The sequence below is a fragment of the Peromyscus maniculatus genome, chromosome 17 (genome assembly GCF_049852395.1).
Source record: "Peromyscus maniculatus bairdii isolate BWxNUB_F1_BW_parent chromosome 17, HU_Pman_BW_mat_3.1, whole genome shotgun sequence".
NCBI lineage: Eukaryota > Metazoa > Chordata > Mammalia > Rodentia > Cricetidae > Peromyscus > Peromyscus maniculatus.
Genome location: NC_134868.1, coordinates 27705054 through 27773975, shown reverse-complemented (window position 1 = coordinate 27773975; position 68922 = coordinate 27705054). Strand labels below are relative to the sequence as shown.

At 41.9% G+C, this 68922-nt stretch overlaps 1 protein-coding gene and 1 non-coding gene across 4 annotated transcripts; one reads left to right on the top strand and one right to left on the bottom strand.

The window, feature by feature from the left end:
• Nucleotides 1-18710: 18710 nt before the first annotated feature.
• Nucleotides 18711-18836, bottom strand: LOC121823627 (U6atac minor spliceosomal RNA). Its single transcript, XR_006065138.1, has one exon. It is a non-coding gene; the product is annotated as a U6atac minor spliceosomal RNA (small nuclear RNA).
• A 17195-nt stretch (nucleotides 18837-36031) lies between these two features.
• Nucleotides 36032-68593, top strand: Pdlim3 (PDZ and LIM domain 3). Of its 3 annotated transcripts, XM_006970877.4 has the most exons (8): nucleotides 36032-36229; nucleotides 48049-48200; nucleotides 49386-49470; nucleotides 58070-58137; nucleotides 62828-63091; nucleotides 64456-64586; nucleotides 66617-66728; nucleotides 67844-68593. In XM_006970877.4, exons 1-8 carry the CDS (start codon nucleotides 36137-36139, stop codon nucleotides 68031-68033), a joined length of 1095 nt encoding a protein of 364 aa, XP_006970939.1. In that variant the 5' UTR covers nucleotides 36032-36136; the 3' UTR covers nucleotides 68034-68593. The 3 variants fall into 3 exon arrangements, with proteins under 3 accessions (XP_006970939.1, XP_076409498.1, XP_006970940.1); XM_076553383.1 differs by lacking the exon at nucleotides 62828-63091; XM_006970878.4 differs by lacking the exons at nucleotides 58070-58137; nucleotides 62828-63091 and adding an exon at nucleotides 57501-57688.
• Nucleotides 68594-68922: the final 329 nt, after the last annotated feature.

The window sequence follows — 68922 nt, the reverse complement described above, 5'->3', positions numbered from 1 at the left end:
TTTAATTAAGAATATTTTTCATGTTCTTTTCCATCACAGTTCCATGTGCCTCCTTCCAAGTTATTCAAGGGTTCTACACACAAAACATTTATTAAGGTTTGTAGGAAGAGAGATGATCAAAGCAGTCTCTTCTACTGAGTCCATGAAAATGTCTTTACAGGGCAGGGAGTCTCTCTGGAGATGGAAGTCCCGCTGCTAAAAGTGAAGAACAAGGGGCCAGGTGTGGTGGTGCGTGTCTGTATCCCCAGGACTCAGAAGACACAGGCGTGTGAGGCAAAGACAGGAGATCCCAAGAGCTAAGGGACAAGTTTCCTGTTCAACGAGTGAGTCTGTCTCAAGGCAAGGAGGCAGATAGCAATAAAGACACAAAACACCCTGCTCTGATCTCCATGTACACATGAGCATGCACCACAGATAACACACACACACACACACACACACACACACACACACACACACACGACAGCAGATGCAAAAAGATTTTGACTTTGGGGCCATCCTGGACTACACAGCAAGAGCCTGCCTCACAACCAAACAACAAAACAGCAGAGAAATTGTCTGGTTTTAGGTACTGGTTGTATACTCATAGAAGCAACTGAGAGCACCACTTATGAGCAATGGTTCTGAATCAAAATGTCTGGATCTATAACACTGTTTACCCTGTTGGCCTTTATTTTGTTGGAATTCAAGATCCTAACAGGACCTCCATGTTTGGACTACATAAGTACTGAATGAGTTGACATTCGTCTGAACAGAATGTCTGGTATCCAGCTGTTAGCCCCTGTTCCTCACCCACCTCAGCCATCCCCAGGCTACTCTAAGTTTGTACTGCTCTCCCCAACTGAAGACTCGACACTCATCCCATTCCCATTGGACCTCATTCTCAATAAGCACCATGACAGGGCCCTTGCCCCTCTCTCAGACAATCATTTACACAGTGATTATGAAATGAAAAGCCCGAATGCTCACTGTCCCAGTCCATTTTGTGACGCTATAACAGAATACTAAAGGTAAGAGTGGATTTGTAAAGAACAGAGGTTTATTGTCTATGGTTCTAGAGACTGGGAAGCCAAGATCAAGGACTATATCTGGTGAGGTCATTCACTCTGCATCATTTCTTGGTGGAAGGTGAGAGAGGAAGAAAGAGAAAGGGAGTCAGAAGGAGGGAGAGAGGAAGGACATGGGATGTAAAATTGTCCTTTTATTGGAGCCTGTTCCTGGGATAACTTACATACTCCCATGGTAATGGCATTAAGGTGACTGCATTAATCCATTCACCAGGGCAAATCCCCCATGACCTAATCACTTCTTTGAAGTCCCACTCCAACGCTTGCAACACTTTAGTAGGGACTGAGGTCAAATGTGCAGTCTTGGAAACACAGTCAATCCGCACCATCCACTCATACAGTGGCCCTCAACAGAAAGGCACCATCCTTCTCTTTGCAATACCACCACAACCACCTGTTATCGGGCAAACAACGAAGTAGAATAACCCCAGCATGGTAGCACCAGCCTTTAATCCCAGCACTTCAGAGGCTGAGGCAGACCTTGATGAGTTCAAGGCCAGCCTGGTCGGCATAGTGAGTTCTAGGGCAGCCAAGGTTACATAAGTGAGACCCTGTCTCAAAAAGGAAAAAACGGAGTAAGCCCCCTAAACAAAAAGACAAGAATGGTGAACAGACTATACCTACCCTTGGGTTGCCTACACCGGACTGTGACATTCCAACCTCTGCCCCAAAGATCAAGAGACCCTTGTTTTGAAACTGGATACAAATCAACATTGAGTTTTGGCTCCTGTGCAGCCTAAGTTTCCTTGAGATGAAAAAAATAAAAAACCCCACTGTGCTCCTTTATAGTCCGGTCAAGTTTTGCAAGCATGGGTGATTTGTGGAAATAAATTTGTCACTGAGGGCATGAGGCAAGCACCTTTTTGAATTCTCTCAATCTCTGGATCCACGATGCCAGCCAACACTCTCAAAGGCCTCATTGTGAGCCTTTGTGCTCGGGGCTGCTAATTGTTGGCTCCCTTCCACCCCTCCCTGCCAGCACAGGACCATATTTGTCAGTCAGCTGCCAGGCTCTGTTAGGAGCCGATAAACAGAGAAGAGCCTTTCTTAGCAACCACTTTTGAAAGAGTACAGCTTCCCTTCCCCCCAAGAGAAAAGCCTAAGATGGGGAGGGAAATGAAAGAGGAGAAAAAAGCAGCCGGACGTTACTTGGGAAAATCAAAATGACGATCCAATGTGCAAGCTGTTGGCTGCCTTTGTCTTAAGGAGTTAAAAAAAAAAAAAAAAGTAACTAAGACCCTCTTGAAATGTTTTCAGAGGCCATGTGCGAACAGATTAAGAGGAGGCTAGAAGTGACCTCACCACCATTTGCAGACGTCTGGTCACGCGGGTATCTGCAAGATAACCAAGAATAATCCAGTTATGTTGTTCGACTTTATCTCCTTGGACGCCAGGCTTCGTCTTGCTATTTTTAGTCTTGAGCGTCAAACACCATGGGAGGCATCATCCTCAAGAGAGCTCGAAGCTCCTCTGTTCACAGTAGCAGGTAAAGCTCTGAGGAGCGGAAATCGCACTCACCCAAAGAGCAGCTGGAGCCCCGAGCACATGCATACGGGTGGACAGAAGGGAGACGCGCAGCTACAGGCGAGGTTTGGTGGAGGTGGAGAACTGTCGGAAAATCATCGCATTTATAAAGAGCGCACGGACCTGACCTTAACAGAGAGCACTGCAGAGGATCCGTGGGAATGCTCACGGCCAGTTAATCTTTTTGGAAGTGGAAATGTTTCTGCACTTAAGTCAGCTCCCTCTTGCCAGCCTGGGAATGAGCTAGTTGGGAAAACAGGACGGGTAGGCATGGAAACCCCGAGGATCTTGGTAACAAAACTTCTTACAGGGTTTGCTGGAGACCAACGTGGGGAATCTTCCAGAAGGAATGTTTGGTGTGATTCTGGGAGACCAGATCGGATGGAAGCTAACACGGAGAGCTATGATACGCTAAACCTTCATGACTGGGTGGAAATAATTAACCTTTTATGGGTCATCCTTTTTTCTCCTTCAAGTTGCCTGTCTGCAAGCAGAGGCTGCCAAAAATCAGAGAGTGAGGAGATCAGGAAGGATTTTTCATCCTGTTTCCCAACTTTTATCATGTCCTTGAAGGCATGATAAAAAAAAAAAAAAAAAAAATGTTCAGTTCCGAACTCTCATGAATGTTTAAAGATATGAAAGAACTGTGAACAGAAAGATTCCTTATGGAGTGCCCCAGCTTCCATCTCTATGATCTCCCCCGGTGCCCTTTGGTAAGTTACTACCTGCAAGGAAGAAATAGACCCCAGAGAAACTGAAGTCAGGAAGCAGCAGAGAGCCGGGTTTCTGCCCTTCCTTCAACTAACCTCTGCCTCTCCAGCCTCGAAACCACGCGATCTGAGCATGAGGTCAGAATGCACAGACGCCACCAACACCCCAGGCACCATAGGGTCCTCGGACAGTGCTGGGACTCACCTGCAAAATACCACTGCAATAGCATGTAGAGGAATTAGCTAGTCAACTTAGAAAAAATAAAAGGGTTGTTTGGGCTTGTGGTGTCAGGAATTCTAGCCCAAGATAACTTGGTCCCATTTCTTTTGGGCCCGTGACAAGGCAGCATAACACAACAGAAGTATGGGGTAGAATGAAAGCTGTTACTTTACTGTATGGCCAAGACAAGAGAGAGAGAGAGAGAGAGAGAGAGAGAGAGAGAGAGAGAGAGAGAGACAGAGAGACAGAGAGACAGAGAGAGACAGAGAGAGACAGAGAGAGACAGAGAGAGAGAGAGAGGAGATGAAGAGCTGAGGGCCTCTAGTTCCTCAAGGAAGATACTCCTGATGACCAGAATATTTCCTCCTAGGCCCAACTTCTTTTTTAATGTAACATTTTGTATTAATTTTGAGAATTTCATGCAACATATTTTGATTATATCCACCCCCTATGCCTCCCAGATCCCCCTTACCTCCACACCAACTCCCTAATTTCTACACCTTTTTTTTAACAACCCATGGAGTCTAATGTGCGCTGCCCATATAGGCCTGAGTGTGAGGCCATCCACTGCACCATGGTCAGCCCAACAGCCGCTCCGCCTTAAAAGGAAAACAATTCTTTCTCTTCCAGAAGCTAGCAATTCTGTAGATCCTCATCAGTGGATGAGGATTTGTCTTATACAGGTTCTTATTGCTCTGATGAAACACTATGACCAACAGCAACTTGGGGAGTGTAGCATTTACTTGGATTACATATGCCGAATCACCGTCTATTAAAGGAAGTCAAGCAGGAACTCAAACAGGGCAGGAAGCTGGAGGCAGGAGCTGATGCAGAGAACTCGGAGGAGTGATGTTTACTGGTTTGCCCCTCATGGCTTGCTCCGCCTGGTTTCTTATAGAACCCAGGACCATCGGCCCAAGGTCATACCACCCATAATGGATGCTCCCCAACACATCACTGATTAAGACAATGTCCTACAAGCTTGCTTGCCCACAGCTGGATCTTATGGAGACATTTTCTCAGTTAGGTTCCCTTCTCTCAGATGATTATAGCTTGTGTCAAGTTGACATTAAACGAACCAGTACAATTTATCCTTTGTCAACTTGAAATGCAAACACATCACTGCCAAGGCATAACCTTTCCTTTCTTGCTCATCACCAAGATCACACATCAATATCAAGATCACAATATAAAATATTCCTAACAGTCTTTTAAAATTCGAACACTTAAAAGCTCAAAGTGTCTCAACTCTGAACTCGTATAAAATCAAAATCAGTGAAATATTTTATTCCAAGAGGAACGAACCAGGGCACAGCCACAATCAAATCAAAGTAAAACCAAATTCCAACAATGTAAATAATCCAGTGTCTAGTGTCTGACATTCACTTACGATCTACAGGCTCCAACAGCCTGGGTCATTTTCCAGCTCCGCCCTCAGCAACACACACTGATTGTCTTCTAGGCTCCGGCTGGTTCCACTCCACTACTACTGCAGTTCTTGGTGGTCCTCTCATGGTACTGGCATCTCCAAAATGTTGGCGTCTTCTACTGCAACTAGGTTGCAACCTTCACCAAGGGCCTCTCCTGGGCTCTCTTCAGGGGCTCCAGCCTTTTCTCGAAGTGATAAGCCTTAGCTGCTTTCCATTGACCCCTTCATGCCTTCAAAACCAGTACCACCTGGGTGACTCTCACGCTGCCAAGTTTAGCTACCAGCACGAGTACAGCCTTGGCCATGTCTGGAATACAGCTTCTGTGTGCTGACCCCGAGGAAACACTTTCTTTCCAGAAGACTTCACCTCAATGATGCTGGTCTCTTAATTACCGCTCATTTCTCAGCTCCAGCTAGCCAGCATCAACCATTTTTACAGCAGCAACAGTTTTACTTTGGTGGTACTATCTCTTGTTAACCACAGTGAATTCTCCAGCCCCTGCCGACCAGAACCACAGATTCTTAATTCAAAATATCAATGTCCCTCATAGCGTCTGTGCTTTTCTCTGAAACCTCCAAAGCCAGAGCCCCATCACCTCCGCTGTTGTGAGCATCCTCTAATCTTCCAAGTTCTCATAACAGCTCACCTAGCTTTAAAAACTCAAAGGCTTCTCTCCCCCAAAGTTCCGAAGTCCTTGCACAGTCCTTCCCAAAACACACGCTGAGGTCTGCCACAGCAATACCTCATGACCCTGGTACCAATTTCTGTCTTAGTTGGAGTGCTTGCTGCTGTGATGAAACGCCATGACCGAGAGCAATTTGGGGAGTAGAGAGTTTATTTGGCTTACATATCCTGAATCACAAGTCCATTGAGGGAAGTCAAGGCAGGAACTCAAACTGGGCAGGAACCTGGAGGCAGGAGCTGATGCAGAGGCCATGGAGAAGTGCCGCTTGCTGGCTTTTACCTCATGGCTTGCTCAGCCTGGTTTCTCATAGAACCCAGGACCACCGGTCCAGCTTGTTACCACCCACAATGGGTTGGGCCCTCCCAAGTCAATCACTGATAAAGAAAATGCCCTGCAGGCGTGCCTACAGCTGGGTCTTATGGAGGCATTTTCTCAACTGAGGTTCCCTCCTCTCAGATGACTATAGCTGTGCCATAGTGACATAAAACAGGACAACATTCACGAGCCTGTCCCACCTGCATGCTAGAATACTGACTGGCTTGGTCTTGCGCAGGTCTTGTGTAGGCAACCACAGATGTGAGTTCATGAGTCCAGCGGTCCTGTCATGTCCAGAGGATGTACTGAGCACTCAGTTATTCTCTGCCCTTTGACCAGTTGTGAGTTTCTGTGGAAACCGCTGGCCACAGCACAAAGAAACCTCCATAATGGGGTCTGGGAACTGCACTAGCTTTTGAGTAAAGAGGACTTTAGAGAGCAGTGTGATACTATGTCCATTCTGCAGAATGACTGTAGTAGGTCCACCCCAGGAGGTCCCACCTCTTAAAGATTCCATTGCTAGGGATCAAGACTATTTACCACATTTGCGGGCTTTAGGGGACATTTACGATACAAACTATAATCACAGGTTCTGTTTTTACTACAAAAGTAAGAAATTATTTGAAAAGGAGAAAATTTTCTTTCTATCATTTTTGCATTTTTAGAAAGTTTTTTTTTTCTTGGTCTTAGTCTTAAAGTTCTCTCTCTCTCTCTCTCTCTCTCTCTCTCTCCACCCTACCCCTCCACGCTTACATATGCACCTTCCATTGGAGCCCACAGATTCTTCACACCAGCCCACACTGAATTGAAGACTTGTCAGCACATTTGCTATCCCAGAAGGGACCTCAGTGTCCATTTATGTCTTCTTTCTCCTCTGATCTATTTGCTTGTTACTGCATAAAAGAGATGGTAACAAACAGCCACAGGACCTAGAGACAAAACAGAAAATTAGTCACATTTGCTGCTGCTTCTCATGACTCTTAGCCTCCTATAAGACCTTTGTTAATGTGGCCAGAGTGGGGGTGGAGGAAAACATCCTAGAGGTTAGCTTAAAATTCACTCCATGTGCAGCCTTGGAAATCTTAGGTGCAGGTATAGTTTGAAGATGGTGGTGTGGTAGACATCATTGGCATCATTGTGAGATGTCACATTGTAATCGAGTTCCTGTATCACATACGTGGCTTTTAATATTTTTGTCCTCTTCATCCCTCATTAGTTGTAATTCATATATTTAAGAAATACTGCTTTCTGACTAGAATCCTAAAAAAATCACATTATTGGTTAACCTCCACTATAATGAGTTATAGTGTCCCCAGGGAATTTGGGGAATATTACTTCCCTTTGCTAGACTCTGATTTAACTTAGCATAAAGGAAAAAAAGGAGGAGATATATCCAAAGCCCTCTTCATCCAAAATCCAAAACTTATCCAGGGTTACTAATAATATACATAATCAATATACATTTACAACAATCATTCTACATGAATTTACACCTTAAGAAAAAGTGATGTATATTTGCAATGCAAAATGTTATATATGTAAGAGGATGTCATAATGAAACCCAATATTTTGTATGTTAAATTAAAACATTAACAAAAAGAGAAAGGGAAAAGAAGGGAAATTCCAAATGGTGGTGGAGCTATGGAGTTACTAGAACTCAAACACTGCTAAGTTTAAATGCTGAAACCACCTGGAAAGCTGTGTGCCACTGTCCAAAGAGGAATATACATATTAGATATTGGCCTAAAGAAATGAATATAAAAGTCCACACAAAGTCATACGTCAATGTTCACAGCCACATAATTTAAAATAAGTCTATAAACGAACCAAATACTCATCAACATGTCTGGATAAACAAGTATTCCTGTGTCCATATGACAGATTACTACTTAGCCAAAATGAAGAAAGGCTATGGGACAGTAGGGGTGTAGACAGACATCTGATCCATTCACCACACGGGTGAATTTTAAAAGCACTGTATTTTTAAAATATGTCATTGCAGTAACCAAATGCCTGACAAAAAAGAAACTTAAGAGAGAAAAGGCTTAGACTGGCTCATGATTTAGGAGCTACAAAGAGGGTGGTAGAAGCAGCTCATGGCTATGGCAAAGAGAAGTTGTGGTAGCTAACTGTGCTAGCAGTCTGGAAGCAAAGAGCAATGAACACCAGAGCTCTTTGGGCTTTTTCTTTTCTTCCTCTTTAATTCAGCCTGGGACCCCAGCTCATAGAATGCTGCTCCCCACATTCAGGACGAGTCTCCTCAGCTACACTTCTCTGGGAACACCCTTAACGATTCTCCTGCAGGTGTGTCTCCTAGGCGACTCTAAATCCAGTCACACTGACAATGAAGACTAGCCATCTCTATCATTGCACCATTCAGCGATGGATGAGAGAAACCAGAAGCAGAAATGTCCACACTGCAGGATAGTATCTCTTCAGAATTCCAGAAAATGCAAATCAAGTCAACAGTGACAGAAGACAGGTCAACCATTGCCTGAGGCTAGAGAGAAGAGGAGGGACAGAAGGAAACGTTCTGGGGCAATGAAAATGTTCTACATCTTAATTGGAGCAGTGACTTCATAGGCTTCTGCTAACATGAAAGCATAGCTCATTGTTCCCTTTGGATAAATTGAATAGTACTCTCTAAGTGGATGCTTTTTACTGTATATCAATTTTACCTCAGTAAAACGGAATGCAAAATATCAGTTAAGCTTTAAGTGAGTGTTTATATTTGGGCAACATTCTTTTCTTTATGAGAGGACTCATTCACCATAGAATCTCTTACGTCTCTGGAACATTTTAAATACCCTTTACTTCACATGAGTCAAACAGAAGGTCTCAGCAATGCTTCACTGTTACAGTTACTTGCAAATCACCAGAGCCCAAGTTAACCCAACAGGCGTGTTTTGAGATAGTGTTTGATGTTTAATTTCTATCATTAATACCCTTGCTTGGTATGCCCCACTAACCAGCCTCCGCCCTGGCTTCAAACGCTCTTCTTTAATCAGCTAACATAGACCCCATCGAGAGGCCCCTGCTTTAGAAAGTTTATGTCACTTTCAAGGATGCAGATAGAACCGCTATTTTACATTGCCGGAGGTTGTTTTCCATCCCAAAGCTGTCTGGCAACTGTCTGGGTCAACTCCTCTCTGGTAATGGAATGCTTTATTCCCAGCATCTCTCCCCCAGTTCTGAGGAGCAGGCTCCAGCAAACACTCTGATGTTGATGCAGGGGAGAGGCATGGCCACCTGTGAAGGCTCAGCACCAGAAAGGGTTCTGTCTCAGGGCAGAAACTGAACACTGTGTTCAGTGTTCGGGATCTGCACACTTGAATTTGATTCTCAGAGCAGCAGGTCCATGCCTAGGGAGACGATGACTAAAGGTTCCAGGAATGTGTCACTCCACCCTAGAGTTGGGAATGAGACAGAACTCTGCTATCAAAGTGATGCCAGCGTGGAACGCTCTAGAATGATACCACTTGGTTAACAAGGTTTCGTGGATGCTACAGAAGTGTACAACCCAGAAAGAGAAACAAATAGAATCCCATTAGAGGACTCAGAGTAGAAATAGTTACGATATAAGTAAATGGCACGTGTATGATATCCAATCCTTAGCATATGGATCTAGTTCCAATCCCTCACTCTTCTCCTCTCATCAGGACATGGAAGAATTCTGAGTCCTGCACACTTCGGGGGATGGACATAGATGTGACCCTCCATCACCATGTCTGTGTCCATTTCACCCACTGAAGCTCCTGAGTGCTGCCTTAGCCCACGTTTAATCTTACAAGGATGAACATTCAAAGAAGCAGAGGAGGACCCCGAAGGAAAGAGGTTAGGGTCTCAACCTTTTTGCTGAAGGATATCAACCATATCTTATGGAATAGGAGAGCCATGTGTGAGACAACAAGAACATTGAACATAACGAGGGGAAGGGGAGTCCAGAGTGTAGATGGAAACACCACGGTAGGACCTAGGCAGTGTTTGAAATTGCTGGTCCTGCAGTCCTTATGGACTCACTGCTGACACACTGCTCACCCAAAGACTTTGTCATATTAAAAAGATAATGGCTCCATACAAGAATGGAAAGGATGGGTCACCAAGAACTGTGACATCAAGAGATGCTCAGAGCTCATAGAGTTGCGTTGTGGAGTATTCTTGGCTGAACAGGAACATGAGAGTAGAAAGTCTAGTCATTCTCTTTGGCCGTCTCAGGAAGGCTGAGATGCTGTGGCCTATGAAACTTGACTATGCCTTGTCCAGCCTTAGGACCACAGTACTGACTCTAGCTCGGAGGCTTCCTTTTCCCAAAGAGTGCTAAGCACCTACCTGCCGGGCTGGCATCATCACCTACGTGCCTGTATACAGAACAGAAGCAGGAAAGCCCCCACCATTTATATGCGGCAGTCTTAAGGCTGAAGAGATGAAGACATATCAGTGCTAGTGTGGTGAGAATCAGTGCTGAAGGACAGACTCGGGCCCTATGTGAAAGCAGTATTCAAAAGCTTACAACTAGCCCTTCCACATATCCCTCTATCACAGAGGCACGGAGATTTCTCCACCGTTTGCCCACAACAGAATGCTCACGCCAGGAAAGAGAACCTTGGTCAGGGCAGAGAAACAGCCGTTTCTTTGTTTACCATCAACATTAGTTCTTCTAAGTGAAAACTCAAGTATAAAAGATCAGGTTTCAACATAGACCTTGAAGTGTATGATTTTAGTTTTGAGTTATTCCCAAGTACAATCTGTACTTCGTTGGCCAAGTTGTGGGAGATAGAGGAAGAATGCATGTCCCTTCCAGTTTGGGAAAGAATGTGTACTTTGCATGCATTATTCTTCCTTATCATGTTGCTCAATTCAAGGCCTTTTGCTCAGGAACCACAAGATGGGTTTAAATAAAACAAAAGGAAAATTGGGTTCCATCTCTCAGTGCACTATAACACAACCCAAATTGGATGTCTTGGAGTTGCCCAGTTTCTCCACTTACAATTAATATTGTTTATGACACCCAGTCTGAGACAGTATTTGTTTAACTTTTCATTTCCTGCAAAGCAATTCATCTTCCAGCTTTTCCATACACAATGAAAAATTCCATAGTGAGCCAAAGAAGGAAGGAAGCAGGGAGAGAAGGACAAAGGGGGGGGGGGAATGGAGGAAGGGAGGAAGGGAGGGAGGGAGGGAGGGAAGATGCTCCTTTGCTTAATTTTAAAGTACAATATATTATAGACTTATCTCCTTTCATCTGGATGCTCCATCTTCTTTAAAAAAAAAAAAATCCAACTTCCAAGTAACGGTAGTTTTTGGCCATATCATCATTCTTTTGTTCAAACCCAAATGTAGTGCTGATATTTACATCATAAATAACTAAAAGGAAACTGCCATAGGGTACTTTTGTTCCTTTTCATTAGAATGGTCTTCTTTTCTTAGGTCAGGAGAAAAGCTTCTAAAGTTTCTATTTTTTTTTTTCCACAAAATACAGTACTCAAGGGCACTATGCCTACAGCTAATGAACACACAGCTCAGAGAAGGACTGATAAAGACAATTCTGTACTTCCTTCTGGAGAACAGCCAGGAAGCAGCTGCTATGGAACCGTGTTGGTTTTTTTTCTCATCACATTGCTCTCGTTTCTCCAAGTAGGATCTTAGTCGGGGAAGCTGGCTGTCCAACCACATGCACATTAGTCACCTGTCTGACTCCAAGTCTGTCCACTGCAGAATGGGGTTTCTACAGGACTTCCTATCTGGAGCTACCACATAGGAGCCCAGGAAACAGCAGCTGGTGGCAGTGGTGGCAGTCATGAGCCAAGGGTGGCTTTAAACTCCCAGCTTAACAACAAATAAGTGTTGAGTAGATGTCAGGTAAACGATACTCAGCCGATTCACAGATACATTTGAATGGTTGTTCACACTAGCAGAGCACAGGACAGAAGTAACTGTATTTGGTTACAGGAAGTAAGTCTTCGCGAGATTATTCCAATGCTATTGAACTACAAGGAATGTGACCACCTGCTTTCAGAACTGTTTAAGTGGAGTGGATCCGTACTGGAAAGAAACTTCCAAAAGGTTCAGCATCATCTATAAACCATGTAGAATGAACACGTAGAATCTTGGTTAAGACCAAAGCACCAAGTTCAGAGTTACAAATAACCAAGGCCCCAGCATCACTTGATGAGATCATCTAAGGAAGTACCTAACACTGTCTGAGTTAGTTTCTGCTTTAATAAAATGGAGATTTAAATACATCCCTCACAGCTTTAGGGAGAGTAGTAAGTGAGTTAATGTGCATCTGCACAGTTTAGAAATATAACTGGGATACAATGAGCCCACAGTAAACATTAACACTTGAAGTTCAACTAAATTTTACTGAGTTTCCAGTAGCCATCAGGCCCTGTACTGATCACTGCAAACACAAAAATCAAGAAAAGAAGAGGGAAAAAATTAACATTTGAGTTTTTATGGACCCATCACTATGACCCATGCTCTTCATACATGATATGATTTTAGTTTTTAATCAGAAACTTTATTGGGTATGTATTATTAACTGTTATAGCTGAAGTGTGTGGGGCAAAAGAGAGTAAGGTCTCTGAGAGAGTGAAAGATGTAATGGGGATTCAAGCTATGACTGATCTCATTCCAGATTCTGTGGCATCGAAAATGTCAGAGGTGACCTTGTAACATGACATAGTCGTCTACAAGTACAATAGCAGCATTCACACCTACCCTGGGATGCAGTAAGTGAAAGCCCTGGACCTCAGGTTAGACATGACTACATAGATCGGGGGTTCACAACCTCCCTAACGCTGCGACCTTTTAATACAGTTCCTCATGTTGTGGTGACCCCCAACCATACAATTATTTTCATTGCTACTTCATAACTGTAAGTTTGCTACTATTATGAATTATAATATCTGATATGCAGGTATGCTGATATGCGCCCTCTGTAAAAGGGCTGTTTGCCCCCCACTCCCACCCCCACCCCACCCCACCCCGAAAGAGGTCGCAACCCACAGATTGAGAACCACTGGCACGGAGAATCAGCAAAAATTAACTAAGAAGGCAGTCTCTGTAATGATAACATGGTTAAGACTAACAGTCCTTTCCCACAAAGCATATTACTACTTTGCTGGGGCCCCATCCGTGCATACAATGCCAGCAGGTTCTACTTGTTAAACACCGGGGCCTCTTTGCAGCTGGCCAAACCTGTGTCTACTGTTCGTTTGAGCTTTGCTGCTTCTTCAAGGCCTCTCTGCCGTCCTCTTGCTCAGTGGTCCCCTATGTTACCATATTCTATCAGCTCTCATGGTGCGCAAATTGCTCCACACGACTTTTTACAAGCCTGTTTCATCACTTCCATCTGCTGAGGGACATTTGTTTGCCTCAAGATCTCTTAGCCCTCCCTCTACTCCAGGCAAAAAGTATCCATGTGCTTCAATTAATTCTTGTTACCAGGCGACTTTCTACAGACCACATTGTTAAATTAAAGGCTGTCTTCTCTCTCTCTCTCTCTCTCTCTCTCTCTCTCTCTCTCTCTCTCTCTCTCTCTCTCTCTCTCTCTCTCTCTCTGTGTGTGTGTGTGCATGTGCATTACATGCCTGTGTGTGTGTCCCTCTGTCTATCTCTGTGTGTTTTTGGTCTCTCTCTCTTTCTCTCTCCCTCTCTCTAAATATAATCATTATTCTTATTCATTTCTAATGTCTAGTCCAAGGCCTAATGCTTAATCATTTGACTCATAAACTCATTTAAATCCCTCCACTACATAGATCTACCCAACCCATTCAATATTTTCTTCCAATACTCCTAAAAAGAAAATTTCATAATAGTCCTCTCACTACTCAGCCCTCCTTTAAGTATTCATCCCAACTTTAAGTTCCCACTGCTTTTCCAATTTCCCTTTCATTTATGAAAGATGCTTTTACTGTTGCTATTATCCACAAGCTTTGCTATTCAAATCAAACCTTTCTTTGCTACCAAAAAAAATCCAATATTTTGTTTATGATATGAAAAATATTGAGGTATCCTTTTCTAAATATTTACATTGCTATTTTTCAGAATTGCTTTAGCTTTTAGAACCTCAGTTTACTCTTGAATTGCCCTCTGTTATTTTATAAAAGCATACCCTGGCTTCTCAAAGGCACAGGATAAGCTTATTAGACAAATAAGATGCTAATGGGGTGGTTCCCTTTGATAAGTTAATGGGACCTTGAGATGGATGTTATACAAAATATTTCTAGTAACAATATTATGTCTAACTAGCACCAGCATGCATAGCCATGGAGTTTTATGAGGAACTAACCTGGATCTGACCTTTTCCATGTACAAATGTGTTCCAGGGATATGATGCCACATCTTACCCTCATGGCTACAAAAGTGCCATGTGATGGTTTGAATAGGTATGGCCCTCATAGACTCATGTGTTTCAATGCTTAGCCCCTTGAGAGTGTCACTATTAGGGAGGTGTGGCCTTGTTGGAGTAGGTGTGGCACTGTGGAAGGAAGTGTGTCACTGTGGGGGTGGGCTTTATGGTCTCATATGCTCAAGCTATGCCCAGTGTGGCACACAGTCTCCTTCCACTTCCTGCAGATCAACATGGAGAACTCCCAGCTCCTTCTCCAGCACTGGGTCTTGCTGCATGCCACCACGAAGATAATGCACTAAACCTCTAGAACTGTAAGCCAGCCCCAATTAAATGTTTTCCTTTATAAGAGTTGTTGTGGTCATGGTGTCTCTTCACAGCAATAGAAACCCTAACTAAAACATGCCCTGATTAGAATTTCTGGGATTGAAAAGGTTTTGCTTTTTCAAAAATAGTATTTTTTTTACTTTAATTTTATCTTTATGTGCTTCTTATCTGCATGTATGTCTGTGTACCACTTGTGTGCCTAGCATCCTCAGAGGTCAGAAGAGGGTATTGAATTCCCTGGAACTAGAGTCACAGACAATTATGTACTGCCATGTGGGGGCTAGGAATCAAATACAGATCTCTGGAAGCGGAGCCAGTGCTCTTAACTGTTGAATCATATCTCCAGGCCCCTAAGAAAAATCATGTTTTATCCTTTGAAAGCCTCTTCCATATACAGAATGTACATTGGTCATATCCATCCACTACTACCTCCCCCCAACTCATCCTAATTCTTCTCATTCCATCTCCCTCCCAATCTCAAATCTTTTTATTTTTTTCTTTGTTACCAATAACCCCTGAGTCCACTAAGTGCTAGCTTGATGCTCATGGGCACATACCCACTCACGAGGACATGAGCAACCTACCATCAACCAAGTCCCTGAAGAAGAGTAACTCTCCTCCCTCAGCAGCAATCAACTGCCAATACCTTCTCAGAAGAAAGTGAGGCTTCAGCCCATGCTTACTGGAATTTGTTGTGCTTGAGACAGTGTCTTTCTGTGTAATCCCAGATGGCCTGGAACTCGCTCTGTAGACCAGGCTGGCCTTGAACTCACAGAGATCCGCCTGCCTCTGCCTCCAGAGTGCTGGGATTAAAGGTGTGCGCCATCGCTGCCCAGCTGCTTTTACTATTTTTTAAAGAATAAAGCAAATACTAGTAAGATGATATGCTTGATTATTTTTACATAAAAATTTAAATGCCAGCTGAACATTTGACCCTGCAGGATGTAGGGCTTCAGCATTTCTCAACACTGAACATTGTTTGGGTTTTATAATCATTAATGTTGAGAAAAAAATCACTTCCCATAAATATGTAGTATCAAATAGTAGAAATATTTTAGTGGCCATTTCAGATATTGCTTGGAATTCTGTGTTGACCTCAAACAAAAATTCACCTCATGATTTAATGGCCTTTTATGAAACTCAAGTCAGCAACTCAAATGGCAATTTTTAAAATCAAACTTTCTAATACAATATAACCCAAGTATATACAGATGTAATACACCCTGAGGAATGATGGTTAAAAAAAAATATTAAAATGCTTTTATTTTCTATAATTAATCCATCATGTTTCTACAAAAGTGAAAAGCTTTTGCATGCACAGTAAAAGCAGTCAATTCATAACCCATACTAGTCTCAAATCTCAGCCTAAACGTTTCAGTCAGCAATTGTTGGGGTAGCATCACGTATTGTACAAAGTGTCTGTGTGCTATGTGTTCAGAACCAAGGCTGCAGTGAGGTCACATGATGCAGCATGGGTGAGCACTACCAGGACCACCTCATGTTCACTGGCCTTTGATTTGTGGTCACTGCAAGTTCAGAAACTTTTCACCATCACCAAATTTTTGCGGCCCCCACATTCAGTGTCACAGCCCCACATGCAGTCATGGCCCACAGATCAAAACTCTGCACTTTGTCACCCGGTGTCCAGAGTCTAGAGATTTCACTGTCGCCCAGAGGGTATAACTCACAAGACATGCACTGCCAACCTTCCTTCTGATCCCTGCCGCTCTGGCAGACTTCCACGCTCTTTCAATCCAAACCATCTCTTCTGGAACAAGTAAAGTTTCATCTTTGCCAGAATAGGTCTTAGCCCTAAACCAAACCAGGCAGCTGTTTGCCAAACTCAGCAGTGATGCTGGATGCTAATGATCAACATGGAGCTAAGGCCCTAGGAATGAATGATGGAATGGAAAGTGATGATGCTTGATTTTCCAGCAACAGTTGTAACGTATTTATAATATAGCATAACATAGGATCTCCCTAGTTGGCTCTGGCCTGCAGGGCATCAATAAAACTTATATTCATTTATTATTCTTCTGCATTTGTGGAAAGAATGTTAATGAAACATTTGCTTTATCAAAGACCCTTGGTATAAAATAAGTTGGACATCTTGAAGTTAAAGAGATCTTAAGCATTATTAAGATATATAGAAGGAAGTTTGGAAGAAAACAGAAGGAATGCATTGTAATTCTCTCTTCATAATTCTCTTTGGAGAAATAATGGTCTTTCTGGATAAACAAGGATGGCCTCAATCAAGACCTTCCTCCTTTAGCCCCATTCCTGACATGGGCCACAGTCTCTCTTAGTAAGTCATTCTCCAAGTGTCTCATCCCCCAAACATTCACATTAAAGCTGAATATCACATCCACACTGTTCAGATTCCATCCTGAGGTTATTCTAACTTCAGATCAAAAGACAGCCACAATTAAAAGAAGAAAACTCCAATGCTGCTTCTACAACCTCAATTTTGTAGGAATTCCAACTCTACTTAAACCCGTATGCAACTTCCCAGGTGAATCTCACATGTACAGCTGCAAGGTTCATACCAACAGTGGCAACATATACCAAGTGATATCTGGATTGCTCAACATTCTCAAAGAATGAATAAATAAAATATATGCATGTTTGATCTATAAATATGTTCATGAATATATATGAGGATATCAATAGATGATAGGGATTTATTATAAAACACTGGTTTGTGTAATAGTGGGAGCTAGCAAGTTCCATGGTTTTCATCTGTGTGCTTGATACACTGGAAAGTCAATAGCATAGCTCAGACTTGAGCACTGAAGAGCTAATGATGAGATTTCAGACCAGAATTGAAGATCTGAGAGTAGATGATAAATGTCCAAGCCTACGCAGTTGGAGTATATCTAACTCTCCTCCAACTTTTTGTTCTAATTTTTAGCCCCTCAATGGACTGCCTGATGGTTATTCACATTGGGAAAGTCATCTATTTTGTTGGACCCACCCCCTCAGATACTAATTTCTTCTAGAAATACCTTTAAAGACATTCCCCAGAGATCATTCTTAATCTGCTATCTAGACATGCTATGGCCCAGTCATGTGGGCACGTATAGTCATGAGTCAAAACCACTGTCATTCCTATTGATATCTACTAAAGCGCTGATACTAACAGTTTCTAGGAAAACAGGCAACCAGACTAAGTCAAGTCCATGCTTTCCCAGCCAGACACCATGCTGTCACTGTTCATGTCTAGCTACTCATGTTGTAAGGCCAATAACGTCCAACAGTTGCTTATGCCATTTTTGAGGGTGCTGTTGGCTAAGGAAGTTGTCCTTTGAAGCCACCACATTTTTTTGTTTTTGTTTCTGTAAAGATTTATTTATTTATTATATGTACAGTGTTCTGTCTACATATATGCTTGCAGGTCAGAAGAGGGCATCAGATGGTTTGTGAGCCACCATGTGGTTGCTGGGTATTGAACTCAGGACCTCTGGAAAAGCAGCCAGTGCTCTTAAGCACTGAGCCATCTCTCCAGCCAAAGCCACCACATTTTTTTACACTATTTTACACAGCAGAATGTGTTTAAACAACACAGAAATTCTCATGGAGTCACTTTTTCTCACTCTTTTATCTCACTTACTGCCTTAGGATTCAGACATGCAATGTCTTGGTTACTCTTTAATGACACCTACCTGCTACACTGATTATTACCTCTCCCATTTATGCCAGTCCACGGACTTGCTACAACCTTTGAGTATATACCCAACCTCTTGTTCTCCCTCCCTTTAGGTCTAGTGTATCCAGAAGAAGTTGCCCATGTAAACACCCTTTATTAAAATATCCATTTAATATATGGTGGACTCACAAGTCCTCCACACGTGCCCAGGCAATCCTCTATCATAGGGCATTCAAGGTGCAAGTGTGAATTTTCCTTCATTGAGAGTATTTGCTCCAAAAGAGAGATCATTTGTAGAAGACAGTAAGAAATGCTCTTTTGTTTATTCATACCGACTGGTAGAGGAACTTAAAAGTACCAAATCTGAGTTGCAAAAGTCATAAGTATTCACCTCAGTTTTGACCTTTGTTCTCCCTGCCCCTTGATGCTCCCCAAAATATCACAATAGCCTTCCTAAGTAAATGGCAATGCCTAAATCATCAAGGTATTGTAAGGCCAGAGGGCCTCTTCCATCCTTGTCAAGGGAAGTGTTAAAGAGAAGTTGCCTTTTATACAACATACCACGGCCTTCTTAAATAAATTATACAACACACCATAACCTTCTTTAAATAAATTAAAGTATGTTCACTATCCCAAAAGGGCCCATCAAGACCTTAATGAAAGATATAAAATAATAATAAAAGAAGTTCCATGTTGGATTTCATGACGGGGTATAACAACACAGAAATCTCAGGTCTCTCTTAAACAACTTTTAGTCGTGATATTGTTTCTAATGTGAGGGCCACAGGGGAATGGCAGCAAGAACAGCTGGATGACAAAGCAGTATTAAAGATCCTGGGGATGGAGGGGGTATTATTCTGTGTTTTCTTTTTTGTTTGTTTTCCATTGTGATGTGTTTGTGAAGTATTTTTTATTGGAACATGTTCATGGTACATAGTGCTGGGTTCTATAAGGACTGTGGCTTCCAATTTAAATTGCTTTATAAAATGAAGTTGGAAATTACCACGACTGTAGAAATGCCTACCAAGTTTCCTACCAACCCTTCAAGTCAATCACCATTTTATCTACCTTCAAAATTAATTAGCTCAGGACCCTGGACCATGAGGACCTGTGGGTGTCTTTTGTAGCTCTGGCAGGTAAAAGACACCCACAGGGCAACCTGGGTCACCATGGTGCAGGCCACCTGAAGGCATCCACAGGCTCATTGATGCTATGTGGCTCAAGACAGCAACAGACACCCACAGGGCAGTCTGGGCCCTCATGATCTGGGCTGCTTGAAGGTATCCACGGCCTTCCCAGGGGTGCCATTATGATGAGCAAGTATATGGTGGTGAAATGGAAGAGAAAGAGACATGGAGTGGTTCCTGTGCTGTGGTAAGAGGCTCATGTTGGCAGCCTGCTTGCCGCCCTAGACCAGCCTGACATTTGGGCTTGGGCTGCTGCCTAGGGCCATGTTTGGGTCTGTGGTCCTACCGTAGCTGGAGTCTGTGTTGACATCCATGGCCCATATTGCCACCAAGGCCACGGGGATGCTAGGGGTCTGGGCCTCCATCTTTAGCCATTTTGGTATCCAAGGGCCATACTGCCACTGGGCCCATGTTGATCTTGAATGGCCTGTGCTGCCCCTGGGGGGACATGATGATATCTGTGGGAGCCCACAGAGGTTTCCTAGTGAGATCTGAGCTTGCTTTTCCCAGCAGGGCTGCATAAGAGGATGATTGGACCTCAGGCCTGGGTACCAGGTGTTTGGAAGGGTCTACACTTGGCTGTATCTAGCAAGGGGGAGATCTTTTGCCTTGCCCCGTGGCAAGTTCTGGGTATTGACCCAGGTCCTCCTGAAGCTATCCTGTTTCTGCCTTTCTTCCTCTCATCAGCCAGGCCCATTATTTTATCTACAAGTTCTTTATTTCCTCTCTCCTCCTCATAGGAACCCTGTAAAAAGTGGGGGCCGGTTCCCCACAGACATCCACCCCCAGGACTGAGCTGCTGTGGAGAGCCATGTCTGGGTCCGTGGCCCTTCAGACAACCAGGGTCTGGTCAGAGTTTATGTTGGTGTCCTGGGGCCATGCTAATCTGGATGGCCTGTGCTGCCACGGGGGCCATTGTGATGTCTCCGGTCTTTACAACATATTAATAAAATATTCCACCACATTAGAGATGTGGACTGATGGCCTTTACCCACCAATAGGCAATAGGAAGAGAGAGTAAGGGTTGGGTGAGGGTCAAAGACTGTTATGACAGACAAGCATCCCTACATGAAAACAGGAAGGGGAAAGACTGAGTAAATGTTCCTCTCTAATACCACCCTGTTCATTTCTTATATTCCCATACTAGTCTCTTAACTAATCTTCATATGTTCACTACAGTTATGTTCCCACAGCAGCCAAACAACTATTATTATTACCGTCAAATATACATCATAATATTATGGATGGAATTGTTCACTTCTAAAATGTATACATCGAAGGGCTACCCCTACCCCACCCCAGTGTGGCTACATTTGGACTATGGAAGTAAAACGTTAAATAAAATCACAGACTTGGGCCTCTGATTCAGTAGAATTAATACCCTTTAAGAAGAAACATGGAGGAATTTGATTTTATTGTTCTCCTCTCCTCCTCTCCCCTCTCTTCTCTTCCCCCTCCCCTCTTCTTCCTCTTCTCTTCTCTTCTTTCTTGTCTCCCTCCATCCCGCTCATCTGTCCCTGTTACACACACCGAGGAAAGACCAAGTGAGCACACACCAGGAAGGCTGCTGTGTACAACCAAGTCAAGAGCCCTCACCAGAGATCAACCCTGTGGTCCCCACCTCCAGCTTAGACTTCCCAGTCTCTGGAGTTGGGAGATAATGTATTTCTGTTGTTTAAGCCTCCTGCTTTGTTGTGAAAGCCTGAGCTAACGAAAACAAATACCATAAAATTTACCACTAACGCCATTTTACAGAAGTGTTCAACTCAGTGCCGTTACATTCATGCACAGTTTTTTACAGTCATCACCACCATCTAGTTCCAGAACCTTTTATCACCCTATAAGAAAACTCCTACATCCATTGGACAGTCATTCTCCATTTTCTATACCCCACCCCCATCCCTTGGTAACTACTGATGCTTTCTAGTCCTATGGATTTGACTATTGTAGGTATTCATATAAAGCCTGAGGCCTTTAAGTCTGCTTGAGCTTTGCTTGCTTGCTTGCCTGCCTGCCTGTCTGCCTGCTTGCTTGCTTGTTTTTTGAGAAAGGGGTGGGCTTAGTCTACCACACTGCTGGTAGACAGGCATGGGCAGGCTAGGACTCTCTACCCTTGGCTAGACAGCCCATTCTGGCCTTTTACTTACAATCTCCTACCTTGGCACCTCTGAGTGCTAGGATTACAGGAGTATGCCACCATAACTGTCTGTCTGTCTTCTTTCAGAGACTATGGTGTTTTCATATGCTGACTCTGTGAGGTGACTTTTGTTCTGTGAGGAACTGCCAGACTGTTCCACAGCAACTAAATTCCCACTGTCATTATTCTGGTCTTTCCGTTTCTCCACATCCTGACACTTGTCATTCTACAATAATCTTTTGAAAGTGCAAACCCAGGCAGACATATCCCTCCCCCTTTTAGATTAAAAAGAAACCCCTTTGCCATGCCTACAAGGCCTAACATTCTTTGGCTACCTTCTCAACCCTATCCACTAGCACTCCTACCCTCCTTCTCTGAGAAGCAGTGTACAGGTCATCCACTAGTGCTTGTAAAATGTCCAAGGCACTCTAATTACACAGAGATCTCATACCTGCTATTCCCTTGGACCCCAGGCTTGTCTCCTGCTAGCAAAGATCTCTGTTAAAACAGACATGCTTGGGAGAATCTTCCAGGGAATACTGTAGAAAGAAAGGGCCTAGAGAGTCACACATGTACCCTTTAATACCCGTAATCTCATCACTCAAACTCATTGCCTTCATAACCTTCAGATCTAAACCTCGTCGTATACTCACGTACTGTCTTTGTCTACTAGAACGTGAGCTTCATGAATGCGGAACATATGTCATGTTCATGTTCACTGCTACGTCTCCAGTCACTAAAGAGTGTCTGGAGCAGAATAAACACTCCACAACATTCATCATTCATGATCAATGACTTAATAAGTGAATGAACAAAAGAATTCCAGACCAAAGAAGATTGTGGGTCAAGAATGTAAATACTAAGTTCCATTAAGCACCAGATGTGTTTTGTTTTGAGTCAGGGTCTCATTGTAGAACTCACTATAGCAGCCAGTCTGACTTCAAACTCATAGTGATCCCCGCTCAGTCTCCTGAGTACTGGAATTATAGGCATGAGACACCATACATGCTAAGCACAGGGTATTGTAGATGGTGGGACTTTATTCAGGGAGTGGTGAGAGCAAGAAATGGGTAACAGGCTTGAGACGGAGCTTCAAGTTCTTGTGAGCTTAGCTAAGGGCGTTTCTGTTCATCTTGAAAGCTACAGTCCTGCCACCAGCCCCTGGAGAATTCTAAACAAATACGTAGTTACACACCTTATGAAATAGTACAGTGGCAGCTATGTTCAGACTAAAGCCAAAATCAGAGAGAGATGTGAAAAAACTGTGAACACCGGAGAAGAAAGAGGAGGGCTTAGATGCAGAGCTGATTGTGCAACAAAATGATCCCTGGTGCTTGCTGACCCATAACATATTCCAGATGTGCTTGGTGACCTATCACATGCTCCAGATGTGCTTGTTGACCTATCACATGTTCCAGGTGTGCTTGGTGACCTGTCACATGCTCCAGATGTGCTTGTTGACCTATCACATGTTCCAGGTGTGCTTGGTGACCTGTCACATGCTCCAGATGTGCTTGGTGACCTAGCACATGTTCCAGGTGTGCTTGTTGACCTGTCACATGTTCAAAGTGAGGAAGATATGGAGTAAAAATCTGCACTAAGGTCTGAGCCCTGTCAAATAATAGTGTTGCTGCTCACCAGAAGAGGGGAGAAGAGGGGAAGGAAGGAGATTTGGATTCTAGAAAAGCTTGCTTTGAGTTTTCATGATATTAAAAGTCAAGTAGATACTTCGATAGATGAACCTCAAATCCAGTCAAAGGGGAGAAAAAAATGGGGAAGAAAGAAGAGAAGGGAAGGGATAGGAGAAGAGGAGGAGAGGAAGGCAGAGGGGAGAAGAAAAGAGTGGAGGGAACAGAGGGGAGGGGAGGGGAGGGAGGGGGGAGGGAGGGAGGGAGGGAGGGAGGGAGGGAGGGAGGGAGGGAGGGAGGGAGGGAGGGAGGGAACGAGATGGGACGGGACGGGAGAACTCAATTGGAGAACCAGGCTTTATTTTCAAGGGGGAAGTCCATGGATTTTGAAGAAATTGCCAGTGAGAGTTCAAGCCATGATATGAACGTGGGAACAGAGAAGGTAAATGCACAAGTACCAAAGAAGCAGCTGGAGATAAATGTCAAAAAGGAACAATCTAGAGCATCCTGGTGGACCCGGACTCCAGAGGTGGGTGTGTTCAACAGGACACCTAAGCCCGGAAGCCTTCACTGACTTTGACTTCACTTTGTATCATGAATGTCTAATATGCTTCTAAACTTCAGGGATGAGCACACAGAGAGAAGACAGTCCCTCCAACTATGACCAGGATATACACCTAAAAAGTCCATTTCCTGCCCTCCCCCCATACCATCAGAAAACCAGGGAAATCAGAGCGGAAGCTCCACCTTCCTTCCTAACCTGTCTGTGTTTCACGAGACGTTGAGGCACATTTCTTCTAGGCTAGCAGTAAATTTCCCATGGAATTTACATGTGTACTGCCTAAAGTAGTTCGAGTTACTATACCCATTTTTCATCTTCACTTAAGGGACTTTTTCAAAAATAGAACCAGACACCACTTAGTGGTGTCTCTCGGCTTCACTGACATATCTGGTACAGAACACACATGCTTGATTTGTCCCGAGGCCAGCGTGGGTCTGGGGGAGGGACACAGGTGGAAATGCTCAGGGAGCAAGCGGGCCAAGGGCTGCGAGAGATGAAATGCGAGCATGCATGCTTCCCTAACCAAGGCCAGGCATGCAGCCATCGACAGCCCGAGCTCCCTGTAGAATTCCCCGGGGTTTTCTGTCCACTCTGCTCTCATTTGAACTGTTTTTATAGCCATGATAAACGGACTCCAAATAGAAATGCTTCAGAACACATGGTCTCTGTTGCTGGAGTAGGTTCAGATGTGTTTCTGTTGTAAATACGCACCCTGGTTCTTCTGATTGTTCTCTGGGGTCATTAAAAGCCCATGAAGGAACATGGAGAGTTAAAGGCTGATTAACCTCAGCGAGTGAAACACCATGCAATGGAAGATCAGGTATGTTCAAATTGTCTAAAGCCCATTCTGGCAGGAATTGCCAGGCTCCTACCCACAGAATTCACAGGCTTCACTGTGTGATACATCAATAATCAGAGAGTCCTCCTCCAGGGTTTTGTCGCCTACCTTCTGCCCTGGGGAAAATAAGACTTCAATGGGATCAATCAGTCTTTCATGAATTCAAACCATTACACCAAATGCTAATGAAGATTAGAGGAATCTAGGATCAATGATCCAGGGCCTTATGTACTCTCAAGACACAATATGAGGAGATCTAAGAAAATGGACATGGCAGACAGCTGCAGAGCCATGCTGGAATCCAGCTGGACAGGAATCCCTGACCTTCCCATAGTCCCTGTGCCCTAGGATTGTAATACTGGTTTTGCAGAACTGTTTTAAGAATTAGATGAAGGCCATGCTCACTGCTTAGCACTTTGTCCAACAGTTCACTGTAGCTCTCCTAATCTAGTCTACTATCACAGAACCAGAACAGATACTCAGCAATACTATTACTAATAATAATAATAAGCATTTCTCAAACCGCTGATGGTAGGAAATGAAATACTCTCTTTCAACTTGAAATCCAGCCTGAGGATAATCCAGTAAAGATCAAAACAGAAACGCCCCTGGTAATCTCCTTTAGTGGGAAAATAGGCTTTAAAATTTAATTTCTATTTTTTCTCCCTTTCTCTCTGTCCTTCAGTCTCTTTCTCGCTATATTTTTGTTATCATTCTCTCTCTCTCTCTCTCTCTCTCTCTCTCTCTCTCTCTCTCTCTCTCACATACACACACACACACACACACACACACACACATATACAAACACCTTTCTTCACAACTGCGCACTCAGCAAGTGAGCTGGCATTAACGCGGCAGCAACAGGATCTGGTGGGCAGAGGAGGGCCCTGCTCACACCACAAAGCTCTAATTCATGTTCCCCAGCATTCTAATTCCCTTGATTGTCATTCGCTAATTCAGAACAAACATGAGAAAACTCAGCGACCGACCGACCGTTCAGAGCAAACTACCAAATGAACTTGAGCTGAACCATCCCATCGTCTCAAGGAGCGAGAGGACATGGGAAAGAAATAATACAGGCTCCTGCCAAGACGGAGGGCGGACAAAGCCTGGATTTCAGTGTGGCTAATTCCCTAGGAGAGATTTCACAAGGGCCCAAATCTTCCAAAGCATGAAAATCACATGGGCTTTTACCAAAGAGGAAGTCAGACACAATGCAGGGAAGGGCTTGGGAGCATTGGCTGGCAGCCCAGGCCCCTGAATGTGTTGGTTTGTCCAGCCAGCCCAGCAAGTACATGCAAATGCAGCCCCAGAGCTAAGTGGAGCGGAGGGAGGTGAAGCCATAAACAATAGGGGGAGTGGCGATTCTCAAGGAAGGTGTTCCTTAGCGGCCCATTGTTGAAGACGGAGGTGAAAAGGAAGTATTGGCTACCCACTCCAACACATCTCAGATCCAAAAGCTGTTTCCACCTAATCACCAACAAACAGCCCAGTGCCCAGCTCAGGGCTGTCGGTATGGTAGATTTTTAAAGAACACAGCCCTTCCCTGAAAGGCAGCCCAATATCTGATAGGGAATGTAAAAATCACCACCAGGAAAAGGCATCCTAATAGAAATATGTGCCTCTCAAAATTCAGATCCATGTTCTGTTCACTATTTAGTCTCCAGTGCCTACCACCCATTGCCAGTTATTTGGCTAAATGGAAGGCAAGTTAAATTCAAAATATTGACCATATATTATAGCTGAGGTCTGAGCATATAGATCATTGGTATAACACTTCCCTGGCATGTGTGAAGGCCTGGGTTTGACTCCCTAGAATCCCACGAAAAATAATAAAATAAAAGCTAAATAAGGAGAAAGGTTAATGTAGAAACAGATGGTCAACTGAGTTTTCCCAGAAAATAAAAATAAAAATACAATAGGATGTTATAGACAAAGGAAAATATTCCAGCAAGAAGGAAGAGTATAAGACTGTGTATATAAGTATGCAAGAAATTAGAATCCCATGTGTTGATTTGAGTTACTGTTTCTTAATGTGTGGTCTACAGACCACCCACCATGGATTTTGACTTTACAATTTAATTCAAGTCTCTTGAATGGAGAACCCAGTAATTTACATTTCTAATAAGCGTCTAATCTGTTTTAAGGCATATAAAAATTGATCTGGCTAAGGGGATAAATCAAATTTAAGCGAATGTATACTCTTCCCTAAACAGCAGTCACACACACACACACACACACACACACACACACACACACATACACACACAAAAATAAAACAGTAGGTAGGGGGAGAAGGAAAGAAGGGAGCTAATTTAAGTTCTGTATAGAGGACGTTAGTGAAGGAGTTTGAGTCCACGCCACCTGCTAGTCCACGAAGTGACTGCTGCACTGTGCTGAGACCAAACAGGACATCTGTGGCCTGTGTCAGACAACCGAAATCCCTCTAAGCCATTTGTTAGCAGTTTTACTCTATCCTGGGGGCAATGAAACACTAGTGTAGAGGTTCCTAACCAAGATACTGACTGTCTCTACCTCTCAACCTACCACGTACTCATTGAGGGGAGGGGGATTCCTTTTGACCAGCATCCCAATCGCTGACTTTCCCGCCCCCCCCCCCACCTTTCCTGTTCTTAATAATTCTTGAAAGCATTTCTTACATTCACCTCTCCATCGACTAGCCTTCACACCATGGCCGACTGTCCTCACTGTTCTGCTGACATGGCTCTGAATCCTCCAATGACTTTGTAATTATTGCCAAGTCTGCCAGACATTCTGTGGTGCTTGCCTTCTCTCTTTGAGTGTCCCCCATGTTAGTATGTTAAACCTCATCATCCACGTTCCTCTTATTTTCCCAAACTTTCTATTGTTTCTATTATTCCCCATTTTTAAAATCAATGAACATCTGTTCTTGCCTTTGCATACCTAATTCCTGTGAGCAAATTCATCCAGCATCTGCCACTATTGTCTGGGTACAAAAATTACCCTAATATTGAGAAGCTTAAAAATACCCATTTTATTATGCTCCCACAACACTGTGGGGCAAGAATCTGGAAAGGGTACAACAAGGATGAGTCCTCTTTATCCAAAACATCTGAGCCTAAGCTCAGAGGACTCAAGGCTGAAGTGACTTACAGCCTAGACACGTGTGGTAGATGAAATGTGTGCAACCCCAGATACTGGTATCTGGAAGCCCTAATCTCATTGGAGCGGTACTATAACACTATGACGTGGAAACTTTGAAAGGAAATTGAGTTTGGATGAGGTTTATGGGTGAGAACATCACTCTGAGATTGGTGTCCTTGGGAAAAGGGCGAGAGAGTAGAGCAAAAGGTACACAGTACAGCCGAAGGAGACCATCAGCAAGCCAGGAGGAGACCCTCAGCAGACACAAGATCTCCTAACACCTTGATCTTGAACTCCCAGGCTCCAGAAATAGAACTGAGTGTTTTGTTTTGCTCCTGTTGATGGTATTTTTGCCATAGCAGCCCAAATGGATGAAGACAGACTGGGGAGAGGACTCTTTACTGGTGTTCAGTACCTACTCTGGAGTGACCAGGATGTGTTCCAACATGTGATCTCTCCATGCAGCCTAGGCTTCCCTGCAGCGCACTGGCTTGGGACTGGAGGCCGGGATGTTATAATTAACAGGGCAGCAGCTGCATGGTATTTCCTGGCTTAGCCTCTGAAGTCACACAGTATCATTTTCACCTGTAACACATGAGTCACACATCTATGTGAGTTCAAAGTGAGGGGACATACATGCCATCGCTTAAAACGAAGACTAATATGCAAGAGCTTTGTAAGAGTCATCGGACAGACATGCTTAGTCATAGATTATACATAACTTCAAAATAGTCATCTCAAGCTTGGCTCTATATTTATATTTCCAACTGATTGTTGTGTTGTTGTTGTTGTTATTATTATTATTTTATTTAAAAACAGGATACAATTATAGGCACTTGTTAGGAGGAAGACACAGTTCTAAGTATTAATATATGAAAGTCATACAAACCCCATAATAACACTAGGAGGTCAAAACTATTATCATTACTACTTGAAAATATTTTTAAATTATTTCCAATGGTATATAATAATTGCACATATTTATAGGAGACTGTAATATATGCATGTATTCAACATATATTGATCAAATAACAGTAACTAACATATACTCATCATCTCAAACAGTCATTGTTTGCTTTGAAAGCACCAAAATCCTTTCATATAGCTATTTTGAAACATATAATAAGCCATTATTGCCAGGCGGTGGTGGCGCATGCCTTTAATCCCAGCACTCGGGAGGCAGAGCTAGGCGGATCTCTGTGAGTTCGAGGCCAGCCTGGGCTACCAAGTGAGCTCCAGGAAAGGCGCAAAACTACGCAGAGAAATGCTGTCTCGAAAAACCAAAAAAAAAATAAAAATAAAAAAAAAAATAAGCCATTATTAAATGTAGTCACCCCACTGTATCATAGAATACTAGAACTTCTTTCCTTATATATTTCTTTGGGGTTTTTTGGTACCCAGTCACCATTTCCATTCCCCATTCCCAACTCCTGGAAGCTACTATTCTATTCTCTACTTCTAAGAGGTCAGCCTATATAGTTTCCACATGTGAGGACATGTGGTAATTGCCTTTCTATGCTTATCATCACTGTTTTAAAAAGATGCTAAACATTGCTCATTAAGAACACCCAGAAAATACAATGGAGCTATTCTATGACCCAAGCAATCTGTTTCCAAATCTTAGTCTTTTAACCAGGAAACTACCTGGCACAGATCTTCCACAGGCATTTCAAAACCAGAACAATCAAAATAGAGTTTTAATCTACCATTTCCCAAGTAAAATAAAAAAAAAATATCTTACTGTATTTCTTACACAGTCCATCCTGACTAAAAATTCTACCATTCATGTAAAGTCCAAACAACATGTTGAAAACCAACCAAATCTCCTATACTCTCCAAATTCCCATGTGAAATTTGTCCCCAAACTATGTCAATAAACCTCTTAAGGATTCCCACAGTCCCCCACTGTTTCCCATCCTGGGAACCCTATGAACATTGTCCCCTGTTCTACTGTATTCAGTTTCATCTGGACTCCTGCTATGTGGTGGTTTGAATGAAAATGACCCCCAAAGGGAGTGGCACTATTAGGAGGTGTGGCCTTGCTGGAGGAAGTGTGTCACTTTGAGGTCTCATATATGCTCAAGCCATGCCCAATGAGACAGACCACTTCCTGTTGCCTGCAAGTGAAGATGTGGGCCTCTCAGCTCCTTCTCCAGCACCATATCTACCTGCACGCCACCATGTCCCACCGTGATGATAATGGACTAAACCTCTAAACTGTAAGCCACCGCAATCAAATGTTTTTCCTTTATAAGGGTTGCCATGGTCATGGTGTCTCTTCATAGCATTAGATAGAAACCGTAACTAAGACATGCCTTCTATCTCCTTCTATGATGATATTTCTAAGTAAAAATGGATCATTTTACCCATTGCTTAAAACTTTCAAAGGCTTCTAATGGAATAAACTAAAAATGTTAGTGCACCACACAAAATCACCTCTGGTGTGGCCTCTGGACACCCTGACACCTGTGCTCTGTCTCTGACCTTTGCCAGCCTCTAGCTATGAGAAATCCCTTTCACCTCCTAACTTGCCATGCTTCTTACCTTCCCCTGTGTACACTTTGTTTATATTTCCCTCCTAATCTTGCCCCAGTTCAGCCACTTGAAAAACTTCCTTTTAAAACAGAAAGCTAAGCAGACATGATCAGGATGGAGGATGCTGTTAAGGATACTCACCTCTTTTGAGAGTGTGTACAATATGATTGGGTTAGGGAGTCAGAGGTCCAGTAACCAGGGAAACCGTGCCCCATCCTGGTAGCTTTGTCTCTCTATGGTTAAAATGCCATTTTGTGACTCGACAGCCACTGTTAGGTTCTTCCCACCACCATATCAGAAATTCAGAAACCAGGGCACCTTCATGAGGACTGTGTCCATACCCATCCAAGAACATCTTGACAAGCAGAGAAAGAAAGAAAAACTCACAGGACCATCTTTGGCCCAGAGCATATCTTAGAGTGGGATGAAGGTTGTACCCAAAGGGAAGAAGTTGATGATGACATCAGAAGAGGAAAGGAACCATAGAAAACTTCTTTAAAATCTACACCACAGAGCTCCGTGGGCCACTGTCACCTCTGGAGTCAGGCCCACTCACCTTCCCTGCAATGTTTTGCTTTGCTTTGCTAAGTAAACTTCTGCTTAAACTGCCTATGTCTCTTGGCTTAATTGTTTCCTTGAAAAAGACAAGAACTGAGGAGAATTCTGGCATGGTAGCACAGGCTGCAATCTGAGTACTCAGAAGTCTGAGGCACAGAGTTGTTGTGAGCTTGAGGCCAGGCTGGACTATACAGTGAGTGCTGTGTCATTCAGATATATAACAAGACTATGTTTCAAAAAGCTAAAAGAAACAAAAGAATAAGACTTTGCCTAGCAGCATTGCCCACTTACAGCCAGCCTTACAGAGCTTTTCTTGACATCCTTCCCAAGGACCGTTGATTATGTCACTCTTATTCCATTATAGGGGTGCAATAGTGGTACAAAAGATGCGGGAGAAACCAATGAACATCTGCCTGGATTTAAGGCCCACTCCATGAGATGGAACTCATGGCGGACACTGCTTAGGTGGTTGAGAATCTGAGACCAGATAGGCCATGGACCTATGGAAAATCAAATACTGCCATTTTGCTAAAAGAGCATAGCAATATAATGACTCCTAATGACATTCTCCTAGTCTCATAGATCATGTCTTACTTAGCCATCAACCTGCAGTATATGGAAACTATGTACACTAAACAATGTGCAGAAAGTGAGAGACCTTGGAACACTCAGCCCTAAATGGGAGGCCTCCATCAAATCCCTCCCCTCAGGGCTCAGGGATCTATGTAGAAGAGGAAGAGGAAAGACTGTAAGAGCCGGAAGGGGAAAAAGACAGCAAGGAAGCAGGGCTTTCCAGACACAACAGGGCTGGGTACATATGAACTCACAGAGACTGTAGCATCATACACAGGTCTAAGGCAGACAGGGACCCAGCACTGAGAGGGGAAGTGTACACAAGCTTGCATCCCTAGCCCAGAAGCTATGTCCTATTGTAAAAAGGACATATTAGTTTTCTCCAACGGAGTCTCAGTGGATGATGTACAACCACACTTAAGGGCCAACCCCATGCCCAGCAGTAGATGGCCAAGACAAAATGAACTCAATGGTGTTTTTAGAGGTGTTTTATTTCATAATGCTTTGTCTGGACATTTTTTTAACCTTACAGGCCTTTTCCTGTATACTATGGTTTCCAATTTTTTTTATGTGATTTATGTGTGTGTGAATTTGTGTGTGTGTGTGTGTGTGTGTGTGTGTGTGTCTGTCTGTCTGTCTGTCTGTCTGTCTGCCTGTCTGCGTTTCTTATGCTTTTTCTTTGGCTCTTTTTTGTTTGTCATATTCCACTTTGTTTCATTGCTTATTTTTTTTCTAACGGAGAGAGAAAGGGCGGGTTTGCATTTGGGTGGGTTGGGGAGGTAGGGAGGATCTCAGAGGAGTTGGGAGAGGAGAAACTGCAATCAGAATATATTGTGTGACAAAAACTACTTTCAATACAAATTAAAATTATAACAAAAACTTAGAAATACACTGTTCTGAGGTTTCATTTAAAAAGGAGAAAAAAAGAAGATGGAATGTCAGGCACAGCTGCTGTCACTTCTTACTTGGACGGTCGGTCATCTCTGAACATTCTCCTGTTGACCTCAGTGAACACTGATGGAGGAAAGCTGCCCATGCCACTTTTTTTTTCTTTCCCCGCTCTGCAGAGCCTTGGGAACCCACTGACTAGTACATGAATGTTGTATCAACGCTGTCTGTATCCACATCACAATTGCTTCTTCAAAGTATTTATCTGTGTGCATGTGGTTGTATGTGTGTGCACACAAGCACACACAACTGGGTATGTGCACCTGTGTGTGTGCACAGAGGCCAGAAGATGGTGTTGTGGGTCCTCCTCATTCATTCTCTGCCTGTTCCTTTGAGGCAGGGTCTCTCCCTGAGCCTTGTGAAAACGTCTACTTGATAGGCCCAGAGCCAAGAAGCTCGAGCAGGCCATCCTCTTGTCTCTGCCTGCCTTGGAGCTCGGGTTGCAGCAGGCATTAGCCAATGCCCAGCTTAAGTGGATGCTAGGATCCACACTCCAGTCCTCGTGACTGCACAGCAAATGCTTCCGTCAAGCGTTCTCTCATCTCAAATCACAGCTTATTCAACTGTGTGTTATGATCTCATGTGGGTTTCATGAAATAAAATGTACAGATCACCAAAAAAAAGCAAAAACAAAGTTCTGAATTAATTTTGATGTCGCAAAATCAAACACGTCATGAATCCGAAGTGTTTCTGGAAGGGCTGGCCCATGTTGCATCTCCTGACTGCATTCTAGTCTTGGGTCTGCACACACATGTGCGCGTTATACTGCACATGCCACCATGCCATGCGGCACTAATAAAGGCTTCCTGGAACACCTCTGTTCAGCTTGAGTGTATTGTGTTTTTATGAACTGCAGTGTTTTTATTCTACAAACACGTCCTGCTTTTAGAGAAGTATAATGGTTTAGTCACAGAAAACAAAGGCTTTTAATGTTTTCCTATTATCATTCTTAGTCCATTGCTATGAAACACTGTTCTGTCCTTTACAAAAGATAAAAAGGAAAATGAAAATGAATGAGAGACTGCATGACTAGGTCGTAGGATATTTGATTTTTAAAACTGTGGTTTAACAGGGCTGGAGAGATGGCTCAGTGGTTAAAAGCACCGACTGTTCTTCTAGAGGACTCAGGTTCGATTCCCAGCATCCACATGGCATCTCACATCTGTCTGTAACTCCAGTTCCAAGGCTTCTGACACCCTCATACAGACATACATGCAGGAAAAACACCAATGAACATAAAATAAAAGTAAACTACATGTATTTAAAAAAAAAAAAAAACTCTAGTCTAAGTCACAGATTCAAACGATTCAAAAATTATTAAATGATTTTTGGCTTGAAATTAGCACAGGATGTTCGAAACTTGCTGATGTGACCCTAAACATATTTGTGTCATTCAATCCTACATATTCATGGGAACTGATGTTCTAAGCATTCACAATTATAAAAGCAAAATAGTGTTCAACTCTGAAAAACATAAAGATAGTCTATGTCCAACGGTACCAAATTATTCATGCAGGATTTCAATGTTTATATAAAAATAAACAGGTACATCCATCTCATTAGCATGTAAACTTGCTTTTTTCCTTAAGAATATATGCATACTGAAGAATTATTTTCAAGTAGATTTCTTTATGATTTATTATCAATAAATGTTTGGTTTGTATATCTATTTTACATATACATTATATATATATGTATGTATGTTGTATGTACATAGGTATATTTACATGTATGTTATATGTATGTGTGTATATGTATGAATGTATGTATATATATGTATATGTATATTCACATTAATATAAAATTTCCTGGACAAAAAATGAGTAATTAGTGACAAAGTTTAAGAAGTTCTGATTTAATGGCACCAAATATTTGGTACAAAGACAAAAAGGTAAAGTGTAACCAATCCATCCTATAAGCCAGTTCACAAGATAGGTGTAAACAGTTAGTGAGGATAATTACACATCAAGTAACTTGTCTCTCTTTTTTTGCAACAAGCATGTGTGTGCACACTTGTACAAGCATGAGTGTGTGTGTGTGTGTGTGTGTGTGTGTGTGTGTGTGTGTGTGTGTGTGAGTGGATGTACAAAAACCTAGCCAGTGACTGACAGAGGAAATATGTTCTGCAATCATACACCCATTCAAAGTAGACAAAAATCAACAGAATATGTTGTTTATTTTACTGATAATTCAGCATAGGTGGGGTGCTGGAAAACACCTAAAACTAGAAAAATCCCCTACCCCCTGAGACCTGCACAATCCACAATACTGGGCAAAGTGATGCCATTCTTGGCTCTGGGACCCACACTTTTCCAGACTGATCCACTCTATTTACAGATTCCTGAATCTCCTTTCTCCAAGTGCATCCAAACAGAATGCTCCAAGACCTTCCTTGGGATGTTAAGCATCTCATCCTTCTCTTTCCACATCCTTGCCTCTCTTCTTGGGAATCAGAACTTTCTGACCCACAGCACCAGATGTGCCTGAGTCCATACTACAACTAGAGCAGGATGCTCCAGACTCCCTTGAAGACCTCCATTGCTATGCCAGGCGGGCACTGGAGTTGAGCGATCTAGACGGTTTATTTCACTTCTACCATTCGTTAGCTATGTGATCATCTGTGAGCTAGTCCCGTTCAGAGACGTTACTCCCTAGCTTAAGAAATGATACTAACCGTAGCAATTTGCTGGACTGGTGAGGATAAACAAGGCACAGGTAAAGCAGTCATTACCACACCTGGACCACAGAGGCATCCACGAACAGTCACCCCCTTTCTGCCCCACTGACGTTTCCTCAGTCTGAGGGTCCTCCAGGTCGCTTTATTCCCATTCCCGTAGACATGCTCATTTTACCGCAGCACCTGGACAGAGAGCTTCAATGCCTACAATTCTCACACTTGCCCCTGTGTGTCAAAGAGTCCCGGCCAACCTGCAGACCCTGAGCTTTCTAAAGCTGCCACCTGCCCCTGGGATAGCTGGGAATGTGGCCCAAACTCAAATAGAAAATGTACCTAACACATCATGAGCTTTGGAGGGAGGGGTAACGGCATGAGAGGGGGTAATTCCAAGCATAAACATCACAGATAACAAATCATGTCTATGTCACAAGATCAGACATGCCTGATTAGGCACTGATACTTTAATTGCAGAAACAGTTGACATTTATTTTTTATGCTGTGCGGGGCACTACGCAGAAACATTTCATTTTATTGTCACCGGATTCTCACAAGACTCCTACAAGTACAATAATTACTCCTGTTTTACAGATGAAGAAATGAAGACTTTTAACTTGACCCAAAGTTAGAAAGTAAGAAAATATTAGCGCACTCAAAACTGCTAAATTCCTAAGTGCCTGGATGTGTTTGTGTTTTATTTTAATTGAAAGCACGGAGGCTGTGGTTTGATTGCTTTTAACGTCCCAGTAAAGCGCACTGCTGAGCAAGTAGACGAAAAGCAGGACAGGTGTTACTTAAGGGAATGGTGGAAGCTGAAACCTGAAGCCTCTTTGGGCGGGGAGAGGTCTGGGCGACTGCACCCGGCGGCAAGGAGCTCCTCCAGCCATGCGTTGTCTCTCACTTCCAAAGTTGGAGCTCTCCTTGGTGGGAGGGGGCGGGGAGGAGGGGAGGCCAGTGACGTCACTGGGCAGCAGGGATAAAACTCCCGGACAGCATTCCCAGCTAAATCGCAGCCTAGGGAGCTAAGTGCGTTGTCCGGTTCCGGGACACGCACTGTGCACCCATCAGTTGGACTCACTCGCGGGAAGACATCATGCCCCAGAACGTGGTCCTCCCGGGCCCTGCGCCCTGGGGCTTCAGACTCTCCGGGGGCATAGACTTCAACCAGCCTTTGGTCATCACCAGGGTAGGTGTTTTCCGTTCTGATTTTTGCTACCTGGCGTCACCTGGCGTCCCGAGGCACGGCAAGTAGCCTTGGAGCTAGAGAAGAATAGCCAAGAAACCCGGGGAGGGAGGCAAGGATAATGCACAGGGCTGATGAGGGGCGCTGAGCTTCTGGCTCCCAGTTGGACTTCAGCAACAAGCTGAAAAGATGCAAAGCAGTTTTGAGATTTAATCAAGTCAGCTCACACACCCTGCATCCCTTTTTCTTGGTCCCCCAGCCTCATTTCCAGGAGAGGTCAACTGACAGTGAGAGTTTCTGAGCTCAGAGGAGGGTGCTGGGGGTGCCTTGGGCTCTCCCCACCCCACTTCCTTTCATAGTGAAGAGATGCAGGGAGAGAGAGAAAGAGGTGCTGAAAATTCACAGATATCTGGTCGAGCTAAACTTGCATCTGGGCCATTTTCTGAGAGCTTGAGCAGGGTGCTGTTTGCAGGGCATAGCGTGGACTGGTCAAGTTGGAACCACTCATATCAGCCCAGACAGGGAAAATATTACTAATGTGTATTCCTCCGTTTCCAGGCTTTTTGAATAAATATTTTCCAAAGCTGGGAACTTGGCTGAGGAAACATTACCTATAATTCAAACTACAAAGAAAACCTGTACAATAGTTTACCTGATAGAGAACAACTACTCAGGCTAGTAGCTTTGAAAATAAGACTTCAGTAGCAAAAGCAAACTGCCTTATTCCATGTTATTTAAAGCAGAAACCAACAAGAAGAGGGGTGTAAAAATGAAACCCAGGGTTCCTTTTCTGTCAACAAATTTCTAGAATAATTGTAATTTTTTATTTGGTCTAGTTGATAGTTTCTCAATTTTTTGAAAGCAATCATTTCAGTTACCACATGCAAGCCATTTTAAACATAAAGGCATAAACTTCCAAATATTATAATTTTATTTTCTAAATGTTATACTTTTCTTACTGCTCATACTATATTTTACAAGTGTAGGCTTTATAATCTGATCATTCACAGATTTTGAATAAGGCAACACATGTATGTCAATATCATTTGGGAAGCCTTCTGCTTCTTTTAAAATCTCAAAGCATGTATCATAGGGATGCATACAATGGGGCATTTCAAGATTTGTTTTACATTTTTCAAAAACATATAAACACGTCTGACATGTGTTTTTATATGAGACATGAAAACATACCCCCCAGAAATGCCCTTAAGTAAATTAAGCAGCAAATGCTTCCGTGATCTGGGCCAAGCACTTCCTTTTATAGATTTACCAAAGAAAACAATGTCCACTGTTTCTACTAAGAAATATGCTTAGTTTATACAGTTTCACTTGCTCATATTAAATAACAGCTCTTGAATCATAACAAAGAATAAATCATATTTAAATTAAATCCTAAAGACTGAGTTATGTCATAAAAACCTTGAAGAAACTTACAAAAGAATTACCCTACTAATAATCTGTAACATATCTGTCTAATGAATCATATGTTTGAAATTTGGGATTGTTGACACTAAAAGCAATATTATCTTAAAGTAATCTTAAGTCTGCATTTGGACTATGAAAGCTATTAGTGAATGCACTTGATGTAATGACAATTTTATTTGAAGAGCCATTCTGTCTTGGATTTCTAACTCGTATCTAATCTGTGCCACAACTGTAGACACTTGATTCAATAATAGACCAGACATTATTTATTTAAAGCATGCCTTTTCAATTATTTTAACTTCTAGGGACCAGAAAACACTGAATTATCTAACCCCAATTGTCTCTAAAGTCATGTACATCAGGAATTCTTGTTGAATAAATGCAAGCCCACTCACTTGGGCTTTTATGCCTTCATTGAAACTTACTAAGAATACGTCCACTGAAATTACAGAGACATGAGAAATCATTTGGATAAAACCCTAGGAGGAATTAGTCAAAAATAGTTGCTGTTACTATGTAGTGGATGTACTATGTACATTCTACTTTGTAAATTTTAATATTATTCTAGAAAGTATCGCCTGACATTGTGTATGTATATTTTTTTGCTTAGCACACATTCTTCTAAGACTGTTACTTTGGCTAACTCACTCCAAGCTCAGAACATCCCTGTAAGAGCAGAAAGAAAAGGATCCCCTTTCACAGATTAGAGGCAGTCAGTCTTCAGCTCACCAATGATCACAAGTGGAGGACCAGGTCCACCCAGCTCTAGTGCCTGCACTCTTAAGCCTACACATGAAAAAAAAAATGTCCTTCACTGTCCCCGTGACATCCAATATGCCAGTGACACCATCTCTTCTATTTCAAGATCCACTTTCTGTTCTTTGGGCTGCTGTCTTTGTTCAAGGTACCATAACTTCCTGCCTAGAAGCCTGCCTGCCTTCTCCAATTCACCCTGCATATTCTTACCATGCAATCTTTGAAAAGTACAAGGGGCCTTTCATCCTTCCCTCAAATCTTCGGTGACATCACTAGCTTGTAGAGAACAGAAGGCATGTTCTTCAGCCTTTTACTATCTGTTGGGACTTCCTTCCCTCTCCTTTTCCTCCTCTCACTCCATACATGGACAGCGAGAGGAGCTCTAGCTGCTTGTGACCTCCCTAGCATGGCTGAGCTTCTAGTACCCATCACTTTCTCCCAGAATTCTTTTCTCTACCCCCTCCTCATGGTCCTGTCTGCCTATGAAAACCTATTCAAAAGTTCTCCCCACGCTCTCCTCAAGACATGGTTGTTGCATTTATTGCATGATCATAGCTTTCCTCTTTTCTTCTCTTAATATCATGTCTATACCACAGATACTTAAGCATACCCCACTCCATTACTTGCTCCTTGAGGGCAGGAACCTTTTACACTGGAAACTTCAATACATAGCACTGTCTGGTACATCATATATGCTACAAAATATATATAGCCATAATATGAATGACTTACTTGCTCACCCTTTACATAACTTTATTACCACAAATAGGTAGATTGTGCTCTCAAAATATTCACTTTACAATAAAGGTAACTGTTTGTCTGTTTGGTTACATTCTTAAGGGCACAAAAGACTGAAATGCCAAAAGCCATACTCACTGTCACAGAAGGTCCTTCCATACACGAGAGGTATTTTCTCAAACCATTTAGGTCAGTTTTTGTCCTCCTCCAAGCTAGGTTATATGTACCCTTCCTGCCCTGTGATGTATAATTGCAGACTATGGAGGGTCCCCAAATCATGACACCACCACTTTATAATGGTATGAAAGTGCCACACCTTCAGTTCAGACCATACTTAGAGTTTTGGCCTCTGCCTGGGCTAGCAACTGGCAGTGTGCTACTCTGTCTTGGTGCTGGATAGTGGCAAAAGGCCACAGCTAGAGTCAGCCACGTGACCAGGAGAGCAACAGGGAGCCTCTGTAATGTATTGCACTCTCTACATTAGGATGTTCAGTAGGATTGATACATCAAATTTTTGCTAATTTAAGGTGTTTTCAACTGCATAAAGAAATTGCAGTTGATTGAGATGTAACCTCAGCCTACATCAAGGAGCTTCCAGATAGAAGTGCTCCCTAGGAGACAATAGACCTCCAACCAGAGCTTGGGGGAGGGCTCCTGGTGGATACAGTCTGGGCCAGGACTGCCAGGTTCTTGGTCTCTGATCCAAAGAATTAAAAATAGGGTTTCACAAGGACTTGCAAAAGTAGCAAGATAACTTTATTCTGAGTATAGATTAGAGATGGGGACACCCACACCCATTGTTGTTCTGGGCCTATTTTATGGGATTTAGAAGAAGGAATTGGTTACCAAGGGGCATATAGTTTGGGTGGTTCTCTATGTTGATTGATAGGTTAAGCATATATTCATCTTTCCTACTATGCATGTCCCTTCCCATAATGCAGCTGGTTTTAATTGTATGGTAGCCAATTCTACATAGATATAAGATGGTAAGTAGGAAATCCTCCTAAAAGTTTACTAGGAAACACAGTTTTGCCTTGTTGTGCATATACCCAAAGCCAAATCAAGATGGATTAGCCCTTCTGTTCATACATATATGTGATGGGAATACACTTGAATAGAAACTGTCCAAAGTTGGTTGCTACTGGGGTGAGAAAACTCATTACATTCTTAGAGATGGGAGTGCCTGTAGCCTGGCATAGGGTGGGAGGGAGGTTCTAGAGTATTCTAAGGTCGATAAGTACACCAGAGTGGGAGAGAGGCACAGTATATGCAAGCAAAGGAATTAGGCTGCCAAGTACATTATTACTAGTGGGGGCGTACATAACCAAAATTGGGGTCCCAGGCTGCTAACTATCTTCCATGCTCTCCTGCTTCAAGGTAACAAGTTACTCCCCCCATCAACTGAAACTGCAGTTCACAAGGTTAAGACCAAGAGTTTCTGTGCCATAATTATTCACAGACCCACTAATCAGTGCAATAACTTTTAGTGTACTTTGAAGAAACACATGCATAGATCAAAAGGTGGGAAACTAAACCACCAGACCCAAGGTTTTCTAGACAACACATGCACTGAATTTTGTGTAAAATAAAATGTAGGTTTGGGACATTCAGTTTAAGAGAGTGTTATGGTTCAAAGCTGAAATGCCTCGCACTGTATTGCATTTTGAATACTCAGTCTTTAGCTCATGGTGGAATGTTACAGGAGCTTTTAGGAAGTGGGGCCTAGCTCATAGAGGCAGTCATGAGGGCCAAGCCTTCGAGGTTACAACTCCCCACTCCCCACCCATCCACCCCTCACCTAGGCAGCCCTCTGCCCCTCTATAGGTTATTCTGCCGGATAACCTGTCACACAATGACATAGAGAATGATTATTTCACATGTCTATGTCAACTTCTTTGGTTTTTCTTGAAAGAAGATCCTAAAGGTTCTTCTGGAAGTTTCTTGACCAAACAGGAAGTGGATTTACTCTCACAGACAAGTCACAAATTGTTGATATTTTAAAAATTCCAATATGGAATGTAGCACAAACTCCAGTTGCTCACACATATGAAATGGGTGTATCTGAGGCCGGTGTGTCATTTCCTCCCTTTTTATCCCCTCTTCCTTCTCTTCAGAGGGCTCCAGGATCAGTGTGGCTGTGAATGCTGCATGGACCTGAGTACCAACACAGAGTGTGTCAACATACCATTAATACTTACAGTTTCTCTCTCTCTGTGTCTCTCTGTCTCTCTGTATCTCTGTCTCTCTGTCTCTCTCTCTCTCTCTCTCTCTCTCTCTCTGTGTGTGTGTGTGTGTGTGTGTGTGTGTGTGTGTGTGTGTGTGTGTGTGTTGCTTCAATCTAAACTTTATTTGAAATTTGAAAATGGGATGGTTGTAGTTGGACATAATCTTTTCCCAGGAAAAAAGCAGGGTAATAGAAACACTGATGTGAATAAAACCTGTGTAATTTTGTGCTAACAAAGACTTGTGTCTACAGAGAAGCACTCACTGGTTCATATGTTCATAATATTGATTGTAAAATATCCTATTACTTGAAAGGCACCAAGGGAGAACAATTATAATTTAGAAGGATCTATAATATTATATAGATGCATGTCTCCCCTGTGAGAGGCTTACGTATCAGCGGAAGAAGAGACACGTACATAAGCTACCATGACAAAGTGGTCCAAAATTCCCCAAGAAAAGTATGGCTTAAGAGGCACAGTAGTGGGAAGGTCACCCACAGGGAGGTTGCACATATTAGTAGAAGAGCCTGTGTTATCAAGAGAAACAGCCGCAGGAAGAATTTCAGATTTTTCACTGAATAAATAACCCCACATGAGTATCTTACAACTTCCAAGCATCAGTTTTCTCATATTAAAATAACAGTAACTGTTTTACAATATTGTCTTAAGAATTAAGCAAGATGATATCCTATTAATGATAATAGTATTATTATCCATAATACTATTGTGACAGTAAAATAATGGTCTTCTGGCCGGGCGGTGGTGGCCCACGCCTTTAATCCCAGCACTCGGGAGGCAGAGCCAGGAGGATCTCTGTGAGTTCGAGGCCAGCCTGGACTACCAAGTGAAAAAAAAAAAAAAAAAAAGAAAGAAAGAAAAATAATGGTCTTCATCCCAGACTGCACATTCAAATCACGCAAATCACTTTCAAAATACCTATGCTCAGGGTCATGAGGAGATTCTGCTGTAAATGATGTGAGATGTCACTCTAGAAACTTCCATAGTACCCAAGTCCTGGTTGGATTTATGTGCCTGGCAAGGATTCCAAAGTTTATTTAGTAGGGAATGGAGGACAACGGAATAGGTTACCATGAAGAGCCAAAATCATCTAAGGTATTTGTAAATAACACAGCTCGAGGGTCCTTTCCTAGAGATTCTGAGTTTTGATTCCAAACATCTGGTATAGAATAGAGTCTTTTTGGCCAACAATGACCCCAGGTGATTCTTTTAATAGGAAAGTTTAAAATCGTGATGCTGAGTGATTAACCACAGGGCTATGGCCAATTATCTCTCTGGTAACTTTAATAGTTAAGAACTTAATAAGCACAAATACAAAATAATTCATTTTAAAACCCTATTCTTCAGCCAAACAGTCATAGCACACACCTTTACGCCCAGCACTAGGGAGGCAGAGGCAGGTGAATCTCTCAAGTTTGAGGCCAGCCTGGTCTTCAGGGTGAGTTCTAGGACAGCTAGGTAGGGCTACACAGAGAAACCCTTTCTTGGAGGAAGAAAAAAACAGAAAAATAACAGAAAACTAAAATCCTATGCTTCATTTCACCTCTCTGTTCTCCCAGCTGGAGAAAGCATTGTAACAAAAAGCTGTGAGCACGCTATAAAGATACAATATAATAATAAGATGACAGAAATTAAAATAGAGCAATAATATAAATTCATCATGGACCTCAGATTTTGTTTGTTTGTTTGTTTGTTTGTTTGTTGTTGGTTTTTGGGGGAGAGTTGGTTTTTTGAGACAGGGTTTCTCTGTGTAGCTTTGCACATTTCCTGGAACTCACTCTGTAGCCCAGGCTGGCCTTGAACTCACAGAGATCCACCTGGCTCTGCCTCCTGAGTGCTGGGATTAAAGGCGTGCACCACCACTGCCTGACTGGATCTTGGATTCTTATACCTCAGTAAATAGTTTTACTTACAAAGTCAAGTTAACAGTCATTGTAGTCATTAGCTATCCTATTCATCAGCCTTACTGAACCAGAAAACTACAAACAATAGAGGCATTGAATCCCTCCTTCTCCCTCTACAACCATTTTCTGCCCAATCCATCCATCTGTGGAGGACTAAAAACAGTAGTTGCCATGCTGAGAACAAACAAACAAAGTCAGACGTGGGTTCTTGCCGTCACTAGATGACCCCATTCTTCTTTCACTCCTCTTGCTGTGATAAAACAGTCTGACCAAAAGCAACATCGTGTAAAAGGGGTGTCAGCTTAATGATTCCTGATCACAATCTATCATTGCAGGAAGCAAGAGGGCCTTTCATCCTGTTTCACACAGCACTGTGAACTCATTTCGCAGCCAACACATACAGCGGGAACTGTGGAGGAAGCTGCTTGCTGGCTGGGCAGCTTGTGCTTTGCCAGTTTTCCTGTTCGGTTCAGGACCACCTGCCTAGGGATGGTACTGCTGATAATAACCAGGCCTTCCTCCATCGATCAACAGTCAAGACAATCCCCTACAGACATGCCCACCGGTCAATTTAGACTAAGCAATTTCTCAATTGGGGCTGTCCTTTCAGATGACTACTCTGTGTCATGATGACAATTAAAGCTAACCAAGCCAGCTTCTGGAGTGCCTGGTGACATACATGGTCCTGTAGCTGCTCTTAGCTCAGCAGGAAGCCCTGGGTTACTTAGACAGATCTCTTTCTTGTAAAAACCAAACAGTCCTCTCTGCTCAGCCTATGGTAAAGCATTGTTGAAACAATGAAAACAATTTTAGATTAGCATTTTGTACAAAGATAAGATGAAATTCTTAACTTTAGTATTTACTGTTAATAAACTTTAGTGTCTTCTACTATCTAAAATATTCAACTTTAATATCTGCTGTCTGTTTGATTTACAAAGTCAATATTTATTACTCGTTCAATATTTAAGTTCTGATGTCTGCTTAAATGTATTTATTTAACCCACCCAACAGCACAACTTACAAGCACAGATACATATAGACACATGCATAGACACATAGCTCTATTTTCCATTTATCATAACCAAAGCTAAAACAGAAAAAAAGAAAAAAGAAAAGTTAACCACTTCCAGATCGGGATTGAGTGTTCTATACTTGAGTCTGTTCAACTGTATTATTAAGCCTAAGATGAGGTTTACAAACAAGCACATTAAACCTTATTTAATGTTTTAACCCATATGAAGCATTCTGACCTTAAAAGCTTAAAAATAGAAAGTACTGCCATTGACACCCTATATTGAAAGAATATTAAATGACTAGGATTATTTTTATGTGTACGAGGTCCACTGAAGATAGAAACTTTGTCCTAACAGTCTGGGAGAACTTCTAAATGAAAGGTAACTATGAAACAGCCTCCAAGGGCTAGGATGTACTGAGCCAAGTTGTCTTCACCAAGCTGTATCAACTGTTCCCACTAGAAAATCTTCATGACTCAGAAATTAACCAAGAACAATAAACAATCTGGTGATAGTACTGGAGAACTAGGACACATGAGAACTTACTGTTTTTCCAATTTTATTTATTTAAATGAACTTGAATCTCTCTAGAGGTTCAGAATGGGCTAGAACAAGCAAATAGAAAATAGCAAGTTGACTATGAATCCTAGAGGAACATATTGGGGACAGTAGAGTTTATTCCTAGAGCAATTTGAAGTTTAAAATAAGACTCGTGGGTGATTCTGATTTACAATGGCCAGTTTCCAATCATAACAATGGTAAGTTCACGATAATAAAATAACCTGGGCTGGGGTGACGGCTCAGTAGGTAGAGCTCCTGGTGCACAAGAGTGAGGATCTGAGTTCGGATCTCCAGCACCCAAGAAAAATTCAGGCATAGCTGGACCTGGAACCCAATCACTGTGGAGTGGTGGAGACGAGAGAGCCACGGGGCCTTCTACCCAGCCAGCCTAGCAGGTTCAGCAAGAGATCCTGTCTCAAAGCAACTAAGGAATGAAAGGATAAAGCATGGCACCCGATGCCCTCCTCTGTACTCAGAGCACTCGAGTGTGTGCACAGAGATCAAGACAGACAGACAGACCACATACATACAAAACACACACACATATACAAAATTTGGGGGTACTATCTTTTTCTTCATAAGCCCTGATTTAAATGACCTTTTCACTCATTCTTCAGTTTTTCATGTATTAAGTCTAAACACCTGGAAACAGACCATGAAACATTAGAAATGCAGATACTCCCTGACCTATGATGCGGCTACATCCTGATAACACCATCAAGAGTTGAAAGTACTGTAAGTTGAAAATGCAGAATGCATCTTGATAGATTTAACACACCCAACGCCACAGCTTAGAAGCATGGTACACTTATAGAATATTTGTTGTTTACCAGCCTAACCTGAACTTCATAATCGTCTCCTTCCTCCCTCTCCCTCTCCCTCTCCCTCTCCCTCTCCCTCTCCCTCTCCCTCTCCCTCTCCCTCTCCCTCTCCCTCTCCCTCTCCCTCTCCCTCTCTTTCACTCTCTGATGACTAGACCTGGGGCTCTGCTCTTACCTCCCAACATCATGAGCAAGTGTTATACTGCAAATCACTGGCTAAGGAAAAGATCACACTACAGAAACCAAAGTATGGTTCATCCTGAGTTATACACCTTTTGAACCATGGCGAAGTTGAAAAATCACCAGCTAAATCATCATGTCAGGGGCCCTCCATTAGATGAGCTTGTAGTCTAGTAAAGAAGACAGTAACACACAAGCAACTAAACAAATACAAAACTAAAGGAAATCTTCATGAAGGAAATAAACAAGAAATAAAAATGAAAAGTGAGGTTGGGAAACTAGAGAAAATGTTCTTCAGAACTTTGGGGGATTTTCTAAAATGCATCATTTGCACTTAAACCTAAAGGATAAAAAGCAGCCAACAAGTGAGGAGTATTTTGGACAGCAATAACTATGCATGTATAACCTTGAGGTGGCACAGCACTGCTCTGCTTGCGAACTGAAAGGAAATCAAAACAGTCATTGAATCCTGGATAAAGGAGAGCAGGAATGGTATCAGATGACTGGACAGTTAGCTAGGGAGATATCCATGTGAGTACAAGATGGAAAAAAAATGAGAATAAATTTTACCCAGAAAAATGAGAGTATAAATAATAATCAAAACATCCTTCAATTTTTAACTGGATATTCAGCATACTAATATTCCGGAAACATTTTCTATTTCTAACCATTAAAAACATAGTAACATATATGTTCCTATATCTTGAAGCACTGCTTTCATTTTCTACTTCTAAATAAATCATACACATTTCATTTTTTTTATTTATACACATTTCTGGTAGAAAGAAAAAAAATGAATCTTGCTTTTCATCTATTTTGAAAAATCTCTGATTTTTTTAAGTAATATGTCTAGACCATTTATATTTAATGTAGTTATTGACCTGGTTTAATTGAAGCTTATCTTGTTAGGTGTTTTCTATTTACTCCACCTGTTCTTCATTCATGGAGCAGCTACCATGACTGAATACAGACTTCCTTTGTGTCAGTGATTCTTTACATTCATGCTAACTCACACCAAACTGTTAGCAATGTTTTACCTCACTGCCTTCTTATGGCCACCTCTTCCTCCATGCTCCATCACAGGCGAGCTCGCAGACAGGCATGGGCTTTTCCTTCCTTGGAGGTATCCATCTTTCCTTGAATTTCTGGTTTTCTTCATAGTGACTTCAGTCCTCTATAATGTTATAAGTGTTTATATTTTCAGGCTTCTTCTTGTCAGCTCAAGAGTGACTCTGTCCTCAGATGTCTACACGTAGATGTTCTGTCTTAGTTTAAGCTATTATATCTGGGTGGAGTTTCAACAACTGAAATCATGTCTTAGAATGGTAATTCTAAGAGCTAGAAATCTGAAGTTAAGGTACTAACATGGTTGGATCCTTGCAAGGGCCCTCTTCCAGATTTCAAATAACCAACTTCTTGTGTCCCTACAGAAAAGACAGAAAAACAACAAAGCTATTTCAGAGGTGTGTTTGTAAGGTGCTAGTCTCAGTCATGATGTTCTAGACTGCTGACCCTCCCAAGGGCTTCTCCTCCAAAAGTCACGAATTTATAAGAAATTCATCATATGAATTTGGGGAATATAAATAGCCAATCCGTGCTGTTCCCCTCACAATAATGTTAAAAATGAAAACATATCAAGTTACTAAAGTAGTTTCAATTCAAGTATACCAAAGTCATCAATACATAGAAAACTCTATCTCCAAATAGAAAGTTCTGGCGGACAAAAAAAAAAGTACTGGTTTTCGACAAAGAAAATATTCACAAATGTAGTTATAGAAAATATTTAAAAGATAACAAGAGACAGAATGGTTCTTAAAACATGGCTAGTATGAAACAAAATTATTATTTTGTTATTATTTAACATAATAAAATAGCATTAACACAATTGATCGACTGAAAGTTCTTTTAAAATTAGGTTTAAGTTTTTCAAGATAGCGTTGAAATATTAAATATAAAACTCAAGATACTGAGCTAGGTGGCAGTGGTGCACGCCTTTAATCCCAGCACTCGGGAGGCAGAGCCAGACAGATCTCTGTGAGTTTGAGGGAAGCCTGGTCTGCAGAGATCCAGGACAGGCACCAAAACTACACAGAGAAACTCTGTCTCAGAAAGAAAAGAAAAGAAAAACTCAAGATATTGCTGGATATTGGATTTTAAATGGTGTCTTGATTTATCTTCCAGATCACCCCGGGAAGCAAGGCGGCAGCTGCCAACCTGTGTCCTGGAGATGTCATCCTGGCTATTGATGGCTTCGGTACGGAGTCCATGACCCATGCTGATGCACAGGACAGGATTAAAGCAGCATCATATCAACTGTGTCTCAAGATTGACAGGTGTGCCTTGGCTAATGGGGTCAAAACTTGATCTGTGTTTTCAGGAAAACCCAAACCAGGGCTCTAAATGATCTCAGCTACATCATGAGAAATGTCACAGACCTAGAATTTTGGTGGAGTTTTTGTTTGTTTGGTTTTTTTTGTTGTTGTTGTTGTTGTTGTTTTTTAATGTAACAGCCACTTTATTCTTGTATTCATTGAAATTGGTCAATCTATCATGTGTGAATGAACCAATTTTCAAGAACAAAATTCTCTGAAATATCAAAATTAAAATGGTGCAGAGGAATGACTCCTTCATATAGTAGCCCAGTGACTTCACTGTGAAAATAATTACAGCCATGAAAACACAAAGCAGAATGAACAGCTGGACCACAGTACTGTGGGATAGAATAGGGTTGAAAGATGCTCTTTAAAGACCCTCTGGATTTGCCCCAATGTGGCCATGTTAAATTTGATTGTTAATTTCCCTTATACTGTAGGCTGTTTTGTACGTATTCATCCTAAGAGACCACCACGAGGTGTGGGAAATATATGTATGTCTAGTAAATATGCAGGTATTTCTAGCCTATTTCCCAAAGTTGAAATTTAAACCCAACTTCTTGTCATGAGAGCCTTGATATAAAGCTGAAAATGGTTATAGTGTCCTTTTCATGTAATGATCACATTGCTGCTATACCCACAATCATCCACTAATACAGAAGACTCAATCCATTATCCATCTATAACCTTCATGGAGTAAAATAGATTCTCTTCTATCTGTGCCTATGCTTCTGAGCCACTGACACCTGAGAGCTGGACCAACCACAGCTCTTGGATGCCAGTCTCTCCCTGGCTCCTGTGGCAGCCTTAGGAGGATACAAGAGAAGAGAGAGCCACCGAGCTTGCCTCTTGGTGTCTGTGGTGTGTCTCTAAGTGTCCCTCTTCTGTTGTTCTTACACACACTTGGAGACATACTTTCTCCAGAATCCACACCATGCACTTAATCTGTTCTCGCATCCTCAAAAAGACACTAAAAATATATAAGACTAACAAAATGGGAATATACAGAATAAGCAAAAACTAAATTCTTCTGGCTTAAATCACTGAAGGTTGCTAGTATTTTTCACAAACAGAATGGGAAATAATGTATATTTAAAAAGGAGTGCCATTTGGATTTAGAGTTTACAAACTTGGTTTTATTTGCAGGGCGGAAACCCGCTTATGGTCTCCACAGGTGTCTGAAGACGGAAAAGCACATCCTTTCAAAATAAATTTAGAAGCTGAACCACAGGTAGGAAGTTCAGAGGGAACGCTATCACATCACATCTTCTGTTCAAGGGTGGGGGAAGTGAGAAACCTAAGAATCAGAACAAGTCACCTGGGAAGCCACGACTGGGCTCCACTCTCTTAGGTTAACTTACATGATTCATGTTTTCCTACATCCAGGGAAAAACAGAGAGTACCTAGGAAGGTATCTCTTTAAATGTCAAGTATATTCTCTGCTGGGCATGTTAGCATATGTCTGTAATCCCAGAACTTGGGAGACAGGTGGGATTGAGGCAAGGTTGATGCCAGTCTAGAATAGACAGGAAGTTCCAGGCCAGCCAGGGTTTACAGATTGAAACCACGACACACACAAAATGGGAGAAAACCCACTTTCTCATTCAGAACAATTTGACCAAGTCTGTATGGAGTTCACTTTTCTTTTTCTTTTCTTTTTTCCTTTCTTTTCATTTCTTGTGATAAGACTTCTGCTGAATAAATGGCCGTGGTATAATCTGAGAACTTTACATTGTTTAAATAAAGCAAAATAAAGCCCAGGCTGGGCCATTCAAAATGGGTGGCTCTAATCTAATAATTAATAGTTATTGTAATCTTCAATCCTGTAAGGTCTTTGCACGGGTCTTATTTGGACACCCTTCTTTAATTCTCAGTTCTGACGATCTATAATTAAATTTACCTTACGGAAAACGAATTGAATTTTGTTATCACAGAGATACTCTATGTGTGTGGCTAACTTATAAAAAGATAAAAGATTTTTCCCTTGAGGCAAGCCTGTCTCATGAGCCACATGAATCTAATCATCTGAGGTTTATCTGGCTGTGTTCACTTTCAGAAACCACCACCACCCCCACCCCAAAAAAAAAAACAAAAAACTAAAATCGAATCAAACCTCAATTATAATACACTGGAAAACTCTAATTAAGAACAGGGTTTTTCAACCTCTCCTTAGAAGCTGCCAAGGCTTAGAGATACAAAGATACGTGTTTAATATCACCTTTGAAACAAGCACTTTCATTAAGATGGTAGATACTTCCAGCGTGTGGTTTTCTACAGACCTAACGAAGACTGTCTGAGAATACATTTGTAATTCACGCCTCAGCACTCTTCTCCTTGGCAGGTTCACCGGCTCCATGTTTTCTCCCTGCCCCAGTAAGCCTCCATTTTCTCTTTATAAAATAGACCTAGCACAACATAAGTACGAGTGTCTCATAGACTCCCCAAAGATTTCAATAAGACAATATAGGCAAAGGCCTGAAGCTAGTCAAACAGGTACGAGTTCTTATGCTTAAGTGTTTTCTCCCGTCAACCCCCAAGCTGTGGCAGAAGCCTCCCCGGGTTTCTTGACAGTATGCACCTGTTTACAGAAGGGCTTCCTGTCTTCGCTGTCACTGTATGACAAGGAAGAGTCCCCTTCTCATGACTATTGCAAAGGTCCTTATAAATCGTGCTCCTTCAAAGCTTTATGTTAGTTAAAATACGGCCCCCTCCCAGCCCACACACAGAAAAGGAAACACAGTATGTATTCTTTAAAGGGAAGGGTTTATAAGATCCTTGACCTAGCTTTTGACTAAAAGGGAAGTCAAGAGTCTGTGCCTAAAAATTATGAGCCAAAGGAGAGAGAAGGGGCCTCGAGGAAAGTAAGCAAGATCCAGAACATTCTCAAGACAGGAGCCATGTGTCTGTTCTCATGAGGAAGCCATGAGACTTCCCCAGGCGTAGCCAGCAGCAAGCACCCAGTACATTGCAGACTAATGAGGTAAAGGGATGGAGGACAAACTGTATTTCCTAGCAATGACCAGGATGGGTCCTGGGGACCAGTTCTCAGAATGCCTACTGCCTCCAGCTGTTAAGTTCTGTGTGATCTTGGAAGGTGAGTGGCATATTTAGGTCAGGAAAAAAAAAAAAAAAAAAAACTTTCATTCTTCAAAGTAAGTGAGCAAATGCTGAAAAAGAAGGGAGAGGTAATATAGATGGACAATCCCACCTTGAAACTGCTTAGGACCAGAAGCTTCAGGTAAATTTACAGTGTTTGCATATACACAGTGAGATACTTTAGCGAAGAGACTCAAACCTAAACACAAAATTTATTTTTGCCTTATTTTTTTTTCACACCTTGATACATAGGCTGGGGGGGGGGGGTGGGGAATGAGGCCTCCTGTTTAGTTAGGACCCATTGCTTGAGACCAGGCATGGAATTTTCCACTTACAACATACCATTGCTCAAAATCTCTCTCTTTTCAGAACAGTTTGGATTTCTGGGTTTTAGTTTAGAGACATCCAACCTGTTAACATAGCAAAAACTTCTAAAAGCCATTGGTGGCTCACCCTGGCATGGGAGGGTCCTTTACGTTGGTGACTGGCAGTACCTCCAATGAGCACTTCATTTGATATAAGGAGAGGTTAGATGAAACACAGCATTCTAGACACATCTCTGTCATGTATACATAGTCCTTTGCAGTAATGCACACACTGACTTACTTCCCACACGTACCAGTTTGTCATTTAGAGGCAACAGAAGTGAAAACGGAGACCTGTGTGGCCCTTGTGCACACATCTGTTGACTGTCCAGACTTGGAGTCTCTAGAGTGCATTGGGTGAAATTCCCATTTCTTTGTCCACTCATAGCACACATCAGTCATCATATTGCATGCACCCTTTTGCAAATGACTTCCCTGTTCCAGATGTATCCTTGTTTTTAAAGCTCTAACTCACCAATATGAGATGTAAGGGCTGGGGGAACTAAACAGGTTTAATCAGTGGGCCAAACCCCGGGTGATACTTCATCACAATGGCCATTCCTACCCTAGTAAGGATTTACTAAAGCAAGATGTACTTAAGTCATGATGGGAGTCTGAGCTTTGCTACCATCTCTTAAGAATTTAGAGTTGGAGGGGCTGGAGAGATGGCTCAGAGGTTAAGAGCACTGCTTGCTCTTCCAAAAGTCCTGAGTTCAATTCCCAGCAACTACATGGTGGCTCACAATCATCTGTAGTGAGATCTGGTGCCCTCAAAAAAAAAAAATTTAAAGTCGATGGTAATTCCTGATCTGGAGTGAGAAAAGAGATCTCTCTTGCAAATCTGTATGCATAAAAATATAACTATTATTTTCCCAAGAATTAGCTTCTAAGGCATCATTCTAATTTTAAATATTCCGGCCTCTTGTTAGTCATTTTATTAGCTTGGATATCCTGAACTTAAGGGTTAGATTACACTTTTTTATTTATTTGTTTATTTTAAAATCTTCAAATAAAGAAAAGGAAATGAGTTTCTTTCTTTCTTTTTTTAAGTGAAAAAGGTGAGGATTAGGTTAACAACTGTAGCAGGCACTCAGATGGCGCCTCTTAAAATTCCATTCATTTGAGTCATGCCTACTCCTTACTGGCTCCCTCTCCAAGAAGCCAGCCTTTGAGGGGCTCAGAGATAAGAACAAGTTCAGCTCTCCTAATCATCAAAGGGTTTCCCCTTGTGCCGCTTTTCAGCCAACATGACTAGTTCACATGGCACAGGCATTTGGTGCGCAAAGCAGCTGAATTTCAGTGGAGCTCGGCCATCTGACAGTCCTGGTTACAGCACAGAGAGAGCTTTTCTTCGGACAGATTTGCGACTTTTGCATTTAGAGAAAAACACTAACGTTTAAGTAATACACTGCCTTAGGGAAAGATTTACTTTTCCCCCTTACTGAGAACTGGGTAAATAGAGCACTTTTCTGGAAAGCAGAGATGCGTCAGTTGGGGAGACAAAGGGCATCAGCCTACTACGATGCTACCCCAGGTGAATGGCAAAATGCCAACCAACAATAGAAATTGAGTTCTTGTTTCTCAACCCAAGTCAAATTGTTATAGTAAGTATTGTGACCTTTGGTATGGGACAAAATATTCTTTCTGATTTTAAACATACTATCTACTCACTGAAAGTGAAACACTGTGTACCAGTATCTAAGACCACAGCCAAATAATAGCATGTTGATAAATACATATATACATAGGTTTTTTTTCCCTCTAAGTTTAGACTTGGGGGACTTTTTCTTACACAATTATAACAGTTGATATAAAATTTTAATGGCTAGATTTTTTTTCATCTTTCCATGCTATCACTAAATAGAGAAGTTTTGTTTTTATAGATTCAGGTTTGAGTCTTATGCTTCTAAAGGACCTTAGAACTTGTTCAGGTCTGTTTCCAGCAACTGAATGAATCCTTGAGTCTGGCTGTCTGTGAGAGGACTCTTGACATTTTTCTAAACAAGGCATCGCTCTAGATGGGCATGTTGTTAGTCCTTCTTCAAAGCTTCCTTTCTCAAAGCAAATTGTTACTTTCATTCCTGCTTAATATCAGCCCGACAACTCAAAGATATGATGTACCTATCATAGCAAAAATAGATACTTTTTAGAAACAAACCAACAAAGGCTCTTATCTAAGCAGGAAGAACATTATGCCCATGTCTTTGTAAAGTACTGTGTCTTCCTATTAAAGAGGTACTTACATGTGCAGCCAGCTTGTTTTCCGAAAACTAACTTCAATCTCCAATGTTTTGGTAACTGGAAGGAGCTAAACAAAGGGAGCTCTCGTACACATTTCCCCTGGAGTTCCTCTAACGGGGAGTAAACACGTGAAGCCCATCACTAGAGGAAAATGACCGTTTCAAGTGTGGCTTTGTTTTCCATTTGAAGGGTGGGCATGAGTGGATAGCTTCATCAATCCCAGGCGCGAAGATATAGATCCATTGCCTCACTTTGACTTGATCAAATATTTGCTCGTTTTGCATCATGGGTTTCTTGCTTCCCTGCAGTTTTCATATGAAAGATTTAGAAAAATGGTAGGTAAATGAGAGAAAGAAAGTGTATGAGTCAGACCCCCTGCTTCCGATGAAGACGGTAATGGCCTTGACCCTTTATCTATGAGCAACGTCATCAAGTAAGATGTTGGGTGAACTGACTTTGAGTGTTGTCCTTGTCTGAGTCATTTCTAGGACTTGGGGGGCTACTGCCAAGAACCCCATTTTTCTGGTATTGGTGGCATTCCATCAGATGCACATCTTTCACCCCAACTGTTTTAACATTTCACTCCTTCAACATAAGCCCCTAATATCTAAAAACCTTATTTTAAAATTGAGAATTAATTTGAACGACTACTTTTTGTTAAGGTAAGAATTATTTGATGGCTTTCTCTGGGTGGAATAAACACAAACGCAGGAATAGACAAACTGCTATATAAAAATTTTGTGTTGCATGTGCTTTTCCGAGAAAAGGAAAAAAAGAAAATAATTAAAGTGGACTAGCAGGCACCTAATTGGCTTTGTCTTTTGATTCTGTTTGACCATCAACAATGATGTAAGACTTGGACAGAATGCTGCCTCTCTGTGCCATTGTTAAATCTCTTGTTTAACTTTGGTGTATACACTTCATTGTGCTTTGGGGAACAACTCTAGAAGCCCATAAACTAACGCTTTGCAAAGCCTAAACAAGAATGCTTAAGCCTGGGTTAGAAAGACCTCCTTTTATGATGTGAGAGGAACGTAAGAGGATTTGTCTGTTAACCAATCATACATTTCTAATGTGAGAAAGAGAGACAGAGAAAGACAGAGAGACAAAGAGAAACCAAAACTGAAAGTCACAAAGGAAAACCTTGGAGCTGGCTAGCGATGTACTGTCATTTGGAAGCCCTACTGGGGATTCTGAATGCACAAATGCCTTCAGATGAGCTGGTCCCTTTGTAAGACAATCACCATCCATGCTTATTCATTATCTGAAGGCTTACAAAATGACAACTGAAGGCAGATACTTTCTTCCCCAATCAAGCCATCATAGTAAATTATTGTAAATGCCACACTATTCACCAAGATTTTTAAGACATTTCATACTTCCGTTCCGGGGGGAAAAAAAAATCAACAAAGCTTGAATGGCTTGTTATCCTGACTGACTTACTCTATAATTAGCATGGAAGATTTATAATCCATCAAAGCTAAATTGGGCGATTAGCCTCTGTCTTCTTCTTATCAAAAAGAGTTACAAAGGCTCAAGCCATGAGTACTGTCATTACTTACAATTATTTCCAGCACACTTTTTCAAGCCATGATAATGGTTAATCAAAATGGTAATGACAAAACACAGCCAATCCAAATTAAAAATCAGCTCATCACCCTGGGACTGTACAACTATGTAAATGTTTGCACACAGTTTTATGTGTTATGTGACTCAATGCTGGGACATTTCTAAAACTATGTTTGGTGGTTCCAATACTCTTTCTACCAAGTGGCAGCAAGAATAATGTCATCCAGCCAGTGCCTCAGCATCAAGCTATTCTCGTAGATGAAAAAAGGTATATGAACAAGGTATTAGTCAGTCTAATAACACTGTGCAATCATAGGCTAAGCTGTATTCAACTTAAACCTTTTGAGCTTCAGGAAACTGTTGATACATGTGTCCAAGCTTGAGGGGACAAAGAACCTGTCCTTCATATCATCAGAGATTCTCAGGTCTCATGACATTGGGGACAGATGGATAAATGACTCAGTAGCTAGTAACTGAAGCTGTGCCCATTTGCACAGTCATAACTAATTTTTAACATGGTCAGTTTTAACATGGTCAATAGGCCTATATGGGGAAACATTTCAAATAATTATGCATGATTTCAAATCTATGTGCAACACTGACTGCACATTCATAGAAGAAATGAAGACTATAAAGATGGGTGTAGCTACTTCTGCTGAGTAGACTCATTTGTACAGAGCACAGTCTTATGAGTATTTTAGCATCCCTACCAGTTTCGTTTGGTGCTTCTAAGACAAAAGTGAACAGCTTCAAAAACTATCCATGGGCTGGAGAGATGGCTCAGAGGTTAAGAGCACTAGCTGTTCTTCCAGTGGTCTTGAGTTCAATTCCCAGCAACCACATGGTGGCTCACAACCATCTTTGATGAGATTTGGTGCCCTCTTATGGTGTGCAGGCATACATATAGGCAGAACACTGTTTACATAATAAACAAATAAATTTTAAAAAAAAAAGAAAGAAAACTATCCATGTATTCAAAACTAGAAAATATTATTTCTACACATAGGTTGTTGATTCGGGTATGTTTCAAACTCAAGGCTTGAGACACTGCTGTGTGGTCCTGTTCATTGAGCAACAGAGTGAAAAATCTGATTTTAATTTTATATATATATATATATATATATATATATATAGAGAGAGAGAGAGAGAGAGAGAGAGAGAGAGATGTTGATATCACATCTCTAAATTCCTTTCATTTGTCCCCCAAAAAAGGGACAACCATTCTTTAAACATACATGTGTCATTATCACAATAAAAGAAAGAAATTCTATTTGTATGTTCCTACTTTTATAAGTTCTTCTCATTCTCCTTGCTTTTTAAAAGTACAGCCACACTCAAATTAATGATTGGGCCTTGTTGATTGTAAGTGATGATTAATTGGGTCTTGTCATTGTGAATATTTTTAAAAGCAAAATAAGAATCTGTGCCTCGATAAGTTTAAATGATTCACTGTAGTGATTCACAACTGCTCATTTACCTGCTGATTTTTTATTCTCTCACTTGGAGGGAAATTCATTAAGCCTGGTGGTAGCAGGCTTTCCTGAGGTGTGCTGGACCCTAGGTTCTGTCACCAGTACCACAAAAGCAAGAGTGTATTTATAGAGAAGAAAACACATGTAACCTCAGCTGGAGAGAATATTAAATCTGGCAAATTTTTTTTCTAAACTAAAAATCTTCTCATAATACACTGTTTTTGAGTTTCATAAAAGAAGTAGAGGAAGCCAGAAGAAGAGAAGGCCAGACAGTGCTTGAATTTTGAGATATCAGATGAGGTCTGGTCCATTGCATCTAGCATTTGGTCGATGAATGTAGCATGTGTAAATTACAGAGACATGAGAGAAAGATGGACCCTAATTCCTCTCCTAACCATTTCGCTAATTCTATAGCAGGTAACGATGCCTTAATTAACAACAGCGTTGCTGACGGGTTTGTTCATTAACTGCTTTGTTGTGCGTTCTGTGGCTCTGTGTGTTTTGTCTGCCATGTACAGGAATTCAAACCCATTGGTACCGCGCACAACAGAAGGGCCCAGCCTTTCGTTGCAGCTGCAAATATTGATGACAAAAGACAGGTAGTGAGCGCTTCCTATAACTCACCAATTGGGCTCTATTCAACTAGCAATATCCAAGACGCACTGCATGGACAGCTGCGGGGTCTCATCCCCAGTTCACCTCAAAAGTAAGTACTGAAGCTCAGTTCTGGCCAGTGTTCTTCATGATGTGCTTCCTTTCCTGACGCCCAGTGCTTGCCGTTTCCTCCTTTCCTTTCTAGAAGGTACTACTGCACTTTTGTTTTTAAAGAGAAGCATCTAGAACTTGGCTCTAATTGTTCTGGAGCCGGTCAGCCAGTTCCTGAATATTTGGTAGCTATGAGGCTTTTTAAAAAGAAGAAAAGGAAAGGGAAAAAAAGGGAATCTCTGGTTCCGTCATCACCCTTCTTAGTCATGTCGATATTCAGTGGTAAATCATCCTCTCCGCAGAATTCTCATGGATTTACTTTTTGCCTCAAAAGAGCAAGCCACCACTGAGGGATTTTTCTTTAACCCTTTGTTTTTTACAGGATGTGAACTACTTTGAACACAAGCACAATATTCGGCCCAAACCTTTCATAATTCCAGGCCGAACCAGGTCATCAATTCTGAGATTGTGAAGTTTGAAAAGCATGTTGCTTTACTCAATCCTTACTAATCACCCAGAAAAGTAACTTCTAGGTGTCTGAAGTGACTTTTCATTGCAAAGCTTATTTCAGAAGAGAAAAGAAGCAACTCACTTAGCAGAGAACACTAGCCAGATAGCATTCGTTACTGAGGGTAAATATTGACCAACTGGCAGGGCTGTGAGATTTTATGTGATCACCATGTGTATTTATAACTAGTGCCCCAGAAGCTCTGAGGATCCCATCCAGAACACAGTGACCTTTGAGACAGGCAGATGTACTCTGTCCCACGTCAGGAAAGCCTAGCCTGCAGAAACAAACAACAAACAAACAAACAAACAAAACAAACCCAGCCCCAGGTAGTGGCAAGGGGAAGCCAGGATTGCCTCAAGTGATTGGCAGACTTTGGCCGTCCACCTCAGTGCCTGCTTCTCTTTGCTCCTTCAAACCTACCATTTTGGCCCTTATATAAGAACAGCTGTTCATGCATATGGATCCTTGCAAAGGAAGAAAGGCTCCTTGAGACAGAAAGTTTCTATCTGGTGAAAATCAATATAATTTGAGAGAAGGAAAGCAGTGACTGTAAGTATTGCTGACTCTTACGGAATACGTTGTATAAACCATATTAACAATGACGAACAAAATCTAAAGTCCTTACCTGTCAGTCAGAGAAGTGACTGTAGCTACACAGTCTTTTCCAGAATCTCCTCTGAAAGTTGAACCTGAACTTCAGCTGAAAGGAATACCAAAATCACAACTTCAGGAAACCTCAAACCCATCACTCTGACCTTCAGTTAGTTAACCCAAGGACGCTGTTGATCAGACCAGGTGGATCCTAATGGGTTAGAAATGCTGCATAATGGTTTACATCAGGTGCCCCAAACTGGTAGCCCATAGGTGACCTCATACCATAGGTGCAATTTATTTTGCCCTCCCACCTGTTCACTATATGTGGGAGTTAATTAAATACCTTTACATGCCAGCTTATTGAAATGCGCATCACTGTTAAGCACCTGTCAACTGGTCCATTTTATAACTATGTGACTGACCCTGTAGGGACTTAACTCCTGTGGCTAGTAAATCGTTACATAATATATGACTTTGAAGTGTAGACCCTTCAATAAGCTACAAGAAGGGCCAGAAGATAGTCTCCAAATAAACCACACAGTTTTCATAATGTCAGACACAGAAAGAAATGTGGGAGAAAGAGGCTAAGAAAGCTGCGGTGCCATATGAAGTGTCTTTGTGGGACTGGCTCCACGTTTTCTCCACAGAACCTAGAAATGAGCCTGGAACATAACAAACAGTGTATGCTCACCACATGCTCATTGGATAAAGGATTAAAATCCTAAGAGTGCTCAGTGCTAGCCGCTCTCCCCTCTCCACCTTTCAGCTCTACACCATCCTCTTTGTTACCTTGTACCCATTCCTTTTTCTCCTTTTTCCCCCTTTTTCCCAATGCTACCCCTACGACACTCCACCTTCAGTCACATAACACACCATATTAAAAGTTAAAAATGCTCAGGGCAGTGGTGGCACACGCTTTTAATCCCAGCGCTCGGGAGGCAGAGGCAGGTGGATTTCTGTGAGTTCAAGGCCAGCCTGGTCTACAGAGCTAGTTCTAGGACAGCCAGGACTACACAAAGAAACCCTGTCTTGGGGGGGAGTTAAAAATGCTATTTTATTGTTAGATAGATAGATAGATAGATAGATAGATAGATAGATAGATAGATAGATAGATAGATAGATCCAATATATAGCTAAATATATTGAGTAAAGACCTAGAACACATTTGATTGTACGAAATTCAAAGAAAGTCAGAGGGGCGTTCTTCTATGTTTTCATCTTAACTTTAACATGGCAACAAGGACAAACCATTTACAAGCTTGCCACTTGCAGATCCCTCTTAATACCACAGAATTTAGAAGAAAGGAATCCTCTAAAAATAGATACATAAATAAATAACAGGTACCTGTGTACAGATTCTAAAGAATAGTAGAAATGCCTCTCCATTCTTCCTTTCTTCCTCTGTCCCCTCACTATTTACTCTACCCTTGGAACTTTTTGCTCTCTCCCAGTGATCCAGTGATTTTTCCACGAGGTACAATTTTGTGAGGCTACATACCAAGCTACTACTGCACTGTGAATGAAAAACCTGTTTAATCTGAAGTAAAACAGGTGCAGTGGATTTAGGTGCCAATGTGCACAGTGTTTCCGTCCTAGCTCTGGCCGAGTTTGATGACTTCATCACAGTCGAAGCCATTTAAAGCACCAGCATCTTTATATCAAAATATGTGACATTTTTAAGTCAAAATTATAACTTACAATATGCACAAGATACTTTTATGGATCTGGATGTAAAAATGAAATGTTTCTGGGTAGCTTTAAGCAAGTTACAACCAGAAATCTGCCCTCCCTGCTGAAAGTCTGAACACCGTCTAAGGGAAGTTGGTTATCTGTAAAAAAAAAAAAAAAAAAAAAAAAAAACACCACCTGGGTTGTAAAGTATTTGAGGTCACCGTCCTCTTTACAGGTGATGCTGCCACATTACTAAGACAATCTCAAGAGATCAAACTAGTATTTGCATTCTGGGTCATTAAGGATAAGTCCCTGGACTCATGAGGATATTCCACAGTGCCTAGAGTCCCTGAGAACAATTTTATTGAAATTAACACAGGAACTCTTTTAACATTGTCTTGGATATTTATAAAAGGTCACTCTTGTTGATGTTACATCATTTCCTCCATTTAGTAGGCACAGGCCCCTAATTTATTAGTCACGGGACCCCAATTCAATGATAAAGGAAGGAGAAATAGAAGACACATCTTTGACAAATTAAAACCATATGCACATATATATCAATATACGATCCCTAATAGCAGAAAAATGCTGATTACACCTCAAAATAAAGGATATCTGTGAGTTCACATTGACGATAGCTTACCCAGCATCCAGCCTGATGCACAGGAAGCCAGAGAAGTTCTAAATCTTTCCTGAATGGGTCTGTTATGTTGGTCCCTCAAGATTTAACTCACTGTCTCAAACTCCCATTTTTCAAGTTCCTGAACCTCATTACACTTACGTCAACTCATTTAATCCTGACCAAACTGCTCTACAAGAGAAAATTTCCTTTTTTTTTTTTTTTTTTTTTTTTTTAGCAATTAAAGTCAATTTTAGGAGTTGGTGCTTAACCAAAAAAAAAAAGTGGTGAATAAGGCCACATGGCATTTTGGTATATGACTTAACTAATGACCTGGCTAAATTTTAAACAAATTCTCAACAGGCAGGAGTGAAAGGGATGGTGTAGGAAGTTGAATTGTGCAACACAAGACCCTAAAAAATAATTAACTTATTTACTGACAGTATTGTCCAAACTAACCAGGCTACAACATTGATTTAAAAAAAGAAAATCAGTACCCAGCATCCTTTTTGGGTTTAGTGTCTTCATTGGGCTGTAGTTAACAACAGTAGCCTTTTCAAGTAACTGTAAAGGTGGGGCCCCATATGTCACAGCTGAGATCACTGACTTTAAGACAATCACATCACATACATGTATGTGTCTCGGGTTCATGGCAACACTAACAGGCAATCATAACAGAGGTTTATGTTAATAGCTCCATATAGCTCGGTGATTGATTACTTAGCATGCCTGAGACCCTAGGTTCAATTCCCAGTACCAAGTTAATTATTACTAATTAATTAACAGATGCATGTCCGTTGTGGCTGGTTGCCAGTTCAGTTTCATAAAGCATACCAAATCGCCCTTGTCCTTGACTAGGATGACCAAACTCTATGATATTTTGAAAGTCCCTAATCCTTATCCTTAAAAGGAAATAAAAAAATATGCATGGAAATATGTGTGTGTGTGTGTCCACAATCTTGCATGAAACACCTCTGTGTGAAGGAAACAAACCTTAGCCTGGGGTAGCATCCAGATAATCTAAGATGACCTACTTGTTCTGTAATCATCAACTGCAAGGTGATGGGCATTTATTGACTGTTTCTAGTTCCTGTACGAAGTTATAGAACAGCTTTAAAAAAAAAGAAAAGAAAATAATATTCTTAACAGAATCAGTGAACAATAAGATGATGTATTGAAATGGCAAAGTACTGATAATATAGCTCAAAAATACAATCTTTAGTTAGCCTTACCCACAAGTTGCCAATTACTATTCAGTCAAGGCTTGCCTCTCTGATTGAAGTATGCTTGGTTTGAAATGTTCAGCCTAAATCTTCATGCTATATAGTGTTATTATGTGTGAAATACCACTCTTTATACTCTAATTATAAAATTGAGAGACATGAAAGGATTATCTAGCTAATGTCCCTCCACCATTTACCTGTGATACTGTCAGAAACCAAATTATTTGGCCTATTTTTTTAAAGGAGGAAAGACATTTGTCGTCTACCTGCTTTATGGACCCTTTCTACATGTTAACCTTCAACCTGACAGAATCAAGGCAACAAATGCAATATCACCAGCAACTTTTGGCTTTGTCCAAGTTTTTCGAGTGTGAATTTTTTTTCATCGTCCCTTTTAGACACACTTTAGACTGATGCAATCACCTCTTCCGTCCCCAATTCCTTCTCCCCTGTCTGTGTTTGTCCTCTGTGTTCTTCCGGTTCCTGTGTCCTCTCTGTGTAACCCCGTCATTAACACAGCGGCTGCAGCACTCCTTCTGGTATTGACGGTGGCAGTGGACGCAGCACGCCTTCTTCTGTCAGTACCGTTAGTACCATCTGCCCGGGGGACTTAAAGGTTGCGGCTAAGATGGCCCCTAACATTCCTTTGGAAATGGAACTTCCCGGTGTGAAGATTGTGCACGCCCAGTTTAACACACCTATGCAGTTGTACTCAGATGACAATATCATGGAAACACTTCAGGGTCAGGTTTCCACAGCTCTAGGGGAGACACCCTCGATGAGGTAATATGAGTCTTTCTGAACCTATGGGCATGTTGACTAAACGCATGGGCGATGTCTACTTTGATGGGGTCTTCTAGCGTTGTCTTGGTGGAAAGAAAGCTATGGGAAAGCTTCAAAGGAAAAAGAAAAAAAATGTATTGCAAACATTTAAGCCTGGTGTTGAAACTTCACTATGTAGATAATAGGGCAGATCGAAATAAAATGAAATCACATAAAGACCAAATGGATGTCTTTTGAAAGCTGCAATGTGCTTTATAAATGCCTGATTTAGTATTCTCAGCAGGGGCTTGTGAACGTACATCTGTCTTTTGTAAGTAAAAAGATGGAAGGCGGGGATTGAGAGAGTCCAAACGCTGTTATGAGATGATCCTTTCTCTTTCTCTAATTGAGGTGGAAAGGATTGTTTTGCCATTTAAAATGTTTGCATTTCATTAAGTTCTTATAAGCAAATGCTTCAAGCTGTTTAGTGAAGATATTCAATTCCGGTCAGTCTTTATTTTGACTAGTTTCTTCTTTGTTATTAATGTCTGTTCCAAGTACCTTTGCCACCAAGCTTTTCCAATTAAAAAGATTTATTATGGAATAAAATCGCACTGCTTCTTTTGGTATTATAAAATCACTTTCTATAAATTACTGTGATACTTGAGAATGCTATGTAGCAATATCTCAGAGTTGTCTCAGGGTTTATTCAGTGAGTTCATCCCAAAGTCATTTTGTAAAGAAATATATATACATATGATTATTTTAAAATATAACAGGTGATTAAAAGATACGCAGATAAATTTCTAGATGATACAATTCAATAACAAAGTATTTAGTGCCTAACAAGTAATATTATGATAATATTTTTTAATTGTTCATTATTAATGTATTTACTGAAAGCATAGTAAATAAAATTGCTCTCATTATTAATGTGACTATTAAAAATAGAACAGTCAGTTTAGCAAACATTGATGGAAGTTTCTGCATTGTGTTGTTTGAAACTCTGTCGGATGAATTTCATCAACTGATAAGTCATAAGAAATTTAGTTTTATATCAAAAAGGGGAATATTTAAACTTCTATGAGTGAGAAAAACCAAAATGAGCTCACTCCTCTATTGTGCCTGCTGTCTTTTTTTTTTTCTGAAAAGGGGGGGGGGCGCTATTTTGTTCACATCTATAATTATATGGCCATCAGACACAGGTCTTGTTTTTTAAACGACCGTGTCCTGACAGAGATCACCGATGTGAATTCCCATGGTATTTCTTGCATAGAGATTCACTTGAGAGTCACCCCTGCTCAGCACAGAGGATGATACTTGTTGTCCTGTTGCCTCCTCACGGGGCTCCGGATGATGCATCACCGACTGCATTTGTGTTTCAGTGAACCCACGGCCTCGGTACCCCCTCATTCAGATGTGTACCGCATGCTCCATGACAATCGGGACGAGCCAACTCCTCCCCGCCAGTCAGGCTCCTTCAGGGTGCTCCAGGAACTAGTGAACGACGGGTCTGGTGAGTCTCTGCCAGTGTCTACTGACGTATATGTAGAGGCCCTCGGATGGGTGGAGGAGGAGAAGAATTGAGCAACAGGGAATGGATGTCTGGATACTGGTTTTAGTCAGTATTAAGTGAGTCTTTGCTCAGGAGTTAGGGAAAGAAATTTCTGGACATGTCCAGGTATTCATGAAATGAAACTACTCATTCAAACAAAAAACTACTCATTCAAACAAAAAACACCAAAACCAAATTCTACCCATAGTAGTCAAGGGCCAGCATAGCTTATTAATCAGAAGATTTAGTTTTCAATGGATATTATAAGACTTCTCAGCCTCTTCCCCCACAACTCCTTAGAATATTATCAACCTTGAGGCAAAAAAAAAAAAAAAAAAAAAGCATGAAATGGCCGGGCTGTGGGTGGTGCACACCTTTTATCCAAGCACTCAAGAAGCAGAAGCAGGTGAATCTCTGAGTTCGAGGCCCATCTGGTCTACAGAGTGAGTTCCAAGACAGGAAAGCTACACAGAGAAACCCTGTTTCAAAACAAACAAACAAGAATTAATGTTAGGAAAAATTTCCAGAACAGCAGGGCTACACAAAGAAACCCTGTCCTGAAAAAACTGGGAGGAAACAAAAAAGCATGAAATGAAACCTGCTGTGGTCCTCAGTCTGGGCAAAGCACCTTGTATATAATACTACTAAGTTTCCACAATAACTCGGGAAGGTAGAAACTGTCATTTGCCCCAGTTGAGAAGTAAGAAACAGGCATAAGAAAAGTGGACTAGGATATGATCACACAACCAGTACGCAGGAGAGCTGACCTCTCACCGACTTCTGTTGACCTGTGGCTTGTACTTTAACCCATGCTTTTTCTCCCCCAAAAGATATATACTGCCCTCTAAGAGTCACACAAAAGGCAAAAATGCCTCCTCGGGATAGGTACAAAAATGGGAATTAAGTGTTGGTGGGGTTCTAGAAATAATAGCGAACTGGTGCATCAATAATGTGGATGTGAATGATGCAACCACGGTGGTATGCAGGACAGTTGCTCCTTAGAAAGTTCATTAAGAAAGGACCCAGAGCCAGGTGGCGGTGGCGCACGCCTTTAATCCCAACACTCAAGAGGCAGAGCCAGGCAGATCTCCATGAGTTCGAGGCCAGCCTGGGCTACAGAGCGAGATCCAGGACAGGTACCAAAATTACACAGAGAAACCCTGTCTTGAAAAAAAGTAAAATAAAATAAAAAATAAATATAAATAAATAAATAAAAAACAAGAAATGACCCAGGAATTCTGTGCCTAGACAGACATCTCAAAGCAGAAATGAAAACACACACTGGTACGATGGTATTCCAGTTATTTGCAAGGACCAAATAGATGAAAACATTCAAATACCCATTGAGACCCGAGTGGGTAAACAAAATGTGATAACATACCTGGGACACAATGTTACCCCACCTTTAAAAGGCATGAAATTCCGACCGATGCGAGACTATGGATGAACCTTGAAAGCGTTAAGATAGGTGAAAGAAACCGGACATAAAAGGAAAGATCTTGCTGGTTCTGTTTCTATGAGACATCTAGAACAGACCAATTTATAGGCAGAAAGGGGAGAAGAGGTTTCTAGGGTTGACAGGGAGGGGAAGAACACTTCCTATTTAGGGTTTACACAGTCTCCAGTTTCTGTCTGCAGATGACGAAAACGTGACAAATACACAGTGATATGCAGCAGGTGAGCTACGTTCTTAACAGTCACTGGGATGGTACATTTTATGGCATGGGTTTTTTTTCCCCTAAAGTGCCCTTTGCTCCTTCGGGCATCTTGCAACAGTTCCCAACAGCAGATTTTGTAAGTCATTTCATTTTAAAGGGGCCTGTTTCAGAACCCAGTCTCTCCTGCACCCACGGGCCCTGCTCCCTTTTGAAACCACGGTGCCGAGGCCGCTGCAGAATTCCTTGGGCTAAAGTGCACATTTTAAAATAGACTCCAAGCGCAAACCGGAGCCAGCTGTTCCCCACCATAAATGGAAACACTTTGTTTTTCAGATGATCGTCCTGCTGGAACTAGGAGCGTGAAGGCTCCGGTTACGAAAGTCCACGGCGGAGCTGGCGGTGCCCCGAGGATGCCGCTCTGCGACAAGTGTGGGAGCGGCATTGTGTATGTCTCACTTTCAACTCGGGAATTCACTTTGAGTCTTGCCGGCAGTTTTCCACGTCTTATACTTTTTAAACCTTTATGTAGAAAAGGGCAACTTTGAAAAAGTTAAATTTCTGTTCATTAACTTAAAATAGAACATCTACAACGCTGTAGCATATTTGGTCAGGATGCCTTAGTCATAACCTTAAAGTGGAGTAGAATGTGAGTCAGCAGTCTGTACCTTCAGAAATACTTTTTGGGAAAAAAAAAAAAAGACTCTACCCAAACGTGTACATGAAAACAATTTCCAAAAATTGTGACTTCTGCTTTGTAAGTTAACTTCATTAATATGTAATCTTTGAATACTTACTTTTCTGTATAGAAGAAAAACAAATGCATGGACCATTGGGTTGTGAGTTAAAATGCATTACGTGACCACTTATTTCAATTGTACAAATATCAAGATATCAATTTCTAAAAATACAGTCAGCTTCCATCGTCAAGAAAGCCCATGTGTGAAAAAGTCACCTTTGCTGATTCAGATTCTTCAAGTGAGTCACACCATCTTAAATGTGTTTCATGTGGCCACTTCTTCTATCCCTTTATCCGGTTCCCCAGGCACGAGTAGAGACAAAAATGTGTCTAGTTATCTAAGAGAGCAGTGAGAGGCGGGGGTCTTAGTTAGAACCGAGGGAAAGGAAGTAGGGGCGGGGGCAGAAAGAAAAGAGGGTGGTATGGCATCACCAAAAGTAATTATTGCTCCCAAACAAAAAGAAACCAAGTCCTGGGTTAAGGTAAATGCACCCAGTGGGTGCCAGGATAGAAAGTCAGCTGGGGAACTTCCAACAGTGCAGCCCATGGCCTGCCTCCAAGTACCCACATATATTATGGCTCCCACTTGTAAAGAAACTGGGGGGTGGAGCATGAGACTGGAACCCACGCAGACTGGAACCTCCCCTAAGTTACGCGTCTGAGACTCTGGAGACTATTCACACCTCAGTATCAGAGAGAAAGGTGATGCTGAGGCCGAGCTGTGCCATTGCCCAAGTGCCTGATGGGAAACTGCCGAGCTCACGGCAGCATCCTCTCCCTTTCTGGACTGGTCTCACCTGTATACCTGTGTCTTCTCCCCACAGAGGTGCCGTTGTCAAGGCCCGGGATAAGTACCGGCACCCCGAGTGCTTTGTGTGCGCTGACTGTGACCTCAACCTCAAGCAGAAGGGCTACTTCTTCGTGGAGGGGGAGCTGTACTGTGAGACCCACGCGAGAGCCCGTACGAGACCCCCAGAAGGCTACGACACCGTCACTCTGTACCCCAAAGCTTAAGCCCTTTGCAAATGAGGACACGCATGCACGCATGCACGCACCCACGCACATTTACACTGGCCGATGATATGGATGACTTTCACAGAAGGAACACAGTCCCCTCCCAATCTAAATGAAGCCAAGGCTTTTAGGCATGTATCTTATTGTCTAGCGAGGGGGGGGGGAATGGGGAGCCAAAGACCCACCTAGTGACAAAAAACAAGTATTACCTATGGTTTGTAACTCTTTATCTTTGGGGACAGCAATGGTGACATTTAAAGCAATAATGTTTCAATGTTACGCTCCACAAGTTCCATCTGTTAGACAACCATCCGATGTGGAAACACATGGATATTTGGGGGAGTCAAGTGGTTTTTTCCTCCAAAACTGCTTTTGATAATTGTAGTAAGTGGTGCCAAATAGCAATCTTGTACTCTAACAAAACCCGCAGGTGTCTGTGTCTGTTTTTCCTAACGTGCCTGTCAGGAAGACATTTCCAGGATTTCTCTGTTTTACATGCAAACAGCTGTATCACTGGATGACACAACCCAATAAACGCGTGAAGCATGTTTTTTAATTCACGGTGAAGTGGTAATCAGTGGGTTCATCATTTGAACAAGAGGACCACTCCTCTCTTAGCCTGGAAACTAACAAATATTTTAAGAAATCTGTGCCCTCGTCAGTTTTTATAGTTCAGTCTTTTGTGTGTATGGTAGGGGTTGGAATACGTTCATGGGGTAGGGGGCCTGGACAAGTGCGACCATGTTTGTGGAGGCCAGAGGTCACCCTTCACGTCATTCTTCAGGAGCCATCAATGTTGGGTTTTGAGACAAGATCTCCCCTGGGGACTCCGGGCTTGCTGATTCAGGTAGGATGAGTAGTCAGCAACCCAGGCATCTGCATCCCCAGG

Coding starts and splice junctions, on each gene's coding strand:
- Pdlim3 (XM_006970877.4), top strand. CDS start 36,137: ATGCCCCAGAACGTGGTCCTCCCGGGCCCTGCGCCCTGGGGCTTCAGA. Junction 36,230..48,048: donor AGCCTTTGGTCATCACCAGG/GTAGGTGTTTTC, acceptor TTTATCTTCCAG/ATCACCCCGGGAAGCAAGGC. Junction 58,138..62,827: donor ATAATTCCAGGCCGAACCAG/GTCATCAATTCT, acceptor TCATTAACACAG/CGGCTGCAGCACTCCTTCTG.